This window comes from Nicotiana tabacum, chromosome 11, assembly GCF_000715075.1.
Source record: "Nicotiana tabacum cultivar K326 chromosome 11, ASM71507v2, whole genome shotgun sequence".
NCBI lineage: Eukaryota > Viridiplantae > Streptophyta > Magnoliopsida > Solanales > Solanaceae > Nicotiana > Nicotiana tabacum.
The window spans coordinates 81,758,019-81,830,107 of record NC_134090.1 but is presented as its reverse complement, the minus strand read 5'-3'; the positions used below and the strand labels follow the sequence as shown (position 1 = coordinate 81,830,107).

Below are 72,089 nucleotides of genomic sequence, written 5' to 3'. Positions count from 1 at the left end.
TTGGGGGATTGGAGACTAGAGTTGATCTCTTATTGCTTAATATGATCGATTTTGATGTGATCTTGGGTATGTATTGGTTGTCTCCATATCATGAAATTATAGATTTTCATGCCAAGACCATAACATTAGCGATGTCGGGGTTTCCAAGAATCGAGTGGAGAGGTTCTCCAGATTATGTTCCCAGCAGGGTGATTTCTTATTTGAAGGCCCAATGGATGGTTGGGAAGGGATATGATGGTAAGCTATAATCCTGTATTTTAGTTGCTTATTGCACTTCAATTTACTATACTTTAATTGAGTTTGAGCTTTAATAGCTAGTGTTTTGCACTAATTGCGTGTTTTATACCTTGTAGGAGTGATTCCAGGTGATGTAGATGTTATGGAGCTAATTCGAGCTATTTGGAGCTTTGAAGTCTGAATAAAAGCCCAAGGGATTAAGCCAGAATCGCGTTCGGGAGTCTAGAACCACGCCTGGACTTCAAAAACGAAGCAAAAAGATTCACTCTGAGAAACGTCCACAGCAGCGGCACGTGTCGCACTCTGGCTGCCCTTTTTTTGCTACTGTCAATTTTGCACGCTCTCTGAAGTTCCCCACTACAACACCGTCTGGTGCGTCGCCCCATGCAGCGCTCCTGTGCAATTTTTACAAAGCTGGAATTAATTTTCGTGCAGGAAAAGGTATATTTGTCTGGTCCTGGCCCTACTTGGTATATATACATGTAAAAACATTATTTTGAAGAATTTTAACACATCTTAAACCTAAGGAAGCTAATGAGGAGGTGGAGAAGCAAAAGCACAAAGATTTCATCATTTAATCCTCACTCAAGACAAGAGTTTGGATCATTTGTGTTTTTCTTTAACTTAAACATATTTGTGATGAATTGCTCCATATCTATAGAGTAGTTCTCTTTAGAGTTTGATGGATTTGGTGTATTGATACTTGTTTGTGGATAATTAACTCTAGTTTTTATATATTGAATCATTTTGGATGTTTTAATCATTGCATCTATATTCACTTGTTCATGTAATCGAGAGAGACATAACTTGTGATATTTTTGCATTCTATTTTGTCGGTTGAATTCATTAATTATTCTTAGTAATAGGAATAGGCTAGTTGAATTTTTTATTAAACCTAGTTAGGAGAATAATCGAGAGAGGTTCTCTAAATACCAATCCACTACGAATTCTTGCATATCTTCACATGCTTAAAATTGATTCATATTGTAAGGTTGAGATTTAATCGAGAGAGGAGTTTCTACTAAACAATTGAATTAATAACCAAGTGAATTCGAAAGACTCACTTGAACATTAAAAGTGAATTATCTAGAGTTAGATCCCAAACATTTGTCTTGCACCTATCCTATCAATCCTATTTTCTCCCATTGATATCTTTCCTTACTTATTCCTTGCTTCGATTGTCATTATAGCTCTAGCTTCTTAGTTAATTGTAGTTTTAATCACACAAACCTTAACTGTTGATCATCTTGGATAGAAATTAAACCAGGAACTACGAAAATATTGTTTAAATCTAATCCATGTGGATACGATATTATATAATACTATATTTGACTAGTGAGCATATTTAAGTGTGTGTTTTGCGCTCGTCAGTATGTTGGTGCAGATACTCCTACTATTGATTCTATTCCAATGGTTCGAGACTTTCCGGATGTTTTTCTTGCAGACCTGCCATGCCGCCCGTCAGGGATATTGACTTTGGTATTGACTTGGTGCGGGGTATTTAGCCCATTTATATTCCTCCCTATCGTATGACACCAACTGAGTTGAAGGAATTGAAAGAGCAACTTTAGGAACTTTTTGATAAGGGGTTTATTAGGCCTAGTGTGTTACCTTGGGGTGCACCAGTTTTGTTTGTGCAGAAGAAGGATAGTACTATGCAGATGTGCATCAACTATAGGCAGTTGAACAAAGTAAAAATCAAGAACAAGTATCCTTTATCGCGCATTGATGATCTATTTGATCATCTTCAGGGAGCGAAGGTGTTCTCTAAGATTTATTTGAGGTTTGGGTATCACCAGTTGAAGATTCAGGACTCGGATATTCTAAAGACAACATTCAGGACCCGTTATGGTGATTACGAATTCCTTGTGATGTCTTTTGGGCTGACCAATGCCCCAGGAGAATTCATGCATTTGATGAACATTGTATTTTAGCCTTATCTCATCTCATTTGCCATAGCATTCATTAACGATATCCTGGTGTACTCTCATAGCTAGAAGGAGCATACCCAGCATTTGAGGATTGTGTTGCAGCGGCTGAAGGAGGAGAAGTTTTATGCCAAGTTCTCCAAGTGTGAGTTTTGGCTTAACTCGGTGGCGTTCTTGGGGAACGTGGTGTCCAGTGAGGGGATTAAGGTGGATCCAAAAAATATAGAGGCAATTTAGAGCTGGCCCAGACCGTCCTCAACCACAAAGATTCAGAGCTTTCTCGGTTTGGCCAGTTATTATTATCATTTTGTAGAGAGTTCTCTTCTATTGCATTGCCTTTGACCAAATTGACCTAGAAGGGTGCTCCTTTAAGGTGGTCGGATGAGTGTGAGGAGAGCTTTCAGAAGCTCAAGACTGCCTTGACCACAACTCCAGTTCTAGTTTTGCCTTCAACTTCAAGCTCTTATACAGTGTATTATGATGTTTCTCTGATTGATATTGGGTGTGTCTTGATGCAGGGGGTAGGGTAATTGCTTATGCTTCGCGTCAGTTGAATCCTCATGAGAAGAACTACCCTATTCATGGTTTGGAGTTGGTTGCCATTGTTCACGCATTGAAGATCTGGAGGCACTATCTCTAATGTGTGTCTTATGAGGTATTTACATATCATCAGAGTCTCCAGCACTTGTTCAAGAAAAATGATCTAAATTTGAGGCAGCGAAGATGGTTGGAGCAGCGGAAGGACTATGATATTACTATTATGTATCATCCCGAGGCCAATGTGGTGGCCGATGCCTTGAGTAGAAAGGCGACGAGTATGGGTAGCCTTGCATTTTCTTGTTGGTGGGAGACCTCTTGCAGTTGATATTCAGGCCTTGACCAACCAGTTTGTGAGATTAGATGTTTCGGAGCCCAACCGGGTTCTAGCATGTGTGGTTTCTCGGTCTTCCTTATTTGATCGCATCAGAGAGCACCAATATGATGATCCCTATTTGCTTGTCCTTAAGGACACAGTTTAGCACAGTGATGTTAGGGATGTTACTATTGGAGATGATGGGGTGTTGAGGATGCAGGGTTGGATTTATGTGCCTAATATAGATAGGCTACGCGAGTTGATTCTTGAAGAGGCCCACAGCTCGCGGTATTCCATTCATCCGGATTCCATGAAGATGTACCAGGACTTAAGGCAGCATTATTGGTAGAGGAGAAGGAAGAAGGATATAGTGGGGGTTGTAGCTCGGTGCCTAAACTGTCAGCAGGTTAAGTATGAGCATCAAAGACTGGGCGAATTGCTCCAGAGGCTCAAGATTCTGAAATGGAAGTGGGAGCGTATCACCATGGATTTTGTAGTTGGGATTCCATGGACTTCGAGGAAGTTTGATGCTATTTGGGTGATTGTGGATTGGCTGACCAAGTCCGCACACTTCATTCCAATTAGGACTACCTACTATTCAGAGCGGTTGGCTGAGATTTATGTCTGCAAGATTATTCACCTTCACGATGTTAATTTTAGATCGGGGCACGTAGTTTACATCGTAGTTTTGGAGATCCATGCAGCGAGCGTTGGGAACCCAGGTTGAGTTGAGCACAATATTTCACCCTCAGACGGATGGACAATCCGAGCGCACTATTCAGATATTGGAGGATATCTTGCGCGCTTATGTCAAAGATTTCAAGGAATCTTGGGATCAGTTTCTGCCGCTCACGAAGTTTTCCTACAATAACAACTACCAGTTGTGCATTCAGATGGCTCCATACGAGGCATTGTATGGGAGACGGTATTGATCTCTAATGGGTTGGGTTGAGCCAGGTGAGGCTAGGCTATTGGGTACTGACTTGGTTCAGGATGCTTTGGACAAGGTTAAATTGATTCAGGATCGGCTTCACAAAGCAAAGTCTAGACAGAAGAGTTACCTCAATAGGAAGGTTCATGACATTGCTTACATGGTTGGGAAGAAGGTAATGCTCAAGGTTTCACCCATGAATGGTGTTATAAGGTTCGGTAAGAAGGGGAAGTTAAGCCTTCGGTATATTGGGCCGTGTTAGGTGCTTTAGAAGATTGGAGAAGTAGCTTATAAGCTTGCCTTGCCGCCTAGTCTATCGAGTGTTCATCCATTATTTCATGCTTATATGCTCCAGAAGTATGTCGGTGATCCACCTCATGTTTTGGATTTCAGCACGGTTCAGTTGGATAGTGATTTGACTTATGATGTAGAGCCGGTGGCTATTTTGGGTTGGCAGGTTTGGAGGTTGAGATCAAAGGACATAGCTTTAGTGAAGGTGCAGTGGAGAGGTCAGCCAATTGAGGAGGTTACTTGGGAGACCGATCAGGAGAATCAGAGTAGATATTCATGCCTATTTGAGACTCCAAGTACGTTTCTAGACTCGTTCGATGACGGACGATTATTTAAGAGGGGGAGGATGTAATGACCCCGCCAGTCGTTTTGAGAGTTGTTGCCTCGTTCCCTGCTCATCTTATGCTTAATAGATGCTACGTGACTTGTTGAGGTAGTTGGTTCTGTTCCGGGGATGTTTCAGAATGTGTTGAGACACTTAGTGTCACAGTTGGAAGCGTAAGTTGAAAGGGTTGACCAGATGTTAACTTGTGTGTAAATGGCTCTGGAATAGAGTTTTGATGGTTTCCTTAGCTTTGTTGAGTATTTTGGACTTAGGAGTGTTTCTGGATAGTGATTTGGAGGTCCGTAGTTGAAATAATCTTGAAATGGCGAAAGTTGAAAATTTAGACGTTTGACCGAAAATTGACTTTATGGTTACTAGGCTCATATTAGGGTTCCGAGAGTTGGAATAGGTCCGATGTTTCAATTATGACTTTGTGCAAAATTTGAGGTCAATCGGACGTGATTTGATAGGTTTTGGCATCGAATTTAGAAGATGAAACTTCAAAGGCTCTTTAGGCTTGAATCGATGCGCGATTAGTGGTTTTAGCGTTGTTTGACGTAATTTTAGGGCTGGACTAAGCTTGTGTCGTGTTTTAGGACTTGTTGGTATATTTAGTTGAGGTCCTGGGGCTCTGGTGGATTTCGGATGGTTAACGGAGTGAATTTTGGACTTAGAAGACTTCCGAAGAATTGTTGGTGTCCAGTTCTAGTTTCCTTCTATGCAATCACGTGAGTAGGTATGCGATCACAAAGGCCTATTTGGGGCAGCTTGATTTTACTCTATATGTTCGCGAGATGGAGTATCCAATCGCATAGGTTTTCCAGGAAGAGCATCGCGAACGGGTGGACTAGGCCGCGTTTGCGAAGAAGAAATATGGCAGCTGGGTTTACACGTGTTGTTCTATGCGAACACGTGTGTCACTCCGTGATCGCGTACGCCTAGGAATCATATGCTTCTCGTTCACGTGTGTTTTTGTGCAGACGCGTAGAGGATTTTTTGGGAGCAGTGGAGTTTATGCTTCGCGATCGCGAAGAAGGGGAATCTGGGCAAAACTTAAATATTTCAAAATGAGGGTTTGAGTCTATTTCACAAACTTGATTTTGGAGCTCAGTTGGAGGTGATTCTTTGAGAGATTTTCAATGAAGTGACCTGGGTAAGTGATTCTTACTTAGTTTTGGTTAAATTCCATATTTATATCTTTGATTTCATCATTTTATTAGTGATTTGGGTTGAAAATTGGGGAAAATGGAGGAAAGTCCTTAGGCCAAATTTTTGGGATTTGATCGAGATTTAGGTATCGGATTTAAGTAATTTTTGCATGGGTGGTCTCGTGGTTAAATGAGTAATCGGATTTTGTAACTTTTATCAGATTTCGAGACATGGGCCCAGGGGTCGACTTTTGAGTTGACTTTTTAACTTTTGATTAAGAGCTTAGTATTTTCTTATGGAATTGCTTCGAGGCGTTCGGAGATCGTTTCGCGAGGCAAGGCTTTGTCGGAGTAGGGATTTGCTCATTTTGAGGTAAGTAACACTTCTAAACTTGTTTTTGAGGATATAAATCCTGAATTACATGCTATTGCTTGATGTTGAGGTGACGCGCATGTTAGGTGACGGGCGTTATGATTTAGTCATTTCCCTTGAACTGAGTAGCCATTTATTTGAACACTTTTGTTGTACTCTAAGTGTTAGAGCACTTGAGCTGTGATTAATGGTAGGAATCATGTTAGGCTATATGCTGGTACTATTGGGATCCACAATAGTCGTTCTTTGATGTTGAGTTATCTGTTTAGTTGCAGTTGTGCACTCTGTCAGATTCATCATTTCGTGTTATATCTCAGTCTCTGTTAAATATATTGTCACATCTGGTATCATTGATTAAGGTTGTTTAGCATAAGTATGGTGAGCCCGAGAGTGGAGAGATTGGTGACTGAGTTGGGGCTTGAGTGTCGTACTATAAGTGATATCTATATATATATGGATCGGGTTGCACACCATAATGAGCCTTATGGCTATATATATGTGGATCGGTTTTCACGCCACAACGAGCCTTATGGCTATATATATGTGTGGATCGGGCTACACGCTACAGCAGGTATCGTACAGTGCTGAGTGACTCAGTGTGGCGAGCGAGAATTGAGACGGGTAGATTGAGTGCTCTGAGAGTGTGAGTACTTGGGATTTCACTGTGTTGCATCACATACGGTATTCACTTGGCATGTAGATATAGAGATGCCATACTCTTCTTATCAGTCACACCTGGCCTATTTTACTTGTGTTGAACTTAAGTGTTGAACCTAGAAGCATGTCTACTTTTCTGTATTGTTAAACTCTGTAGTTTTACTGTATTGTTTGAGCACGTCACTGCTTTCAGACCACATATTATACTTGTTACTTATTGAGTTGGTTGTACTCACGCTACACCCTGCATTTCGTGTTCATATCCAGGTATTTCTGGGAACGATGGTTGTTGATTCCTACCATTTCATCTGTTCGGAGATCATCGAGGTAGCTGTCTTGGTGTCTGCAGACCTTGACTCTCCTCTTTTATCTTTTAATCTTGTTTATACTATTCTACTTTCCTAGACTATGTTCCATTGGTTAGACCGTATTGTTATGTAGAAGCTCATTTACTCCGTGACACCCAGATCTTTTGGGAGAATTTTGTAATGAGTTGTTTATATCCAGTTTTTACGAGATTCTTAATTATTTAAACCTTTTTCCGTATATTTAGGCTTTAAAAATGTTGGTGTGTGCGAGATGTCGGCTTTCCTAGTACCATGATAGTTGCCATCACGACAAGTCGAGTTTTGGGTCATGACAGTTCTTTTCGCAATTGCGATGATCGTAGATTTTTGGCTTGGTTCACAATTGCGAACATTTGTCCGTAATTGCAAAGGTTCACACTGTGTCACAAATGCGACATCAACACTTGGTAAAAGAGCTGGGAGACGGGATTTTGGAGTTATCCTCTCATTTTTGGAATTGTAGGCTCGGTAGGGGGGCAATTTTGAAGAGGGATTTTCATCTACAATCTTTGGGTAAATGATTTTGTTCAATTTCCAACTATTTTACATGATTATACATGAGATTTAACATCAAAATTTTGACAATCAAAGTGAAAACTTGAGAAACATTAGCTATGTTTTGAGAAATGAGAATCTGAGTCTTTGAGAGTTGATTTGAACTTTGATTTTGAAACAAAATACATGTATGGACTCGTGAGGTTATGGGTAACAATTATTTACAAAAAAAATTAAAATCCGGGCACGTGGGCCCAATGGTTGACTTTGTTGACTTTCCAAGCGAAGTTGAGAAATTTATTAAAAATTGATTAATTATGAGTTTTGAAGTATTAGTTTTCACGTTGTTTAACTAGTTTCGGGTTGACGGGCATCGATTTGAGGTATTAGAGAGGCGGTGGAGCGGGTTATGGAACTTCGGAGCGAGGTAAGTCTCCTGTCTAATATTGTGAGGGGGAAATTACCTCATAGGTGTTATATTTGTTATGTGCTACATGTTGTGGGAGCTACATACGTATGAGGTGACAAGTGTTCATGTGTATGCTAGAATTTCTGATTATGTCCGTGTAGACTTAGACCCACGCCATGCTTTAATTGTATTATTTGTGTTATTCTTGCCTGTTCAATTACTTTAATTCGCATTATGACCTGAGGCTAGACTCGTGTAGAGTAATGGAGTCACTATTTTAGATACTTGACGAGCTATTTGTTCAGCCGTAGGAATTGTACTTCTTTTACTAATTTATTTTGTGTTGTGCATATCTATCGGAAAGCTTTCTTGAATTTCATAACTCACACATATATTTGTGAGTGGGGTCAAAGACCCGTAAAAGCTTTATATTCTAATGGGATTGGGCCGTTTGCTTCGGCAGAATATTGTATCACACTCTTATGGGATTGGGTCGTTCGTCTCGACAATATCTTGTAACACACTCTTGTTGGATTGGACTATTTGACTCTGCAGTATCATGTAACACACTCTTGTGGGATCGAGCCATTTGCCTCGGTAGTATTATGTAACACACTCTTATAGGGTTGGGTCGTTCACCTCGGCAATATCATGTAACACACTCGTATGGAATCGAGTCGCTCGTCTCAGCAGTATCATGTATCACACTCCTATGGGATCGGGTCGTTATCCTATGCAACTTCATGATTTGCGCATGAATCAATCACAAATTTCACCAGAAATTACCCATATTTGCGATTGATTCGGCGCAAATTAAGAATTTCTGAAATTTTTTAATTAAGATTTGCAACTGATTCTGTCACAAATTGAGAGTTTATGAAATTTTTTAATTAATTAATACTCAATATGCATGACTGTTTTAGTCGTATTATTTAATTTTATTATTTAATTTTTCTGACGGAGTGATGAAAGGTGTGAAGAAGAAGTGGAAGTGAAGATTGATACTCAAGTCATTTCCAAGAGAGATAGTTTCAAGTATCTTGGGTCTATAATCCAAGGCAACAGGGATATTGACGGGGATATTACGCATCGCATTGGAGCAGGGTGGATGAGATAGAGGCTAGCTTCGGGGGTTTTATGCGATAAAAATATGCTACCTAGACTTAAGGCAAATTCTACAGGGTGATAGTTAGACCGGCTATATTGTATGGAGCTAAGTGTTGGACCGTCAAGAAGTCCCATGTCCTAAAGATGAAAGTAGCTGAAATGAGGATGTTGAGATGGATATATGGGCATACCAGGAAAGACAAGATTAGGAATGAAGTTATTAGGGACAAGGTGAGAGTGGCATCTGTGGAAGACAAGTTGCGGGAATCGATGCTGCGTGGTTTGGGCATGTGAAGGGGAGATACATAGATGTCCCGGTCAAGATGTGTGAGAGATTGACCATGGTGGGCTTTGAGGAAGGGCATGGGCAGGCTAAAGAAGTATTGGGGAAAGGTTATTAGGCAGGACATGTAATTGCTGCACCTAACCAAGGACATGACTAGCGATGGGAAGGTGTGGAGGTCGAGAATTAAGGTGGTGGGTTGACAGGTAGTTGTGAGTTTGCCAATAGCACTAATATTATTCTTCTATTCTTTTATTCTTAGTTCGTTATTACTTTGTTATGTCACTCGCTTCCATTATTTATTATATTATTATTGTGATTACTGTTCTTGTATTCTTTTATTCTTAGTTCTTTATTACTTTGTTATGGCACTCGCTTCCATTACTTATTATATTACTGTTGTTATTGCTTGTTACTTTATTCTTACCATTGCTTTAGCTGAGGGTCTATCGGAAACAAAGGGGTAATGCTGCATGCACACTACCTTCCCTAGACCTCATTTATGGGATTAAACTGGGTTTGTTGTTGTTGACGGAATCCGTTGGAACTTTTAATTTGTTTTACTCTGGTTAGCGACTGAATTAGTCACAAATTTAGCGACCAATTTTGTCGCAAATGACTTAAATTCAAATGAGCCTGTCTTTTTCAGTTTGTGACTGAATTCGCTACAAATTTTTGACCGATTCTGTCGCAAATATTTTGCGATCACGTATTTTCTGACTGACCTTTTACAGTCGAAAATCCGTCGGAATATACGATTTTCGACCAATTTCCGGTTAATTTGACAATCGCAAATTTTGTTATTTTTTAGTAGTGATTCTTCATTGAATGATACCGGATGGTAGGCATTTATTTTGCCTTTATGAATATCATTCTTTCCTATGACAAGCGAGATCATTGCCTTCGGGTCTGACTATCTTCTGTCTTCGGCTCCACGTGTTGCTTTCTCATGCGATTATTAAATATGAACATATTTTACCCCATACAGACAATGAACATAATGCTATAGAATATTATTCATTGAATGCTACAGGATGACAGGTATTTATTTTTCCTTTATAAATATCATTCTTTTTCGATGACAAGCGAGATCATTATCTTCGGGTCCGACTATCTTTTATCTTCGACTCCACATGTTGTTTTCTCATGCGATCGTTATGTACATAATTTACCCCATAAAACCGTCACCACTTATATATAGTAAATAAATATGTATACCCTGTTTAAATTTATGTACAATAACTTTGTATACTAATGATATATCTAACATAATATGTGTATACAAATACAATATGTTACATATGCTGATTATGTGCATATATTAATTATATGAAATACATTTTTTGAGTTTTGGTGATGAGAGAAGGCGGCGTTAAAGAAGACCAGTGGTGGTTCAAGGATTTTAAGGCGGAACATATGTGGTGGCTGTTGAAAAAAACTCGGACGATGGAAAGGTTTTATTTATATGGGGGCAGGTGTGAAGGATTTAGTCTGTTTAGGATGTCGGTAAGATAAAAAGATAGGTTGTTCTCAGAATCATGATAAAGGGTGAAGAGCCAATTTTATAAATAGTATAGAGGACTATTCTGGGTGTAATTTGAGAAAATTGGTGTAGTAAGTTGGGAAACTATTCGGTAGACGTGTTGTATTAGGTCGATGGTGGCTAGGGTGAAGAGAACCATTGGATGATGGTCAAATTTGAAATATGCATATTTGATGTTATGCAGGCTTGTCACCTTCAAATCCGCCGAAAAGGTAGGAGAATGGTTAACAGTTGAAATACTAAAATGAATAGAGACCGGGTGAACATACTTCTTTTTTTATTGGTTGGAAAGATAGGCAATATTATAACATAACAAATATTTACATAAGCTGGTCTCTTATGTAAATTTTCCAAAACTAAAATTCAGCATAAACAAATAAGCCAAATCCATGAACCATATCCTTCCAACTATAGAGCAAAATTCATTCATAACCACTGGGGCCAAATTTAGAGGCTTTTGCATCTATTACCCGGTTTTGGGGTCACAATTGAACCTATACTCACATTGCAATTGTAAGCGTACCCATTTTACGGTCAACTTTCGACTTATCGGGTCTGAAGTTAAAAAAATTAGTCTGAAGTGAAAAAATTGCGCTTCAAATGCACTTGAGGCCAAATAAGTCTGAAGTGAAAAATTACACTTTAGATGCACTTAAGGTCAATAAGTCTGAAGTAAAAAATTACACTTCAGATGCACTTAAGACCAAAAGGTTTGAAGTGCAACAAACGTTTTCATTCACTTAAGGCCAATAAGTTTAAAGTGAAAATTTGCACTTCAGAAGCACTGAAGGCCAAATAGGTCTGAAGTGTAACTGATGATTGCATGCACTTAAGGCCAATAAGTCTGAAGTGAAAAATTGCACTTCAGATGCACTTAAGGCCAAAAGGTCTGAACTGCAACAAACGTTTTGCTACACTTAAGGCCAATAAGTCTGAAGTGAAAAGCACACTTCAGATGCACTTAAGGCCAAAAGGTTTGAAGTGCAACCAATGTTTTTATGCACTTAAGGCCAAATAGGCCTGAAGTTCAAATTGCCTAGAAACAAAAGTTTGTTCTTCGAATTATAACAATCCAATATACGATTTAATACCTAAATCTACTCCAAATGAGCTCAAATTTGAAAAATAACCTCCAAATATCATCAGGAATAAACCATAATCATCAATTTATCAAAATAGTAATTAATATAATGAACCCATTTTGCAATTAAGAAGAAGAAGAAGAAGAAGAAGAAGAAACCTTAAGTAATAGTAAAAAATAAAGCGTCATAACAGCTCACCATTGTAAAATTTCATAAACTATATTAAAATATGTTCACAACCACCATATAAAATCATTGTCACCCGAAGAAGAAGAAGAAGAAGAAGAAGAAGAAAGCGAAGGAGGAGAAGGAGGGGGGAGAAAGAGGTTTGCCGTTGTTCAAAAAGTGGGTACACGTAAAAATATTTTTTAAAAATAAGTATAGGTTAAATGGGGGCGACCAAATAGGGAACCCCGTTTAATTTTTATCCAAATTTATAACACCCAGTAGCCCAAAATTACGATATATATTTTATAGCCCAAAAGTAATTCCAGTGGCTAGCCAATGAATTATACATCTGACCCATAAGCACAACACAGGTTCACTGGAGAAATAATTTTCGGCCCAAAATGGTTTAGCCAGAAAACTTCACCGGTCGCAGTAATGGCCGAAAAATTCACGGTCACCGAAAAAACTATATACCTGCCAGATATGCCGAAATTCAAATAGCAAGCAAACCATCTTTTAGATCTAGATTTTCATAATATCAAAAACCCCAAAAATAGTAAATAAAATAAGAAGAAATAGTCGCCGGATTTAATTGAGGGTCGCCAGTGTTTGAGTTTTCAAAACTCTTCCTCTTATTGTAGAGAAAGTTGTATTCTTATATTAGGTCTTTTTCTAGGTTTTGTAAAAATATACTAGTAGGGTACTTACAGTATCATGTGTTGCCAGAACAACATATAGGGTAAAAGAGCATGACAGATCGAGGCGACAAGATCCATTGTTTGTTGAAAAAATACTCTTTGCTTTCTTTATGTTTACATTGTTGATGAAATGTTCACATTCATGAGCATTATGAAACCTTTGGAGTTTTGATTTATGATGCCAATGTCGTACCTGTCATATTCCTCAATTCTCTATGTAGCTTGTATACCTTAACCAATGAGGATTACATTAATTCAAGATGGTAGGCGAATGTATTATCACCAACTAGAAACAAAAGAAAGCAAGAGGAATTGTATAGTACTATCACTATACAATTTATATACAATAGACTGTCATTATACAAAATATATACAAAAATAGACTGTCATTATACAAAAAATATACTAAATATACTGTCACTATACAAAATATGTACAAAATAGACTGTCACTATACAAAAATATACTAAATAGGTTGTCACTATACATTTTATATACAATAGACTGTCACTATACAAAATAGACAGTTAGTATACAAAATATATACTAAATAGAATATCACTATACAAAAAATATACAAAATAGACTGTCACTATACAAAATAGATTGTCACTATACAAAAAATATACAAAATAAATATTTCGGGCCATTAGATGTAATATGTTTGGACCGAAGGGCCATTTCGTGTCAATAAGGAAAAACATGGGCTATTATAAATTTGAGGGGCTATAGAGGGTCATTTTCTCCAACTATATGTGCCTTACATAAAATATCAATCAAGAATCGAGAGAATGAGTGAAAAAAAAATTATGGCGTGTCCTATTTGAATACTGTTATTTAATGAATGGATGGTTTTTTAAGTTATTTAACTTGTACCAATTTTGGCAAATATCATAAAAACATATGCTGTTTTTTTCTTTGAGAAATTTTTACAAACCACTATTGTTTAGTGGTTATTACCTAGCTATAACGATCATTTACTAAATTACTTTCTATAGTTATATTTTCAGTTGTTATAGAATGTATTCAATGTATTTAAGCTACTGTATTCATGAATATAATAGCAAAACTCGGCATGAAATAAGGGAGTCCAGCTAAGCAACGGTTGTATTCGACTGTATTCGCGAGCTGTATTTGTGAATACAGTAACGTAAACTACATAAAAATGGTCTTTTCTATTGTTTAAAATGGTAAGTGAATCAATTAACGCGCTAGACTCCTAATATAACTCAACTAACTAAATTATAACACGCACAATCTGTATTTCACGTTAAAGAAAAGATTTCCCAGCCAAAAAAGATCATAAAACAGAACAATCTCTAGATTTTCAATCCCTCCTTTTTATGTTGCTATCGTTCTGTAGATTTTCAAAACATGTACTCATTTTAGATAAATACATGTATTTGGAATACATAACATATTCATAAGTACAAAAGTAGAAGTCTTGTAAATACAACTAAATACATTTAAAAGCAAACAGTGAAAGTCACTATAATAACTATTTATCAGTAAAATACATATGTGTATTTGAAATACATAACACATTCATAAGTAAAATAGTGAAAGTCATCTAAATACATCCAAATATATCTAAATACATCTAAAAACAAACAGTGAAAGTGTTGATTCTTTCGAAAATTTCTCAAATTGGGCTTATTTCAATGTGTCATTCGCAACTATATTTGCTGCTGAACCTGCAAATACATGTTCCTATCATGACTCGGCCGGTCGTTTCATGAGTTACCGCTCTATTTCCGCCATTTCTGCTTCTTATTGCCTTGTTCAGTTGTATTATGTATTATCGGGTTGGTTGGCTCGGGTTTAGGCTTGAATCCGATGCAAATTTGGTGTTTTGATGTTGTTTTGAGTATTTTGAAGGTTGGAACAAGTTTGGATGATGTTATGGGATATGTTGGTGTGTTTGGTTGAGGTCCCGAGGGCCTCGGGTTAAACGGATCATTTCAAGTTGAGAAAGATTGAAGAAAAATATGTTGTTGATGTTGCAGACAGTTGTACTTTGCGTTCGCGAGTGAACCCTCGCATTCACAAAGGGTTAGGATGTGAGGCTGGAGGTTTGGACTTCACGTTTGCGAGGAAGGTTCCGCATTCGCGAAGGGTTGGGGTCATTGAGCTACGCGTTCGCGAGGGTGATGCAGCGTCCGCGAAGGTTTGAGTTGCTGAGGCATCGGGTCCGCGAGGGGTCGTCGCGTTCGCGCAAAAGGTTTTATGATCAACTTAAATTTGTGTTTCGCGAACGCGAGGCTTTGACTGCATTCGCGAAGAAGGATTTGAAATAGCTTGGCAGAATGATTTAAAAGGCCAATTCCGCGATTTTGGGTCTAAACTCCTCCATTTTTGGGCGATTTTGAAGCTTTTTGAAGGGGATTGAAGAGGGAATCAAGAGGGAATACTTGGAGGTAAGATTTATGGACTTAATACTCAATCCTAATGTGATTTCTACCAAATTAATCATGGAATTTGTAGAATTTAAGCCTAAATATTGAAGAACTAGGGCTTGTAATTGGAGACCTAGAATTTGGGATTTTAGGGGTCGTTTGTGGTTGAATTTTGGTGCTTTTGATATGAATGAACTCGGGGAGTGCGACGGAGTCTATTGATGCAAATTTTATCGGATTCCGAGACGTGGGCCCGGGGGTCGGGTTTGGCCAATTTCAGAATTTGTGTTGTAATTTTATTTTTTTCGAGTGGGCTTTGTTCCCTTAGCATATTTTGATGGTTGTGTAATAATTTTGGTTAGATTTGGAGCATTCGGAGGCCGATTCGAGAGGCAAAGGTGTCATGGGCTAGAGGTTTGACCGAATAGAGGTGAGTAATGATAGTAAATGTTGTCCTGAGGGTATGAAACCCCAGATTTCACATCGTTGTGCTATATTGAAGTGACGCACATGCTAGATGACGAGCGTGGAGTCGTACACTGTTGGGGATTGTGACTTAGTCTGTCCCGAATGACTGTTTTACTGCGTATTTGATTGAAAACTGTTTGTTATTATCATGTTTAGGGCTGAATGCCATGTTGGGCCTCGTGCCAACTGTTTTGGACCCTTAGGGGATTTTTACTACTATTCCTCACTATTTGACTTTATATTTGTACTCAGTCATGCTATATTCTACTATTTTTATAACTTAGCCATGTTTACTCTGTTTTGACATCTTAAATGATATTTTGAGTTGAGCATCATGTGTTTACTATGCCCGAGTGACTTTTAGAGATTTCTGACTGAGTAGGGCTGAGGGCCTATGTTGTGAGGTTATTATGGGATCGGGCTGTGCGCCGCAGTGGTATTGAGCTTATTCATGATTATGAGGCCGACGACCTGAGTTGTATGCCACAAGGTGGCTTAATATGAGGCAGAGAGCCTATGGATTATGCCACGAGATGGCTTGATATTATGCTTGGACCATAAGGGCCCCTCCCGAAGTCTGTACACCCCTAGTGAGCGCGGGTACCCAAAGTGATATGTGATATAGCCCGAGGGGCTGATGTTGTTCCATGTTATTGCCCGAGGGGCTGATTCTATTGATATTGTGCCCGAGGGGCTGATTTTATGTGTTTATCTTTTTTCACTGCTTTTCATTTACTTGTTCAACTGTTAAAAGATATTTTAAAACGGTTTATACTAAACTGAGGCATTTTCACAAGTTTTCATTGTTCTATTGCAATGTATTGATTTTATATTGCCTCTTTGTAGCATTTTGCTTTGTTTTACGTGTTTTCTTATCGCTCAGCTGCCTTTACTTTTATTACTCACTGAGTTGGCGTACTCACATTACTCCCTGCACCCTGTGTGCGGATATAGGAGCCTCGGTTCCTGCTAGCGAGGGTTGACTACTTCCAGTGGGCTATTTTGGAGTTCACTAGGTAGTTGATCAGCATTCGCAGCCCAGTGTTTCTCCCTCCTACCTTTATTTTTCCCTTGTACTGGATTTTGTAATAGATTGTGTAGACCTATTCCATACTCTTAGACTTATGTTAGATGCTCATGACTGGTGACACCCCGATGTCGGGCTGTGTTTATCTCCGCAAATGTTCTATCTCACATTTATTTTGGGATTTATAGTATGTTAATGACTTAAATTGAATTATTATATCTTTTTAAAATGGATTGGGGAGTTGAGTTGGTTGGCATTATTTCACGATAGACGCCATCACGACCGGGTTTAGATTAGGGTCGTGACAAGTTGGTATCAGAGCCTAGGTTACATAGGTCTCACAAGTCATGAGCATTTAGTAGAGTCTCGTGAATCGGTACGGAAACGTCTGTATTTATCCTCGAGAGGCTGTAGAACCTTTAGGAAAAACTTCATATTCTTGAAATTCTTGTCGTGCGAATTTGTAGATCCGAGTACTAAACTTTTGTTATTCAATTCTCTCACAGATGGTGAGGACACGTGCTACCGATCAGGTTAGACGACCACCAGTACCACCAGCTGTGGACACTAGAGTCTGAGGACGCGGTCGAGGTCGCGGTAGGGGCAAAGGTGTAGCCTGCACAACAACTAGGGCATCACCTACAGATCCACTAACCGCCCCAAATCAGGATCAGGTCCCAGTAATGGATGCTCCAGCAGCACCAGCTCAGGCACCAGCTGTGCCCATTATGATTCCGGGTCTTCAGGAGGCCCTGGCTCAGATTCTATAAGTATGCACTGGCCTAGCTCAGGCGGTCTCAGTTACTACAGTCGCAGCTACTTCTCAGGCCGGGGGAGGCACTCAGACTCCCACCGCTCGCACACCTGAGCAGGTCGTGCAGGACTTTAGACACCGGGGGCACATCTAGCCCAGCCGATTGCAGCTGCTTAGGACTATGTAGCTCCTGCCATGACAGAGGACGAGCAGTGCAGGTTGGAGAGGTTTGGTAGACTTCAGCCTCCGACTTTCAGTGGGGCAGAGGGCGAGGATGCCCAAGGTTTCTTGGACAACTGTCAGAGGATTCTTCGTACAGCGGGTATTCTAGAGACCAGCGGGGTCGCTTTCACTACTTTTCAGTTTTCTAGAGCTGCCTTCACTTGGTGGGAGGCTTATGAGAGGCGTAGGCCTGTTGGTGCAGCACCCCTTACCTAGCAGCAGTTCTCCGTTCTCTTTTTGGAGAAGTATGTGCCACAGTCTCGTAGAGAAGAGCTGCGTAGGCAGTTCGAGTGGTTGCATCAAGGAGATTTGACTATGACGCAGTATGAGATAAGGTTCTCAGAGTTAGCTCGTCATGCTATTTGGTTGCTTCCGACAGATAGAGAGAGGATCAGGAGGTTCATTGATGGCCTCACTTATTAGCTTTGTATTCTCATGACCAGGAAGAGGGTGTCTGGTGCTACTTTTGAGGAGGTTGTACATATTGCTCGTGAGATTGAGTTAGTTCGTCGCTAGGAGCGAGATGAGAGGGAGGCTAAGAGGCCTCAAGGATCTGGTAGTTATGGTGGTGCTCCTTCGACAGGTTAGTTTCAGCATAGCAGAGGCCGTCCATTTAGGCATGCTCAGCCAGCTCGCGCAGGTTATCGTGGGTCATCATCGGGTCATGGCTCTCACAGTTCTCATCAAGGCCATTCATCACTCAGTGCCCTTCCAGCTCAGAGTTCGTCATGTGCTCCATCAGTTCAGGGCTCTTCTATGATCGGTGTATCTGCTAGTCATTGCGGTGCTAGGGGTTCCCATCAGTCCCCATCTCTAGCACCCAGAAGTTGCCATGAGTGTGGAGAGATGGGTCATATGTGGAGGCAGTGTCCTCGTCGTCTTGGGGGTTCATCTCAGTAGAGGAGTCAGCCATCGGCTTTAGCGCCATTTACTTCACCACCACCCACCATCCAGCTAGGGGTAGAGGTCAGGCAGCTCGGGGTCGCCCTAGAGGAGGAGGTCGATCAGGTGGCGGTCAGGCCCATTTCTATGCACTCCCAGCTAGGACCGATGTTATTGCTTTAAACGCCGTGATCACAGGTATTGTCTCAGTTTGCCATAGAGATGCCTCTATATTATTTGATCCCGGTTCCACTTATTTTTATGTGTCATCATACTTTGCTTGTTATTTGGATACGCCTCATGAGTCTCTTGTTTCATCTATTCGTGTATCTACTCTGGTGGGCGATACTGGTCTTGTAGACCGTGTGTACTGGTCATGTGTGGTGACTATTGGGGGTTTAGAGACCCGAGTGGATCTGTTGTTATTATGTATGGTAGACTTCGATGTTATATTGGGCATGGATTGGCTATCTCCGTGTCGTGCTATTTTGGACTGTCATGCTAAGACAGTGACATTGGCTATGCTGAGTGTGCCACAGATTAAGTGGCGAGGTTCAACTGATTTGTTCCCAGTAGGGTAATTTCATTCTTGAAGGCCCAGTGTATGGTTGGGAAGGGTTTTCTTTCTTACTTAGCCTTTTTGAGGGATGTCGGTAGAGAGATTCCTAGTATTGAATCTGTTCCTGTTGTGAGAGATTTTCCCGATGTATTTCCTATAGACCTGTCGGGCATGCCATCGGACAGAGATATTGATTTTGGTATTGATCTAGTGCTGGGCACTCAGCCCATTTCTATTCCACCGTATCGTATGGCACCAGCGGAGTTGAAGGAGTAGCTTCAGGAACTCCTTGATAAGGGGTTCATTCAGCCTAGTGTGTCGCCTTGGGGTACGCATGTTCTATTTGTGAAGAAGAAGGATGGCATTATGAGGATGTGCATTAACTATAGGCAGTTGAACAAAGTAACAATCAAGAACAAGTATCCTTTGCCTCGTATCGATCATTTGTTTGACCAGCTTCAGGGAGCGAGAGTGTTCTCCAAGATTGATCTCTGTTCAGGTTATCAACAGTTGAAGATTAGGGACTCGGATATTCTTAAGACGACTTTCAGGACCCGATATGGTCATTATGAGTTCTTGGTGATGTCTTTTGGGCTGACCAATGCCCCAGCAACGTTCACACATCTGATGAACAACGTGTTTTGGCCCTATCTCGACTCGTTTATCATAGTTTTTATTAATGATATTCTGGTGTACTCGCGTAGTCAGGAGGAGCACGCAGAGCATTTGAGAGTTGTGTTGCAGAGATTGAGGGAGGAGAAGCTTTATACAAAGTTCTCCAAGTGTGAGTTTTGGCTTAGTTTAGTGGCTTTCTTGGGACACGTGGTATCTAGCAAGGGTATTCAGGTTGATCCGAAGAAGATAGAGGCGGTTCAGAGTTGGCCCAGATCGTCCTCTCACAGAGATTCGCAGCTTTCTTGGTTTAGTGGGTTATTACCGCCGGTTTGTTCAGGGATTATCATCTATCGCATTGCCCTTGGCCAAGTTAACTTAAAAGGATGCCCTATTCAGGATGTCGGACGAGTGTGAGAAGAGCTTTTAGAAGCTCAAGACTGCCTTGACCACAGCTCCAGTGTTAGTTTTGCCATCAGCTTCAAGTTTATATACCGTGTATTGTGATATTTCAAGAGTTGGTATTGGGTGTGTATTGATGCAGGAGGGTAGAGTTATTGCTTATGTTTCTCGTCATTTGAAGCCCCATGAGAAGAACTACCCTGTTCATAATTTGGAGTTGGCCGCCATTGTTCATGCGTTGAAGATTTGGAGGCATTATTTGTATGATGTGTCTTGTGAGGTGTTTACTGATCATCGTAGCCTCCAGCACTTGTTCAAGTAGAAGGATCTCAATTTGAGGCAGTGGAGATGGTTGGAGTTGCTAAAGGATTATGATATTACTATTTTGGACCATCCGGGGAAGGCCAATGTGGTGGTCGATGCCTTGAGTCGGAAGGCGGTGAGTATGAGAAGTTTGGCATGTATTCCAGTTGGGGAGAGACCTCTTGTAGTTGATGTTCAGGCCTTGGCCGGTTCGTGAGGTTGGATATTTCGGAGGCCAGTCGGGTATTGGCTTGTGTGATTTCTCGGTCTTCCTTATATGATCGCATCAGAGAGCGCCAGTATGATGATCCTCATTTGCTTGTCCTTAAGGATAGAGTTCAGCACGATGATGCCAGAGATGTGACTATTGGTGATGATGGGGTGTTGAGGATGCAAGGCTGGATATGTGTACCCAATATAGATGGGCTTCAGGAGTTGATTCTGGAGGAGGCCCATAGCTCGCGGTATTCCATTCATCCGGGTGCCGTGAAGATGTATCAGGATTTGAGATAGCATTATTGGTAGAGGATAATGAAGAAGGACATTGTGGGATTTGTAGCTCGGTGTCTCAATTGTCAGCAGGTGAAATATGAGCAACAGAGACTGGGTGGCTTGCTTCAGCATATGGATATTCCAGAGTGGAAGTGGGAGCGAATCACCATGGACTTTGTAGTTGGGCTCCCACGGACTTTGAAGAAGCTCGATGCTATTTGGGTGATTGTGGATCGGCTGACCAAGTTCACGCACTTCATTCCTGTGTGTACCTATTCGTCATAGCGGTTGGCAGAAATCTATATCCGGGAGATTGTTTGTTTGCATGGTGTCCCAGTTTCCATCATTTCAGATAGGGGCACTCAGTTTACTTCGCAGTTTTAGAGGTTTGTGCAGCGAGAGTTGGGTACTCAGGTTGAGTTGAGCACAACTTTTTACCCTCAAACGGACTGGCAGTCCGAGCGCACTATTCAGATATTGGAGGACATGTTGCGTGCTTGTATCATTGATTTCAGAGGGTCATGGGATCATTTTTTACCGCTCACAGATTTTTCTTATAACAACATTTACCAGTTGAGTGTTTAGATGGCTCCATATGAGGCTTTATATGGGAGGCAGTATAGATCTCCAGTTGGTTGGTTTGAGCCGGGTGAGGCGAGGCTATTGGGTACAAGCTTGGTGTAGGATTCTTTAGACAAGGTGAAAGTGATTCAGGAAAGGCTTCGTACAGCACAGTCGAGACAAAAGAGTTATGCTGATAGCAAGGTTCGGAATGTGTCCTACATGGTTGGTGAGAAGGTTCTGTTGAAGGTTTCACCCATGAAGGGTGTTATAAGATTTGGGAAGAAGGGTAAATTGTGTCCTCGGTTCATTGGGCCTTTTGAGGTGCTTCAGAGGATTGGGGAGGTGGCTTATAAGCTTGCTTTGCCACCTAGCTTGTCGAGTGTGCATCCGGTATTTCATGTTTTTATGCTCCGGAAGTATATTGGGGATCCGTCTCATGTCTTGGATTTCAGTACGGTTCAGTTAGATGGTAATTTGACTTATGATATGGAGCCAACAGCTATTTTGGAGCGTCAGGTTCGAAAGTTGAGATCCAAAGATATAGCATTAGTTAAAGTGCATTGGAGAGGTCGGACCGTGGAGGAGGCTACCTGGGAGACCGAGCGGGAGATGCGAAGCAGATATCCTCACCTATTTGAGGCTACAGGTATGTTTCTTGACTCGTTCGAGGACGAACGTTTGTTTAAGATGGGGATGATGTAACGATCCGGGCGGTCATTTCATGAGTTATCGCTCTGTTTCCCCCATATCTGCTTCTTATTGCCTTGTTTAGCTGTATTATGTATTATCAGGTTGGTTGACTCGGGTTCGAAGAGGTTTTGGTAAGGTGTGAGACACTTAGTCTCTTTTGGAAGCTTAGGTTGGAAAAGTCAACCAGATGTTGACTTATGTGAAAAAGGGCTCGGATGTGAATTCTGATGGTTCGGATAGCTTCGGGAGTGATTTGGGACTTAGGAGCGTGATCGAAATGTGTTTTCGAGGTGCGGAGTATATTTAGGCTTGAATTGGCGAAATTTGGAATTTTGACATTTTCTGATTGGTAGGTGATATTTCGATATAGGGGTCGGAATGGAATTCCGAGAGTTACAGTAGATCTGTTGTGTCATTTGGGAGGTGTGTGCAAAATTTCAAGTCATTCAGACGTGGTTTGATAAACGTTTTGATCGAAAGCGGAATTTGGAAGATTTTGGAATTCTTAGGCTTGAATCCGATGCAAATTTGGTGTTTTGATATTGTTTTGAGCGTTCCGAAGGTTGGAACAAGTTTGGATGATGTTATGGGATATGTTGGTGTGTTTGGTTGAGGTCCCAAGGGCCTCGGGTGAGTTTCAGGTGGTTAAACGGATCATTTCAAGTTGAGAAAGATTGCAGAAAAATCTGTTGTTGATGTTGCAGACAATTGTGCTTCGCATTCTCGAGTGGACCCTTGCGTTCGCGAAGGGTTAGGATGAGAGGTTGGAGGTTTGGCCTTCGCATTCGCGAGGGAGGTTCTGCAATCGCGAAGGGTTGGGGTCATTGAGCTACGCGTTCACGAGGTTGATGTCGCGTCCATGAAGGTTTGAGTTGCTGAGGCATCACGTACGTGAGGGGTCGTCGCGTTCGCGTAAGAGGATTTCTGGTCAACTTAAGTTTGTGCTTCGCGAATGCGAGGCTTTGACCGCGTTCGCAAAGAAGGATTTGAAATAGCTGGGCAGAATGATTTAAAAGGCCAATTCCGTGATTTTGGGTCTAAGTTCCTCCATTTTTGGGCGATTTTGAAGCTTTTTGAAGGGGATTGAAGAGGGAATCAAGAGGGAATACTTGGAGGTAAGATTTATGGACTTAATACTCAATCCTAATATGATTTCTACCTAATTAATCATGGAATTTGTAGAATTTAAGCCTAAATATTGAACAACTAGGGCTTGTAATTGAAGACCTAGAATTTGGGATTTGAGGGGTCGTTTTTGGTTGGATTTTGGTGCTTTTGATATGAATGAACTCGGGGAGTGCGACGGAGTCTATTGATGCAAATTTTATCGGATTCGGAGATGTGGGCCCGGGGGTCGGGTTTGGCCAATTTCAGAATTTGTGTTGTAATTTTATTTCTTTCGAGTGGGCTTTGTTCTCATAGCATATTTTAATGGTTGTATACTGATTTTGGTTAGATTTGGAGCATTCGGAGGCCAATTCGAGAGGCAAAGGTGTCGAGGGCTAGAGTTTGGGCCGGATAGAGGTGAGTAATGATAGTAAATATTGTCTTGAGGGTATGAAACCCCGGATTTCACATCAGTGTGCTATATTGAAGTGACGCACACGCTAGATGACGAGCGTGGAGTCGTACACTGTTGGGGATTGTGACTTAGTCAATCCCGAAAGACTGTTTTACTGCGTATTTGATTGAAAACTATTTTCTATCATCATGTTTTTGGCTGAATTCCATGTTGGGCCTCGTGCCAACTGTTTTGGACCCTTAGGGGATTTTTACTACTATTCCTCACTGTTTGACTTTATACTCGTACTCAGTCATGCTAAATTCTACTATTTTTATAACTCAGCCATGTTTACTCTGTTTTGACATCTTAAATGATATTTTGAGCTGAGCATCATGTTTTACTGTGTCCGAGTGGCTTTTAGAGATTTCTGACTGAGTAGGACCGAGGGCTTGTGTTGTGAGGTTATTATGGGATCGTGCTGCGCGCCGTAGCGGTATTGAGCCGATTCATGATTATGAGGCCGAGGGTCTGAGTTGTACGCCACAAGGTGGCTTGATATGAGGTCGAGAACCTATTGATTATGCCACGAGATGTCTTGATATTGCGTTTGGGCCGTAAGGGGCCCCTCCCGGAGTCTGTACACCCCCAGTGAGCGCGGGTACCTAGTGTGATATGTGATATAGCCCGTTGGGCTGATGTTGTTCCATGTTATTGCCCGAGGGGCTGATTCTGTTGATATTGTGCCTATGGGCTGTTTTATGTGTTTATCTTTTCTCGCTGTTTTTCATTCACTTGTTCAACTGTTAAAAGATGTTTTAAAGCGGTTTTTACGGAACTGAGGTGTTTTCACAAGTGTTCCCTGTTCTATTGCATTGTATTGATTTTATACTGCCTCTTTGTAGCATTTGTTGTGTTTTACGTGTTTTCTTATCGCTCAGCTGCCTTTACTTTTATTACTCACTGAGTTGGCGTACTCGCATTACTCCCTACACCCTGTGTGCAGATACAGGAGCCTCGAGTCCTGCTAGCGAGGGTTGACTGCTTCCTGCAGGCTATTTTGGAGTTCACTAGGTAGCTGCTCGGCATTCACAGCCCAGTGTTTCTCCCTCCTATCTTTATTTTTCCCTTGTACTGGATTCTGTAATAGATTGTGTAGACCTTTTCCATACTCTTAGACTTATGTTAGATGCTCATGACTGGTGACACCTCGATGTCGGGCTGTGTTTATTTCCATAAATGTTCTATCTCACGTTTATTTTGGGATTTATAGTATGTTAATGACTTAAATTGAATTATTATATCTGTTTTAAATGGATTGGGGAGTTGTGTCGGCTAGCCTTGTTTCACGATAGGCGCCATCACGATTGGGTCTGGGTTAGGGTCGCGTTCAATCCACCAAATAATTTGATTGTATAAGACCTAGGTGATTAACCAACCATGTGGAATTTCAACTCTTCTAATAGAATAATTAATTTCATTTTGGTAATAAACTTCAATTAATTATTGGGGTCTATTTTTTTTATGAAATGTAAAACTTATGTTTCAAATTTTGAGCTATTTGGAGTAAATTTGAGTATTAAATTATGCATTGGATTATTTAAATTCGAAAAATAAGATGAATTTTTAAGAAAATTTGTTCGTATCAAATTCAGCTATAAATGCCCGAAGGTCAATCTCATAGCCCGTTTGGCCAAGCTGCAAAAATCAGCTTATTTTGAGAAGTGTTTTTTTTTCAAAAGTGCTTTTCTGAAAAGTACTTTTGGTGAGAAGCAGTTTGTGTTTGGCTAATTAGTTTGAAAAGCACTTCTGAGCAGCAATTAGTGTTTGGTCAAGCTTTAAAAAACTGCTTCTAAGTGTATTTTTCTCAAAAGTGTTTCTCATAAAAAGTGCTTTTGGAGAGAAACTACTTTTTCTGCTTCTCCAAAACTGTTTCTGCTTCTCCTCAAAAGCACTTTTTTTTTTACTTTCAAAAGCTTGGCCAAACACCTTAATTTTTGGCCAAAAGTGCTTTTGGCCAAGAAAAATACTTTTGGCCAAAAAGAAGCTTAGCCAAACAGGCTATCATTCATGTATGTGAACTCCCAACTTTCGATAAAATTTGCGATTTTTTATACATTCTTTTACAACCTCAGTCTGGCATATCTTAATGTTGTTCCTAATTGACTAGATTTACAAAAGTTTATGAACGTAGGCTATTGCTTATATAGGGTCCAAAAATAGGCTATCTGTGCACTTGTGATAATGGGGCAAGTGTCGGGGGCGACTCGACATAATATGGGGCCTAAGGTGAAAATAGAAGTGAGGCCTTAAATAATTTTGATAGTTTTTTTACTCTTATAATTTATCGAAATCTAAAGAAGTTATAATCAACTCTAATTAATGTCATTGTCCAACCAATTTATTTAATCTCTCATGTGTTATCATGTCGAACTTTATTGATTTAGTTTTGAAAAACTTTTTCAAGCGAAGCAACTAATATAGAAATTGTAAACGGTAATTGAATTAACACTTTTTACCTGATTGAGTTTCCCAATTAGAGTATTTTTGTACTTATACAGTTTTTCTTAGCACTTTTTATTTTAAATATAAGTAGAAAAAATAATAATGTAGCAACTACAATATTTCATGAGTCATTCAATGTTAAGAATAAATTTTAATAGTTACTTATCAAAGTAGAATGAAAAATGTCCATAAAGGCACTCAAAGAATTAAGAAAAATTATTCTAAACTAACATTGAGAGAAGATGGATTCAAGTTGGGACGAACTAAATAATTTAAAAATTGTATCAATAATGCATAATTATTAAATATTATATATTATTTATAAATTTTGGGGCCCTAAGTATTTTGGGGTCTAAGGCCATTGTCTTAGTGGCCTTAGGAAATAGCAAGCGTTTGTCAAGTCATTAAAACATAGCCACTATTTTGCTGCAACAGAGACCGGTCCAGCATAATATACTGGAGTTTGGTGCACCTGTGTATGAACTTTCAGCATATTATGCTGGACCAGTATACTTTGCTGACTCCAATATAATATACTGGAGTTTCATCAAAGTATACTGGAACTCCAGTATATTTATACTGGAGTTTGGAGTTCCAGTATACTTTGTTGGAACTCCAGTATATTATACTGGAATTTCAGTATATTATGCTGGAGTATTTTCCGGATTTAGAATAGTGTATTCGTTCAGATTAATCTTTATATGAAAAATGGCTAAATTTCGATGATTTTTAAAACTGTAACAATTTTTTAATCTGGCTATTTTTGAATTTTTCCCTCCCAGAATAGTGGACTTGGCCCAGCTCTATCTAAGGATTGCATTATCAGAAGCCCATTCCCATTTTCACAATCTCCCTTCTTCGTCCTCAGCTTGCCTAGGGCTTTTCCAGTTGACTGAAACCTGAAATTAAAACCCCAATCACAGTAGGAAACCATCAGAAATGGCGTCATTTATTCAGAAGTTCTCGTTGAAAACGAAGAACATTGGGAAAAGGGCTACAAAGAAGTACTTAGAAGATGCACTTTACAAGAATCTGTTCAAGGAAGGAGGCGAAGAGAACCACGTTAGGAAAAATCTGAATCAATTCTTGAAATCCCACAAAAGTGCTTACAAATGGGAAGTTGGAAAATCCCTCAAAGTCTTACGCCAACGCAAGCTTTACACCCCAGCACTCAAGGTCTCTGATTTTCCAACATTCTGTACCTTTGACCCTAAACCCCTCTTCGTATTTTAATAAATTTCCATTATTTATTTTTGGAATTGTTAGCCTTAAACTGTAAGAACCTTCCATAAATTTCCGTGATATGACCTGAATATAGTTCTTACTACTTTTCATTTTAGAATGTTTTTGCATTGCGTTTTTTATCTTCCATTGTTTGACCTGAAAATAAATCTGAGTTTTGAATTTGATTCTTAGTGAAAGAGGTCATCGCATATCTTAAAACCTAACCCTATTAGCATTTCTATGAGATTGTAGTATTTGGCCTTAAAACATTTGAGTGTTAATATGAAAGACCATTACCTTCAACTTCATGGTCTTTGATTATCGAAATTGTGAACTTTAAACCCTAAACCCTAAACTATGATTTTAGCTTTATCGTTGATGCATATTCTAGCTTTAGATGAATCTTGGCTGTTAATCCTTGCATTCTTCCACTCATGTTGAACTACTTGTATTGCAAAGATAGTTCTCCCTGATGTGGTTTTCGACTAGTTTATTTTCCTTTTTACTTAATTCCTATGTTATATTTTGGTGGCAGCTTGTATCAAATAGTGAAAATAACTGCTTAAGGGATTATACCTTGATCCAATACACATATTATAAACCACTATCTAAGAAACCCAAAAAGGGGTTCATTTTCTCTTAGATCTTATTACGGCAGCACAAAATTTGAAGTGGAATGGTTATGTATAACATCCTTAGGACTAGGGATGGAAAACGGGTGGGTCTGGTCGGATATGGCGCGGGTCGAAAACAGGTAATGCAAAATGGATAAAATATCTGACCCGACCCATATTTAATACGGATAGAAAATGGGTTAACCAGCACATAATATGAATATTCGTATTATCCATGACTTCTTGAATATAATCACTTTTGGGAGGATTTCTAGTCTCCCAAATTTGAGGAACCCTCACTTTGAGCCTTTGCAAATGTAAAAGTTAAACCTATTGGTTATCCATTTTTAAGTGGTTGGATCTTATCCATATCTGACCCATTTTTAAAAAAATTATTATCCAACCCATTTTTAGTAGATGGTAATATGGATGGATAATTATATTTTTATCCATTTTGCCACCACTACTTAGCACTATCAGATGTGAATTGTAAGCAAGCAGTAGTGTTTTATGGTTCCTTGATATTTTATAGCAAAATGAAATGTTTAAGTTTGCTTTATGCAGTTATCAGAAACAATGGAAAAAAGGGGCATGAACAAGACTATTAGTGATCAAGCTATACATCTGGATCTTGTTGCCAAGAGTAAAGGGATTGAAGCAGCGGAGACTTATTTTTCGAATCTCCCAGAGGCATCGAAAAATCTTGTCACCTATTCTGCTCTTCTGAATTGCTACTGCAAGGAATTAATGACTGAAAAAGCTGAGGCGCTGATAGAGAAAATGAAAGAACTTAACTTAGGTTTAAGCTCCATGCCTTATAACAGCTTGATGACTCTTTACACAAAAACTGGGCATCCAGAAAAAATTCCAGCCATTATTCAAGAAATGAAGGCCTATGATGTAATGCCAGATTCTTACACCTACAACGTTTGGATGAGGGCTCTTTCTTCTATGAATGATATTTCTGGGGTCGAGAGGGTTATTGATGAAATGAAGAGAGATGGTCGTGTAGCTGATGATTGGACTACATATAGCAATTTGGCATCAATTTATGCAGATGCTGGCTTAACCGATAAAGCAGTGAAGGCACTCAAGGAACTGGAGAAGAAAAATGCATGCCGCAATGTTACTGCATACCAGTTTCTGATCACATTGTATGGTCGTGTTGGAAATTTGTTGGAAGTATATCGTGTATGGCATTCTTTGAGGCTTGCTTTTCCCAGAACGGCAAACATAAGCTATCTTAACATGATTCAAGTTTTGGTTAACTTGAATGACTTACCGGGTGCTGAGAAATGCTTCAAGGAATGGGAGTCTGGATGCCCAACTTATGACATACGTGTAGCAAATGTTCTTATAGGAGCTTACACTAAACAAGGCTCTTTGGAGAAAGCTGAAAAGCTCAAGGAATGGGCCCGAAGGAGTGGAGCTAAGCCTAATGCTAAGACATGGGAGATTTTCGGGGATTATTATCTGCAAAATGGTGATATCAAATCAGCAGTTGATTGTGTTGACAAGGCAATTTCAACTGGTAGAGGTGATGGTGGCAAGTGGGTTCCATCATCTGCTATCGTTAGAAAATTCATGAGTCATTTTGAACAAAATAAAGATGTCGATGGTGCAGAACATTTTACTGAAATTTTGAAGAAGGCTAAGGATGAGTTGGGGGTTGACATATTTGAATCTTTGATAAGAACTTATGTAGCTTCTGGAAAAACAAGTCCTATCATGCGTCGCCGGATTAAAATGGAGAATATAGAGCTGAGCGAAGAAGGTAAAAGATTATTGGACTCCATCTCTGTGGAGTGAGATCATTTGTTAGGTAATTGACATGCCTTGAGCTTTCACAAACTGAAATTGAGATCTGAGTTTTCAGCATATTGTTGCGAGATTTTGAGCTACCCATTTTATTCCAAATAGATCTCTTTGGACAGTGTGTGCTTGAATTTGTCGAAATAAGCGTAAATTGAAACACAGCCTTCCGCAGAAGCTGTGTTTTATATTTTCCTTGGTTAAATTGTAGACTTTTCAGCTATTTATAGATCCACATGCACGTTTATTTTGAATTACATGATTATTTTGTTTTTGGATCTAGTGTTGATAATGGATATTGCACTAGATTAACGGATTGTACCTGGCAACATTTTTGTACAAGTGTAGCGAAAGAGAATATTGATCACTAACATTTTCATCTTGTGTTAATCATGTATACTTGGTCTTTCCAGTTTTGGTATTTAGTCTGTTCAACAAAACTTTCCTTCTAGTTGGCAGCTCTAGCAAAACATGAAATATCTTTACAATCAAAAGTGGGACTGCCTCATTGACGTGGTAGGCAGATTCAATTTAGTTTCATTTCTGCCACTCAATTGGTACTGACAAGCTTAGGCCTCCACAATTTCCATACCAGCAACTTGTTTTCTTTAGGAATATGTTCTACCAACCTTCTGCTTGCACTTAGACACCTTACTCTGAATTTCTCATCCTCGACTCTCGGGGTGGTTGTACTTTCTTCTATTGGGATTTCTGGACTTTTTGCTTCAGTTGCCTCCACGAGCCGATTCACCATCTCCAAAACCTCACTCATTTTAGGACGATTTCTGGGGTGTTTAGTTAAACACCTATTCGCTATGGCAGCTAACTTCTGTGCAGATTTAAGGGAATAGTTCCCATCTAGTCGAGGATCCAATATTTGTTCAAACTTCTTCAGGTCTGAAAGATGGGGTCTCACCCATTCCAGAAGTTTCTGCTCATTTTTAGGTTTATTTCTGTCCAATGGACGCCTGCCGGTAATGAGTTCATATAGAAACACCCCATAGCTCCATACATCGCTCTTGGATGTTAGGCGCCCAGTCTGTATATATTCTGGAGCAGCATATCCAACAGTTCCCACCACCTTGCATTCATCATTAATGTATTGGTCTAAGTGTGTTAATTTCACATAATTATGGCATTTTAAAAGCAAAATATAACATGTTTGGAGATAATGCATGATCCTATAATCTATCCTTAATAGACTACGACAATCCAAATCGTTATATTTGAATATGAGATTACTTTCAATATACTTAGTTAACTAAAGCTTTATTATTTAATAGGTGTAGTAGTTTCACACTGCGACTTTGGTCTAATGGTTAGAGCAGCATTCCGAACTGTGCACCACTAGCCCTCAGTGACTTCTCTCGATTTTTGAAAAAGAAAAATATTAATAATAATAGTAGTAGTATTTTCATAATTGGGGGCCCCATATTTCAGTAATAGTTACTAATTGCAGGAATTTGATGTATGGTATTTGTTACACAAATAGTCGGCCAGATTCAATGCTTATTTTTTCGAACGATATACATAGATTATAACATGACAATACACAATTATACATATATTATTTATGAATCATATATAAATTATTCATCCACTAACTATTTTTAGTTTAAGAGATTAAGTGAATGGCTATTTGGGTTAATTCTTTTTATATATATATATAAAAAAATATATTGAATTAAGATAGAAATTATAGAAAAAAAGGCATCATATTAATATTTGGCTTTAGGCCACAAAATATGTTGAGCCGCCTCTGCCTAGGAATAGTTACTTTTATAAATTTTGAGGTGAAATATCACACCGAATGTTGGTGAAATAGACCCCCAATTCAAGTGGTGCGGAACCAAACACCTGAATTACTTTATGTAAAAATATATAATTCAATGGAGCTATTTGAGCATACCGCAGTTGAGACATGGCTTAATCCATCAGAAGGGCCTAATCTTGCCAAACCAAAATCTGAAAGCTTTGCATTCCATTTCTCATCCAATAGAATGTTTGATGATTTGAAATCTCTAAAGATAATCTGCATTAAATTAATAACACATAAGCATAACTATGAACAGTATTCTGCAAATATATAGAATGAACTACCTGAAACTCCATTCCCTCGTGAAGATAGGCCAAGCCTGTAGCAGCATCGCGAGCGATACTTAATCTAGTCTCCCATGGCAAAGGTGACATAAAACGACTCATTAGATGATCTTGTACGCTCCTGTTGGGCAAGAATTCATACACCAAGAGGCGCTGTATTCCTCTCTCGTCATCCTGTGCGCAATACCCTATGAGCTTGACAAGATTCGGATGCTCAACGACACCTAGAACATTCACTTCTGTCACCCATTCCTTATGCCCCTAAAACACAAGCCAAACTCAATTTCAGAAAAAACATGTCATACCATCTTTTCACAACTCCACTGACTACAGTTGATGATCATAAAATCTTTGTAACTAGTTAGTTCTTTTGCTATGATCAAATCAATAAAGTCTATTATGAGGACACTAAGAACAGAACTAGCCTGCAATCCTCTCTGGCTGAGTTGCTTAACGGCAATATCAGTCCTCTTATCTTTGGTATCACGTAAAACACCCCTGTATACACCTCCAAACCCGCCTTCTCCGATCATGAGGGATCGGCTAAAGTTCCTGGTGGCGGTCTTCAACTCGTCAACTGTGAAGACCCTAAGGTTGCAGGGCCTTTTATGAGACGACAAGCACGAAAACGAGAGCCTAGGACAGGACTCGGTGCTAATATCGGATGCAGACGACTGGCCTGAAGTAGTGAATCCTTTAAACTCAGGATCAGTTGAAACAGAGGCACAAGACTGGCCTGATGTAGACTTTGTAGTCTTGTTGTTGTGATCATCATTCTTATCTGAATTTGAGAACTGGAAACACTTCATAGCCCTTTAAAACACCTACCTGCATTATATCACAATCAAATCAAAAAAATATATGCAATTCTTTTTTGTTATATTATTAACTTTTAAAAGAAACAATTAATTATCATTGTGCTGATTAGCTTCAGCTATACCTACAAGTCTATTACTTCTCTTAGTTAGCCTTTGAAAACAATAACAGCAATAGAGATTGGATATTTAAAAATAAAAAATAAAATTCACAAATTTCAATGACTAACACAGCCTAGACAATTTTAGTAGTCTGGAAATCGAGAAAAAACATGGAGTTAGAGAAACAGATATGCAGTTTTTATAAGTACTAATTAAATAGTGTATTGAGAGCTCTAGAGTTCTTCAATTTTCCATAATCCCATCAAAGGAAGCTTTATTTCTTGAATTATCACATTATCTATATACTAACCATAAAATGGATTTTTGAAATAAATAAAAGAATTTCAAAAAGCGGAACATAAAGAAGAAAAAGGCAAAGTAACCTTTGATTTTTTTTTCCAACAATGCCCATCATATTGATGGAGGAGTCATCTTTGATTAAAATCAATAGTTGATCAAGAATAAAAACATGCTGAAACAAGAAATCGCACGAAAAAAGTGTGTTTATTATGAAAATCAGGAGGGGACAGAAAACTCGCATTTAAAAAAAAAAAAACTATTTCCATGAATAAAATGGTAGATGATCATGAAAAATTTCATAATTAGAAGAGGAGGTATATGTTACCTTAAGGGAAAATGGAGAATGATTGGGCAAGAAAGAAAGTAGAACTAAAATTCAAAAAAGCCCTAATTAACCAAGAAGTGGTTTTAAAGAAGAAGAAAAGAAAGGAAATGAAGAATACAAGTAAGGAACGAGCATCCCATGATCTAAGGAAGTCAATGCTTGGCAGTTGGATTTCAGCTCACCAACTTAAAACCTTAGAGGAAATTTAAAAATTAACATTTGTATAAATAATGAAGGATAAAAATAGAGGGAGGGTTTGGTTTTATTATTGAGAAATTAAAAAGAATGATTCCGGGGAGAGGCAATGAGAATGAGCGGTCACATTCTCATTCATTAGACAATCATGTTTTCAATTATTTTATTTAGACTAAAAGGTAGAGTTGGAGCTTGGATACGTTCCAAGGAGTACACCGTTTGCATCATCTCCACCAAACTTTTGAACTCTCATGTCTATTTGGCACTTGCTTAATGTGCCAAGGTCCCACTTGGGTATCTTTTCTATTTCTCTTTTTTCCTTTTCTTTTTTTATTTTCCTTCTAGAACTTAAGGCTGGCCTCTTTTCAAATATATCCCATTTTTTTACTACTTTGGAAATTTTCGTTTTTCCCTTACGACTAGGCAGGGGTGTTCACGGTTCGGTGAAAAATCGATCCAAACTAAAAATCGAACCAAATCGATTAAGTAAACCGATATTTTTCTTGATTTATATTGGTTTTGATTTTAAATTTTAAAAACCGATAATATTTGGTTTGGTTTTGGTTCTATTTTAAAAAACCGAAAAATAAACCGAACCAAACCGACTAATTATATACAAAATTTAATAATTATTTATATACAATATAATATCTTTTTGTAAATAATTTTAAGTATTTTATGCATTTTAATTGTTATTTTGAATTTTGGTTTATCCTTTCATATCTTAAAAGATTGCCTAAGCCCAAAACAATAGGACTCGACTAATTTTCTTTTCATTAAGAGACTCTAATTCTCTAACCCTCCGCACATACTTTTGCCTAACGGAATAGTTAAAGAAAAAACCACCACAAGAGTAAAAAAAGCAAATTCAAATTGCAAGATAACAATGGCTAAAGCTTGAGAAAGCAAACTTTTAATTTGTTTTTGTTTATTCTTTTCATATAAATAGGTAAATAAACTTTTAGTTCTGAAAGAAATATATAAAAAAGCATAAATTTAACAAATTATTTTCAGATTGTTGTCTAACATTATTTTCTATTATCGACTTATCATTAGCTTACTAAGAATCGAAAAACCGAACCAAATCGAACTAAACCAACAACAATCAAACTGATGGTTTGTATTTAATTTGGTTTGGTTTTAGTTTTAAAATTTTAAAAACCGATAAATTGGTTTGGTTTTAGTTTTAATAAAAAACCGACCAAACCGAACCGTGAACACCCTTACGACTAGGTGTGACAAACGGGCGGGTCAAATACGGTGTAGGTCAAAATGGGTAACAAAAACAGATAAATTATCCAACCCAACCCATATTTAATACGGATAGAAAACGGGTTAACCAACGGATAATATGTGTAACTATATTATCCATGACTTCTTGAATATGATTATTTTTGGAAGAATTTCTAGTCTCCCAAACTTGAGGAACCTCTAATTTGAGGTTTTACAAATATAAAAGTTAAACTCATTACTATCCATTGATTATCCATTTTCTAAATGGATAATATAATTCTTATCTATATTTAATCCATTTTTTAAAAAATTATTATCCAACCTTTTTTTAATTAATAATATAGGTGGTTAACTGTTTTCTTTTAACCATTTTGTTACTCTTATTTACAACTTTGAAAAGGTAAAGTAATCACAAAAGAAAAAAAAAAGGTAGATTGCGAGCGTTGAAAGCATTGTACGTTGAGGAACGAATATTCACTTGGAACGAGATTTCACAGAAGAAAACGAGAAAAAGAGGGACGTGAAAACGGCAATCTCGAAAATTTTTCTTCAAAGTAGAAACTGCGTGATAGAATGATTTAACAACAAAAAAAAAAATAAACTCAGTGTAATTTTATAAGTGGGATTTGGGAAAAATAGTACTCCCTCAGGTCCAAAATAAGTTATTTTTTGGATGTTTTCATACAGATTAAGAAATCCATCTTTTAGCATTAATTAGCAATGGAATTGACCATATTAACCTTTACTATCTCACATAAACACTCCTAACACATATTCCAACACTAGTTACTCCAAGGACAATGTAGGAAAAAAATAATTAACTCATTCTTGAAATCTGGAAAAATCACTTATTTTGGACCACAAGAAAAAGGCCAAAAAATCATTTATTTTGGACCGGAGGGAGTATATACACAGACCTTATCCTACACTGTGGAGGTAGAGATGTTGTTTCCGATAGACCCTTAGCTTAGGAAAAGCATAGTTGGAAAAAATACAGTAATAGAGAAGCCATAAGAAGTAGTAATAAGAAGCAATATCAACAACATGATAAAGAGATAACCGAAGCAAAAGAGACAACCAGTAATAATAGAGATCTAAGAGTAAGAACATCCACAAATAATAATAATGATACTACAAAAAGAAAAAGCTCAATTACCTACTAGCCTTCTACCATAATTCTCGACATCTATACTCTCATATCAAGGGTCATGTCCTCAGTAAGCTGCAGATATGTTATGTATTGCCTTATCACATCTTTCCAATTCTTCTTTTGGCCTACCTCTATCTCTTCTTAGACCCACCATGGTCAACCTGTCATATCTTCTCACTGGGCCATCTAGGCACCTCCTCTTCACATCTCCGAACCATCTCAGTGTCGCTTTCTACATCTTGTCCATCATAGGTGGGCCTTTACCATATTGTCTCAAATATCCTATTTAATAATCTTATATTTTCTATTATGCCCATACATCTATCTTAGTATTTTTATTTTAGTTATTTTTATTTTTGGACATGTGTGTTCTTGATCGGCCAATACTCTGCAACATACAATATAGTCAGCCTAACAACCATTCTATAGAACTTACTTTTAAGTCTTGGTGGTACATTCGTATCATACAAGACAATTCTTATCACACAAGACACTAGATGTGAGTCTCCTTTTCATCCACCCCGTTCTAATACGATCTGTGATATCATCATTAATTTACATACTACCTTGTATTATTGACCAAAATACTTGAAATTTCCTCTTTTAGGGATATCTTATGTATCAAGCATCACTTCCTTTAGCTTCACGAGTCATGTTACTGAACTTACACTCTAAGTATTCTGTCTTACTCTTGCTCAAGTTGAAATCCTTAGAATCCAGAGTTTGTCTTCAAACTTCCAGCCTAGTGTTAACACCGCCTTGTATCTCGTCAATCAGTACTATGTCATCTGTAAATAGCATGCTCCAAGACACCTTCCCTTGAATGTGTTACGTGAATTCATCCATCACTAAGACGAATAAGAACGGACTGAGAGCTGGTCCCTGGTGCAACCTCATCACAACAGAAACGTGATTCGAGTCTCTTCCCACCGTTTTAACATGTGTCGTGGCTCTATTGTACATGTCATTGACTACCCTAGTGTATACTACAAGTATACCTCTCGCCTCCAAACATCTACATAAAACCTCTCTTGGGACTTTGTCGTATGCTTTTTCTAGGTCAATGAACACCATATATAAGTTCCTCTTTCTCTTCCTATACTGTCGCACCAGTCTGCTCAGAATGTGGATGGCTTCCGTAGCCAATTATCTCGGTATGAATTCAAACTGGTTTTCAGATATACACACACTCATCCTCACCCTCATCTTCAACACCCTCTCCCAAATTTTCATAGTATGACTAAGCAGCTTGATACCCCTATAATTGTTGCAATTTTAAACATGATCATATGATTCCTTTAGGAAAAAATATAAAATTAACCATCCGGCCGAAACTAATTGTATTTGCTAGCCAATATATATATATATATATATATATATATATATATATATATATATACGCATATCTATAATATATATATTATGCCGACTATTATTTTTGGGAGCAACTAAAAATATATATTTCTCAATGGAATTGTTTCCTAAAAATATTATAATAGGAATTATTTTACCGACTTAATTAGATTTTTCAGTTTTCAAAAATTAGCTTGTTTCTTTTACTATGTATATACAAGTCTAGGTTGAGGAATTCTAACGACTGACTTTTACCTAAAACAATACCGTGACCTACGAATATATGCAACCTTCTACACCAAAATATCTCATGTTCTCTCGCCCACAAAATATGCCATTGACGATCATTGTGTAGCATCATTGACAAATTCGATGCAATTTGATACAATCAAAAAGCAAATTGCATTTGGTATCAATATACACAATTATCAAGCTACAGATCACTTATAATTTTTTATCATGTTCAACTATGCTTTATAAAAAAGATAAAGCGGTCGCTGCAAATATATTTCGGTTAACAAGTCCGGAGTCGAATCCCACAGAGAATTAACCTATCAATCACAGCTATTAGATTTACACAAATTCACATATTCAATTTTCGGAAATATCTGAGTAAAAGATTGGATGTTTACTACTAAATATTATGTAATGACAATGCAATAATTAAGAACTAACTATGAATGAGTTGTAGACAAGTATATGAATGATCTAAGGTTCTGATTTCCTCTATTGTCGGAATCTTTTCCGCTACGTTTGCTATAAATTTGCTTAAGTCTTCTCTATCGATCATGAGCACTCTGAATGGCGTAACTCTTTCCCGAGTAATTACAACAATATATTAGACATATTCTCCCGAATTACACTAGCTAGCTTTAAGTGCAGCTCACTTAGATCGCACCCAAGGTTTCGTTATCCCTAATCCCACCTTTAAACCCTTCGTATTGATCCCTGATATACGTTAGAAGTGGTGTTGTTCAACAACTACCTAAATATTCACTCTCTCCCGAGTAATACATACTAAATACGCACAGTCGATTGAGGGCCCTTCAATCAACAGCAATCACAATATAGTTGAACAAATAGAGAGAATACTACGACAAATCTATATTAACATAACAAGAAAATCATCCTCCAATAGGTTCCATCAAAACCATAGATTAGGAGTTTAGCTATGCATATTTGTTTTAACAATCATCACAGTAGAATTCACCATCAATGATAAAAACAAGAGGAAGAAAGATAAAAACTCTATGCCAAAAATCATCACAGTAGCTATGCATATTTCTTGCCTTCAAAATCCTTCCAAAAACCAAGATACCCTCTTTTTGGGCGAGCTGGGCTTCATGTAAGTCAAGGAGAGTCGCCTCTGAACATACAAATTTACCCCTGAAATAAAAATTCTCGTAGCGACGTGCGCGACCGTGGATCAACCGCAGATGGACCGCGCATATTGCCTTTTGTTCTGCCTGGTGAGCGCGGCCAGTGCGCGGCCGCGGATAGACCGCACACCTGGAGGATATTTCTGCCCTCAGTTTTCTTTCTTCTTTTGCGCGCGTTCACCTTCGATTGGCCTTCCTTGCTCCAAATTAACCCCAAAACACTCTTTAATATCCTCATAGCCCGGAATTGTTCCTACAAAGCACAAAGTTCTTAATTAGAGTAATTTGTTATCATTTAATATTCATATATCAATAAAGTACATCTAAGTTGGAGCGTAAATGGTAGCTAAACTACATAATTATAGCCTACTATCAGTAGCATAAAAAAATCATTGCTCGTCCCTGAGCAATCAAACCATACTCTACAAAGGCCTACTTCACTAAGCGACTTCTCTAACTCATCACACTAAGAATATTTCACATAAATTGAGCGCAGTAGTGTAACATCTTCACCTCAAGAGGTGACTCCCATGGGCAACGCAATATCCCTAACTTACTCACTTACTCTAACACATGGGTCAATACTTACCTTTCCTTCATGAATCAAGTGTCTGCTCACGATAAAAGAGACCCATTCCACAATTAAATAAAATTCACTCACAAAGAGGAACTTTAACATAGACAGAATTCACTCACCCTCAGAAACAATATTCTTGTGCCCCTAAAGATGCACCATAGGCTTGCCCGTAGTGTACTATTCTACTAATCAAGCTCATTCCGTATAGGATCAAATAGGACTTTACTTGGTTGTAATGTAGGCTGAGGGACGGGTAAGATACATTTACATATAAGAGTGACTACACCTCCCTAAGCACTTTAATACATACATTTTAACATTTAAGACCCTACTTATATCAAACCAAACTCCACCTTTACATCAATGTGTATTACCCCCATATTTCTTTAAGCACACTAACATCAAGAACCACCATTTATCAAGGAGTATATATATGTATTTTTTTTCACAACGATGCAACTATTCTTTTCTTTCTTTTCTTTTTCAATTCACGTGGCTCTTTACTTTTTCAACACAGTGCACATTTCTCCTTATTTCATAAGTTCTACTCAAAAGCCAAACCAACCACCCCACACTTTAACTTTTACACATTTCATAACAATTCAAGTGCTCATGAAAGGGTAGAGGGTTCAAATAGATGGTTATTTCAAAAAAATGAGTAAGGCTTGTAATGTGGTTGCCAAAGAAACAGGATTACAGACTCAAGGGTGTTAACTACGATACATAACAATTAGGCAGGTAAAATATTCATATCTGGCTAAACAAAGAAGCGCCTATATCACTTCCAAGACTGAACAAAACTATTATTTCGCTTTGCAAACACAGGGGGCAAGTTCTATGCATCAAATGCACTGTACAGAATACAACAATCCTCACACACACATGGTACATGTCTCTAGATTGGCTCATCAAAACACTCTAGTCAGGGTACTTAAGACAAATTAAGACATACAATTTAAGGCATTCTTACAAGAGTCAACAACTGAGCCTAGCGTCACACTAAAGTGCCCATAATATTCAAGGCATTACGACGTTAAGAGATCTTATTTCTATTTTCACCTATTGCCCATGAGTTCCTAACTAACAATAAAAAAACAAAAAAAATAACTAAACCCAGTTCAAACGAAACCCTTGGAAAAGAACCACGATCCAAAGAAAAACCAAGGGGAATTGATACACTACCTACAAAAGAAAATCTTTTTTTTCGACTTAGACCCTCAAGAAACCCGTCGAGTGATATCCATCATCGGGACAAATCGAAAATTTGAATCTTTATCACACATTCACACCTTTAGAAAAGCTAACCAAATACCAAAATCAAGTCACAGTCTTACATATATACACATATAAACAAAGTATCCCCCACCCCACACTTAAAATGATGGCATGTCCCCATGTCATACAAAATAAAGTTATGCGAGGTAAAGGAAACTTCCCTGGTACATCAATCTTGATCGGAGACAGTGCCGAGGTTGAGATGGCACGCCCTCCCCAACATACGCAGCCAAGCCATGATCTTCTTTTCCGATTTAGCATTTTGGGTGGCCAGTGCATCCACCCGAGCCCCCAAGTGTGTGACAGAAGTGCGCAACCCTACCACTTCATGCTCTAAGGTTGTCATCCGCTTGTTTTGTCCGAGCACAGATGTTCCTTCTACCTCTGCAACTTGCTCATGTGTGGGAGACTCTGCTCCGACTTCATCCTGCCTTTCATCTCCCTCCTTAGGTGCATCAAAATCATCACTATTAACACCTCTAGGTACCACAGGGTCCTTCCCAATGGTCACTTTATCCACTCGAAATTTTGTTCCTTTCTTCACTCTTCCATTCACGCTCAAGTTCTCCGGCACCCGTGCTGCCCAGCATAATCTAGTGACCAAGGAAGGAAAGAAGAACCCATACCGCCGCATTAGACAATGGATGAACATCTCTTCGTGAATAACCTTGGCTACATCAAAAGCGTGGCCATTCATGAAGCAACAGATCAATGGAGCTCTAGGACCATTCACTTCAGTGGTGTTGGAGGAAGGGAGCAGACGACTTTTGATGATATACATCCAACACTTCCATTCGAAGGTGAGTACTGCTGAATGAAACTTCTTCCCTGGTATAATCCACACGACTTCCTTGTTGGGCACACATATTAATTTAAAGAACAAACTCCATGTGGTGTATCGTCTTCCATGGGCTTCATAGTAGTCCTTCGTATCAGGGTCTTCCCCGAACATTGGCAACCGGTAAGATATCCGAATGGCCTCAATGGAGGCATCCACATTTTGCTTTCGTACCGTGCAAACATCATTCACATGTTTCGAAAGGTTCGCGTAAAACTCCCGCAGAACCATCAAATTAACCTCATCCGGTTCTTCAAAGAAAATATCCAACCTACGCAGGACCAATTCATTGTACATGTTGGGAGAGTTATATTGGAGGGAACCTATATCAATTCCCCTCTCCGGTATGGGCTTCTTTGATGCCTTGTGACCAAAACGGTCCTGAGCTGCGCTGGAGACAAACTTGGTACTATCATACTAGCGAACATTAGTGAAGCTCGTGGCCTGGATGATCCAGCGTGACCATTGGAGGAGGCACCGATGGTTCTGCATTTCTTGGAGGGCGTCATACTACCTGAAACAAATATCACCATCAGCAAAAAATAAGAGATGTGATCCAAAGGCGGTTACTCATACTTCATCCGCACAATTGGTCACAAATGACATTCATGACTCACTTTGGCACTTAAACAAACACATGATATGCACAATTTACCCGAACTCCCAAATAACAATTTGAGAACCCCAATTTAACCACAGATATACCAATTTCCATCTAACCCATGAAGATAAAGTTCTACTACAGTCCCGACATACCCACTAGTGTAACTATAGCACATGACTATAAGAAATCTACTACAAAAATAAGAAGAAAACAACTACAAAACTAAGAAATTCAAATAACCCCAAAAAAATTTAAACAAGCGCCCTTACCTGGTGGACTTGTGAGTATGCTATGTGAGGGGAAAAAGTTAGAAGAGATAAGAGGATAGAGTAGGGGGTCGATTCTGTGGGGGTAGAATGGTTTAGGGTTCTATTTGAAGAGAGAAGAGGATTGTTTGTTTTGATTTGTAAGAGCAGGGGTTAGGGATCGGGTATTTGGGTGAAGTGAAAAAGGGTAGGGGATAAGAAGGGGGGAGTTATTAGTAATAAATATATTAAGAGAAAAAGAAAAATAAAAAAAATTTACTCTAACTAAATGTCACACCTCCTTTTTACATACCCGCGAGGGTACAAGGGATTTTTTTCCAATTAAAGGACAATCGAAACGGGATTGGTTTATTTATTTCAGAGTCGCCACTTGGGAGATTTAGAGTGTCCCAAGTCACCAATTTTAATCCCGAATCGAGGAAAAGAATGACTCTATATTACAGTCTGCGTACCCAAAATCCGGATAAGGAATTCTGTTAACCCGGGAGAAGGTGTTAGGCATTCCCGAGTTCCGTAGTTCTAGCACGGTCGCTCAACTGTTATATTCGGCTTGATTATCTGATTTTATACAAATATGAACTTATGTGCAAATTTTAACTTTTTACCGCTTTCATAATTATTATTATTAAGAATGTGAACATCTCTTAAAACATGTCTTTGGACTGCATCACATGAAATACACCCACAATACGGAACATATTTTTATTCGACGTTTTGGGATTTGGATTTGGGTCTGAAATGCACACCCATGTTTAAGAAAGTAAATTATTAAACGCGCGCCTAAAGATTAGCGTATTATTATTTCTGGGAAGGCCGTGAGATTTGCTAAACGGCCCGTCCTGGAAACTAAGTACTTTTATATATACATTTAATGAGGGCCCCGCAGCTTGTGCATTTTTATTTGTCGAGGATCATCTCATCTTTATTTTTTAGAAGGATATCCTATAGCGGCTATGTTTCTTGTCGCATTTGTCTCTACTAATTGAAAGTAAAATGACCCTACTCAATTACATGCTTGCAGGTTATTTATAACGAAATTCCGAAGGCCTTTGCAGAATAAGAAAACATGGCCACGCACGTGGGCAGCTAATCGGACCTCATGGGCCCAAACCCAGCTTATGCAGGATTCGCCAGGCCTGGGCCACTGATTTTCTGGTGAAGGCCTGCTTGGCCCGTTTCGACTTGGGCTCGACCTTTGTGAGGTTGAGGCCGGAAACTTGTGTTTTTGTTTTAAAGGGGTGGTTTATCAGTTATAACAGGGCAGTTTATCAAAAGGACATGAAATTAGCTTAACAATGGATAGCTTTATATGTGACAGGCATTTAATGGCATGCTGAACAAAATTGGCTAAAGTCTAATATGTACCCTACTGTACCGTGAATCCTTTTATCTACCAACCTATATACACAATCTGAAATCAAACTACCATACATTGACATTCACTAAGCCTGAGGGTTGCCTCCAGTATCCAAGCAAAAAACGTAAACTATTATACATCACATGGTATTTAATATAACAGGCTATGTATAAAATAACATATTCAACTCTTCTCTTTTGTATTCATGCTCGACTTTCAAATTACATTGGTAGTGTATTAGAAGTGTACCTGGTATGGAAAGCAAAAGAAGAAGGAGAATGATCAACAACAACAGCCAAACAACAACAACAACTAGCAACAACACAGCAACAACAACCAGCAACAACTATGCAGCCCACAGGTGATCGAGCATCAAACAGACAAATCCCAGAAACAGAGTAGAAAAATAGCAGGAAGCCCAGAATATTGAATGTAATAGCACCAGCAGTTTAACAATCACAAACAGCTCCGCAAACAACCCAACAACAATTGGCAAAGACAGCTTGACCAACTTGCACCCTTATGCAGTTTTCATGCAGTGTTTTGTTACAATATTCTGAAATTTTCTTTATGTTTCTTTCTTTCAGTTTTTCCAACCTAAAAATCTCTCTGAAGACTAAAAAATGTCCAGCCCCTTTTATGTTCTAAAACAGCTTATTTATAAGCCAAACCCCAGGTCAGTCCAACTGCCTGGATTCCTGCAAGTCACAGTCTGCCCATACCCCTTAACTCCCCATGCCTAAAGGCATCTTTCTCGGAATCCTTAATCAGCCCCCATGCTCTGTCTTATTACTCTAATCAAGGGTTATGGGCTTAGTTAAGTATTCACTTAATTCCCATACTCTTATGTCTTGTTCCCCATTGGCATTAATTTAATCCTAATTCAGTACCCTATTTGTCAGCTCACTTAAACTAATTATTTCTGTTCTTTTTAACACCCAAATTACCCCTGTTAATCCCTGGTTATCACTATCTTGCCCTGCTTCTGCAGCAGGGAATTCGAACTTTTGAAAGTTCAATTTCCAGCTGCCCTAGCCTGGATCTTTTAGTTGTTTATAATGCAGTTACAAACCACTTTCAAGTAATGTCAAGCAATCAATTAACAACGAACAGGTTCGTTCACTTACGTGAAATTGTATGAATTAGAATATTTGAACATTCAGTCATAGGAAACTAATCGACGACGTTTATCGAGTCGACTACACTAATTATAACAAGGAATAATCAGTCGATTAAATAAACAACACGAATAGGGTCCCAAAGGGTTTCAGACCACTTTGCACGACACTGGGAGGCTATATGAGTTATCTATGCGACGACTAATCTAATCGAGCATGTATATCACAAGACGTATTCACATATACACAGAAGAACAAACGACCAAATAAAAGGTCTTTACGAGGATGGAAGAAATTGAAAGAAAATATCAAAAAATAACAAACAATCACAACGACACATGCTGGCAATCCTCAAGCAGTATTCAAATAAAACAGAAAAGAAAAGAAAAACTTACTGAAAACTTTAACAAAAGTCGACCCAGGTCCGAATCAGATTTGGCCCTTTGAGGCCGAACAAACTTTAATCGGGGTGTTCTCAACCGAGAATACCCTGATTGAAGTCTATTAGACCCCAAACTCCTTTATGAAACAGGTCGGATTCCCCAGGTTCTTATGTTCTAGGGTTTGAATCTTCAGATCTGGGATTTTAGGCCTTGTGGGTAGATTCGGACCAAACCAAGCTTGGTTTGGTCACGAGGGAGGTCAGGGGGTTGTCCAGTGTGTTTTTGGGTTGGTTTGGTGTAGATCGGGGTTTGGTCTCGAATCTTCAAATCAAGATTCGAGACGACGGAGTGTGATTCGAGGTATATGGTTGGTGGATTCGTGTTCAGGGTGGTGAGGTGCATCAGGGGTGTTGTTTTGGTGGTCACCGGCGTTGGGGCCGCCGGGTTTAGGGTGAGAGTGTATGGGGGCGGCTAGGGTTTGGAACGGGAAGGGGCTGTGTTTGGGACGATGGTGTACAGTGGGGGAAGGGTGGGGTTTGGTTTGGGGGGCGTGGGGTGTGATGGGAGGTTTATATACGTAATGGGGCATTTGATTTGGGCCGTTAGATCAGATGATCTCAACGGCTTGGATCCATTGATGATCGACAGGACGGGGTCGTTTGGTATGGAAACGGGGTCGTTTGGTTTAAGTGAGGGGTTGGGTTAAACCGGTTATTGGTTGGGTTTGAAAACGGGTTGCTGAAAGGGGTCCTGAGCCGTTGGATTGGCCTGGACGGATGGCTCAGATCAAACGCCCTATGCGGCATCGTTTTGGGGACGTGCCTGGGCAGGCCTGGTTTGGACTGGGTCTTTGCTTTGGCTTTGGGCCTCATTTTGGGGCCCAATCCGATTTTCCCTTTCCCTTTAAACTAACAATTCCTAAAAAAATTGTAAAAATTAAAATAAACTTACACACATATTGGTTAACACCTATAACAATTAACACACCGTTTTAACATATATTTTTGATTTTCTTTTTCTTTTTGGAGTAACTTTCGCGAAGAAAAAATCACGTGCTTACAGCTGCCCCTCTTTGCCCGAAGACATGAAGGGTTTTCGCGCAAAGATAAAGCGGGCGATTTTTTGCTCGTCCAAGTACTCCGTGTGAAGAATTTTTTCTAAAAAGATTTGACCGAACCTTTGCTTCAGAGGTTTCCTACATATCCTGGGCTGAACAGGAATCAGGTCAATGTAGTTCGGGAAGTTTTGGTAGCTGGGACTACCATGTGACTGTCATGTTTGCTGTGGTTGTGCTGTTACATGCTGCTGTATGCTATCATCGCTTACCGATCTCCTTGTTACATTGGGATGAAAAGAAAGCAAGAAGCTAGGCTAGACTACGGATCATAAGATCTCGTCTATCTTCAACTTGTTCTTGTCGCCTTGCTTTCTTGTCGGCTTGCGTTTTCCTCCGATGCTTTTATTTTGTGAACTTGAGGGATGGTACTGGCCCTTTGCTCTTCTGAGTACCAGTTTTCATCATTTTGCTTGGTCCGCTGGGGATATGGCCTTCTTCATTAAGCTTTTCAATGGTTCCTCTGGTGGCACGGCTCTCTTCATCAGATTTGTTATGCTGGGCATGGTCTAATGTTCACAAGCTGCTTCTTTCAAAATGCGTCCTTTCTTCCTTTTGACGCATGCACTTGAGTTTGCACCCTTCTGCTTCCCGGTGCTGGGGGTTTTTATTGTTTCCTGCTGGGTATTCCTGCTGTAACCTTCCGCCTTCTGGTAGGGTTACTGATTCCAAGACCTAGAACAGAAAGTATTCCCGCATTTTACTGGTGGGCGACCTAGAACAGAAAGTATTCCCGCATTTTACTGGTGGGCGACCTAGAACAGAAAGTATTCCCGCATTTTACTGGTGGGCGACCTAGAACAGAATGTATTCCCGCATTTTACTGGTGGGCGACCTAGAACAGAAAGTATTCCCGCATTTTACTGGTGGGCGACCTAGAACAGAATGTATTCCCGCATTTTACTGGTGGGCGACCTAGAACAGAAAATATTCCCGCATTTTACTGGTGGGCGACCTAGAACAGAAAGTATTCCCATATTTTACTGGTGGGCGACCTAGAACAGAAAGTATTCCCGCATTTTACTGGTGGGCGACCTAGAACAGAAAGTATACCTGCATTTTACTGGTGGGCGACCTAGAACAGAAATGTATTCCCGCATTTTACTGGTGGGCGACCTAGAACATAAATGTATTCCCGCATTTTACTGGTGGGCGACCTAGAACATAAATGTATTCCCGCATTTTACTGGTGGGCGACCTAGAACATAAATGTATTCTCGCATTTTACTGGTGGGCGACCTAGAACAGAAAGTATTAAATTTGTTTCCTCGTTCTTCCGAGAAAATTTTTGACAACGGCAGAAAATTTTCTGCCCCAGTTTTGGCGACTTCCCTGGCATCGCGTCTTGCTGCCATCATCAACCTTTATTTTCCTGCAACAGACAAAAGGATTTAGTTAGTTTTAATCATGGTAGGCAGCGGTATCTTTCCGCTGGGAGATGATTTTTTCTCTCTTTCTCTTTTCTGGATTTGTGCCCCCACAACTGGTTGGCGGACAAAGTTGCTTGTTGGGGGTGACCCGTCTGATGGGGATGGTCTTCCATTTATCCCCTTTTTCTTTTCTCTTTATAGAACCAACTGTGGGAGTCTACTTCCCTCCCGAAACCACTCCCTTAAGAGTTTACTTCCTCCCGGAATTGCAAGGCATAGAACTTTACTGCCTGGGGATAACCTTTGGGACTGTTATCTTGCATCGGATCAATTTCCCTTTCCTGTGGAGTTTGACCACTTCGGACTTGGGTCCGTGATTTATCGACGTTCTGCGGGGAAACCTTCTCGGAACTTGGTCCACGAGTCCTTCACCCGTCATTTTCCGCTCTTTTTACGTCCCCCTTCTTTTGATGCAATTCGACGCCTTTTGTCTTATTCTTGGTTTTTGGCCTATCCCTTTCGTATTTTGCTTTTGGACCCCTTCAGTCTCTGGTAGTAAACTTTGAAAGATCCTTTTCAAAACCAATTTTTTAGAAAGAAAAATGAAAAAGGTAGAAAAGGAGAAAAATCTTTCTGAACCAAAAACTTATCTGGATGACATGACTGGTCCTTATGATCATGATGTGCACCATAGATTTCCGACCCAGTCTATTTGTATCAATCATCTTGCCTGATGGTCTTACTTGCTGGGGATAAATGAGTGTCCATTTCTTTGCGAACGCGGACCCTTTTGCTGATCTGCCTTGTCGCCTCATAGTGCCCTTCGAGGGGTTTTCACTAATGAGACTCTCTCTTTTCTCTCAGCTCCCGGCGCCTTATGGTGCCTGTGAAGGTTTTCACCGATAAGACTCTCTCGTTTTATATCTCTCATCTTTCGTCGCCTTATGGTGCCTGTGAAGGTTTTCACCGATAAGACTCTCTCATTTGATTTCTTCAGCGGGGAATTGGAGTGCTGTTGATATGACCCTCTCTTTGGAGATTCCTTTGGACTATCAATTCATTTCCAGTTTTATGATCCTCTTCTTTGCCGGGGATCAGTGTATTATTCTCGGCTTCCTTTGCCTGACTTGGCACCTCTTGGATATTGATCGGGAGGTCTTTTGGACGTCGATGTTGGTTTTGGTGTGGGGCTAAAAGAAAGGCTTATCAAAAAATGAAATAACTTTGATGGGTGATCCGCTACAACTTTTGGAATCAAACCTTTGTTGGAATTTTAAAACATAACCTCTGCCCCAGTTTTCTTGCTTGGGGGATTTTATTTTTACTCTATGTTGAGCTATGTGCGTTACGCACACTGTGCCTATTATGCGTATTTATGTACACTATGCACCCTATGTACACTATGATGCACACTATGACCGAGCCGTGAGGCGCCTACGTATCCTCTTTGAGGAATCAGGTCAAACGTAGTTCCCACGGTTTGTGATTTTTATCTTTTTCTTCTTTTTCTTCTTTTTTTTCATTTTCTCTTAAAAATTTTCTTTTCTTCTTCTTTCTCTTTTTCATATCTTTTCCGTTAGTGATTCCAAAAGAGGGGTATGAAAGAATAACTTAAGGCTCAAAAGGGGAAACAAGGGTAAAAGTGTTTGGATAGAAGAAAGAATTGCCTCCGTCATTTCATTATCCAATAAGTACTAAGTACAAACAAACTAACCAATAATTGACATAATCAAAGAAATTACGCATAGTATCTTTTGACTACATCCGAATTGATAGCCATGTCAACACATCTTCCCTCGATATCCGTCAAACACAATGCACCGTTGGACAATACTCTGGTCACGATATAAGGCTCTTGCCAATTTGGGGCGAACTTGCCTTTTGCTTCGACCTGATGTGGGAGGATCTTCTTCAATACCTGCTGCCCTACTTCAAATTTCCTGGGGCGTACCTTCTTATTATATGTTCTCGCCATTCTCTTCTGATACAGCTGACCATGGCACACTACTGCCAATCATTTCTCGTCTATCAAGCTCAATTGTTCCAATCGAGCTCTGACCCATTCATTATCATCAATCTCGGCTTCAACGACAATCCGGAGGGATGGAATTTCGACCTCCGCCGGTATTACGGCCTCAGTTCCGTACACCAACAAATAAGGAGTTGTACCTATGGAAGTCCGGACGGTAGTGCGGTAACCCAACAAAGCAAAGGGTAATCTCTCGTGCCATTGTCTGGACCCTTCCACCATCTTTCGCAGTATCTTCTTGATGTTCTTATTGGCTGCTTCGACCGCTACATTCGCCTTGGGACGATATGGGGTGGTATTGCGGTGTGTAATCTTGAATTGTTGGCATACCTCTCTTATCAGGCTGCTGTTAAGATTCGCACCGTTATCCGTGATGATTACTTTTGGGATCCCAATCTGCATATGATATGGGAGTGCACATATCCACCACTGCCTTTTTAGTTACCAACTTGAAGGTTTTAGCCTCAACCCATTTGGTGAAGTAGTCAATGGTTACTAGAATGAACCTATGACCGTTGGATGCTGCCGGCTCGATAGGTCCAATGACATCCATGCCCCATGCCACAAATGGCCAGGGTGCTGACATCGTATGTAACTCTGTTGGCGGAGAATGAATCAGATCTCCATGTATCTGACACTGATGGCATCTTCTCACGAAAGAGATACAGTCATGCTCCATGGTAAGCCAATAATACCCTGCTCGAAGGATCTTCCTTGCCAATACATATCCGCTCATGTGTGGCCCGCAAACTCCAGCATGTACCTCTGCCATAACCGTCGTGGCTTGACCGGCGTCTATACATCTTAACAATCCCAAATCCGGGGTTCTTTTGTACAAAACTCCTCCGCTGAGGAAGAAACCATTCGACAAATGCCGAAGGGCTCTTTTTTGGTCTCTAGTGGCCTGTTCCGGATATATCCCCATTCTGAGGTATTCCTTGATATCATGAAACCAGGGTTCGCCATCTGCTTACTCTTCTATGGCGTTGCAATAAGCATGCTGATCACGGACCTGGATGTGTAGAGGATCAACATACATTTTGTCAGGGTGGTGCAACATTGATGCTAAGGTGGCCAATGCATCCGCAACCTTGTTATGAACTCTCGGGATATGTTTGAATTTCACCGATCGAAATTGCTTGCTCAGATTGTGCAAGCATTGTCGATAAGGTATGAGTTTCAAGTCCCGTGTTTCCCATTTGCCCTGAATCTGATGTACCAAGAGGTCCGAGTCTCCCAAGACCAAGACGTCTTGGACATCCATGTCCGCAGCCAATCGCAGACCCAAAATGCAAGCTTCATACTCGGCCATATTATTGGTGCAATAGAAGCGTAGTTGAGCCGTAACAGGATAATGGCGTCCTGTTTCGGAAATGAGTACTGCTCCTATTCCAACCCCCTTCGTGTTTGCGGCTCCATCGAAGAAAAGCTTCCAACCCGGTTCCTCGGGTAACTCCAGCTCACTTGTATGCATCACTTCTTCGTCGGGAAAATACGTTCTCAAAGGTTCGTATTTTTCATCAACGGGATTCTCTGCCAAATGGTCGGCCAGTGCTTGGGATTTCATGGCTGTCCTTGTCACATAGATGATATCGAACTCTGTGAGCAGAATTTGCCATTTTGCCAACCTCCCTGTGGGCATAGGTTTCTAAAAGATATACTTCAATGGGTCCAAACGGGATATGAGATAAGTAGTATACGAGGACAGGTAGTGTTTCAACTTCTGAGCTACCCAAGTTAGGGCGCAGCATGTTTTCTCGAGTTGAGTGTACTTGACTTCATATATTGTGAATTTCTTGCTAAGATAGTAGATGGCCTGCTCCTTCCTTCCTGTGTCATCATGTTGCCCCAGTACACAACCAAATGAATTTTCCAGGACCGTCAGATAAAGAATTAAGGGCTTCCCTGGCTTAGGCGGGACCAATACGGGTGGATTAGACAGATACCCTTTGATTTGGTCGAAAGCCTCTTGACACTCTGCCGTCCAACTCACCGCAGCATCCTTTTTCAGCAGCCGAAATATGGGCTCACAAGTTGCTGTGAGTTGAGCGATGAACCTGCTTATGTAATTGAGTCTACCCAGCAAACTCATTACCTCTGTTTTGTTCTTTGGCGGTGGCAAATCTCGGATGGATTCGATTTTGGATGGGTCTAACTCAATCCCCCGTCGACTGACGATGAATCCTAACAACTTTCCTGATGGAACCCCGAATGCGCATTTGGTCGGGTTAAGCTTGATATCATACCTTCGGAGTCTTTGGAAGAATCTCCTTAGGTCTGCTACATGGTCTTCCTAACGCCAGGACTTTATGATCACATCATCGACGTACACCTCAATTTCTTTGTGTATCATGTCATGAAACACAGCAGTCATTGCTCGCATGTACGTTGCCCCGGCATTCTTCAGTCCGAATGGCATTACCCGATAGCAGTAAGTTCCCCATGGCGTGATAAATACTGTCTTTTCCGCATCTTCCTCGTCCATCAGGATCTGATGATATCCCGCATAGCGGTCCACAAAGGATCCGATCTCGCGCCCAGCGCAATTATCGATCAAGATATGGATGTTGGGTAATGGAAAGTTGTCCTTGGGACTTGCTTTGTTGAGATTGCGGTAGTCGACGCACACCCTGATTTTCCCGTCCTTCTTTGGAACTGGTACCACATTGGCCAACCACGCGGGATATCGAGTGACCCGAATGACCTTCGCCTGCAACTGCTTAATCACCTCTTCTTTGATCTTTACACTCATTTCTGTTTTAAATTTCCTTAGCTTTTGCTTGACCGGAGGGTATGCCGGGTCAGTGGGCAATTTGTGAACCACTATATTGGTGCTTAATCTCGGCATATCGTCATATGACCATGCAAAAACATCTTTGAATTCCACGAGGGTTTTGATCAATTCTTCCCTGACATTCGGCTCAATATGGATGCTGATTTTGGTTTCTCGGACATTATCAGCGTCTCCTAGATTCACAGCCTCAGTGTCATTTAGGTTAGGTTTGGGTTTTTCTTCAAATTGGCACAGTTCTCGGTTTATCTCTTCGAATGCTTTATCTTCGTCATATTCAGATTCATCGTCACAAATGACCTCTTGTACCCTTAAGTCGGATTCAGATTGATTTATTAGACTAGGTCGAAGATCCGCTATGCATGCCATGTCGTTAGAACCAGTAAAAAGAGAACTGTTCAGAAAGAAAAAGAACAAAACAAAATTAAAAATGAGACAAAAGAAGAGAAATTTATTAAACTTGCGGGATAAAAGGGTTCACACTTTTACAAAACAAAAGTAAAATTTGGATTACACCCTGGAATAATCCGAACAAAACAAAACAAACAAAATATAAATCAAAGCCTACTACCAAGACTCCCCTCGGACAGGAAGAGGAGTAACTGTCCAATTGTTGGTTTTGGCCTCAGGCCCCACAAACTGTATCTCTGCTCTGCTGGAACCTTCTCCAGCTTCTACCATACTGACATCAGCGAATAGCCTCTCGAAACTCTGATTCAGGTCCCCATCCATACCAGTCAATAGTCCTAGAATCTTCGGGACTGGCGACCCCTTGGCACTTGCTCTGACAAAAGACCTTGAGAGACGTGGCACCGGTTTGGGCAGAAACCAAACCCTCTTCTTCATTTTTCGCGCTTGCTTCCTATCTGCTGCGGTTGATTTGAACCCCAATCCGAAAGTTTCCAGATTTTTAGGTAGGGAGACAGGTTGGACAATCCCCTGAAGCTCGACTCCCAGGCCCTTTCCCGGCACAAATCCATTACCCAGCATTTCCGAGACCATCATGACTGTCGTGGCAGCTACCCTAGGGTGCGGGATGATTTCTCCTTCAGAAAATTTGTTTGCCGACACTGTATCAAAAATCTGGTAGACCCAAGGACCTTTGTCATCATCGGTCTCTATGAAAGGTACAATGGCGCCACCCATGGTGCACACCGTGTCCTCGCCATGTAGTACGACCTCTTGTCTTTCCCACTCGAACTTCACCATCTGATGTAGGGTGGAGGGCACTGCTTTGGCTGCATGAATCCATGGTCGTCCTAACAGAAGGTTATAAGATACTGTGGCATCTAACACCTGGAACTCCATGGTGAACAGGACTGGACCGATGGTCAATTCAAGTATAACATCCCCTACAGTGGCTGTTCCATTTTCGTCAAATCCTCGGACACAGATGCTATTCTTGTGGATTTTTCCGTGGTCGATCTTTAACTGGTTCAGAGTGGATAATGGGCAGATATTGGCACTTGAACCGTTATCCACCAATACCCGAGTAACTACCGAGTTTTCACATTTGATTGTTAGGTAGAGAGCTTTATTATGCTCTGTACCTTCCATCGGCAGGTCATCATCTGAGAATGTTACCCTGTTCACCTCGAAAATCTTGTTGGCGATGGTTTCCAGGTGGTTTACAGAAATCTCGTTGGGCATATGAGCTTCGTTCAATATCTTCATCAAGGCCCGACGATGCTCCTCAGAATGGATTAGTAATGACAGCAACGAGATCTGGGCCGGTGTTTTCCTCAGCTGTTCGACCACGGAGTAGTCCTGCACTTTCATCTTTCTCAGGAACTCCTCAGCCTCTACTTCGGACACATGTTTCTTGGTTGCAGCCGGGTTGGTTCTTCTTAGCTCCACCGGAGCAAAACACTAACTTGATCGAGTCAGCCCTTGCGCTTCACAACTAACTTCCTCCACCTATTTTCCTTTGTACATCACCACCGCCTTCTCGTATTTCCAAGGCACAGCCTTGCTATCAATCATCGGCAGCTGGACTACAGGCTTTATAGTGACCAGTTCCCTGTACACCCCTTTCAACACAACTGCAGGCGTAGGTGGAGTCCCTGATATTACCAACTTGTTTGGCTCGGGTTTGCTTGTTATGGCGGACGGGCTCTTTCCCAATATCACTACTGGCTTGACGCCTTCCCCCTGCGACTGTACCCTCGTTCCCCCACTGGTTGATCCTTCTTTCGGGGCGGCCTGGATCATCATCACTGTCTGTGAAGGTTTTCTCAACTCTCCTCCCTCATATACCAACTCAATCATGTGAGTCTCGTGGTGCGCTGGCAGTGGGTTCTGGTTGATGTTGGGAGCCTCCGGTGTCTGGACCTCGATCTTATTGGTGTCAATACGATCCTGTATGGCATGCCTCAATTTCCAACACTTTTCGGTATCATGCCCCAACATCCCTGATCAATACTCACAGCTTATTGATTGGTCCAAGTTTTGGGGCGGGGGATTGGGTCCTCGAGTCTCGACTGGACTAACCAAACCCAATTGCCTCAATTTGTGGAACAAAGCGGTGTAGGTTTCTTCCAGCTCAGTGAAAGTTCTCTGTTTCCACAGCCTGTCATTCCTAGCAGCTGGATTTCCCCGAAAGCCTGCCCCTGGAGGGTTTCTATATGCCCCTAGTGGAGGATAGGTGTTTTTTGGTGGTGCATATGTATTCTGGGGAGCCGGCGCACGCCATTGCGGGCGAACCGGAGGCTGAGTGTATGTCTGGGCCTGGTGTACGGAACAATGTGGTTCTCGAGGCGGATAGCAATGTTGTGGTGGGTTGTATGGGTAGTTTGGCCTGTGAGGTCTGGGTTGGTTGTAGTGTGGCTTGCCAGCCCTGGACCAACTGCCTGCCTCGATCGTGGCAATTTATTCTTTCTTTCTTCTTCCCAACGCACCTCCGGTGCCGCTCTGAATAGCCTAGGTCGTGGCCTTGAGTGCCGAATAATTCAAGATTTTGTCAGACCTCAGACCCTCTTCTATCATGACCCCTATCTTCACCACCTCGTTGAAGGATTTTCCAACCGTCGTCACCAAGTGACCAAAGTAGGTTGGATCCAATGTTTGCAAGAAATAGTCCACCATCTCTCCCTCTCTCATGGGAGGATCGACTCTAGCCGCTTGCTCTCTCCAGCGGAACCCGAACTCGCGAAAACTTTCCCCGGGTTTCTTCCCGGTCCTCAACAATGTGAGACGGTCAGGGACTATCACGAGATTGTATTGGAAATGACCCGCGAAAGCCTGTGCCAGTTCATCCCAAGTGTACCACCTACTAGAATCCTGTCTGGTATACCATTCTAGCGCAGATCCGCTCAGACTTTGGCCGAAATAAGCTATCAGTAGCTCATCTTTGCCGCCTGCCCCTCTCATTTTGCTACAGAATCCCCGCAAATGTGCCATGGGATCACCATGCCCTTCATATAAATCAAACTTAGGCATCTTGAACCCAGCCAGGAGTTGGACGTCCGGGAAAGGGCATAGATCTTTGTAAGCCACGCTGACTTGGTTGCCCAATCCGTGCAGGTTCCTGAAGGACTGCTCCAGGCTTTTGAACTTTCTCAATACCTCATCCTGTTCAGGGGCTTTAACCGGCTTTTTAATCTCTGCCGGTACCTCCAAGTGCGGATTGTAGGCCTGTGGTTCGGGGGCGTGGAAGGTAGGCTTAGGGGGATAGTATTGCATATCGTGAGCCTGAAACAATGGCTCACTGGTCGTTCTTTGCAAGGTGGCTGATGTGGGTCCCACAAAAGTGGGAATATTTGGTGTTGGGAGAGGTTGATGGGGTGGTGGAGCTTGGGAATCATGGGGGCTTCTTTCCTGATGATAACGGGGATTCGGGAGGCTTGTTGAAGGGCCGGAGTGAGGGTATTCCGGCATGTGCCCCAGTGGCTCAGGGCTCTTTTGTGCTTTGGCTAGAGCTAGCTGCATTGCATTCATCTCTAGTCCCATCCTTTCAATCTTTTCCAACAATTGGCTCATCGGCCTTTCTTCCTCGTTACTATTCTCTGAAGTAGTCATGCTTATTGCTACCGGTCCTTTGGATCTGGTTTGGTAAGGGTGTGTTGCCAGAATTCTTTAACAACTAACTGTCTGGATTCAGACAACAACAAACTTTGTTAGCGTTAGAGCTTAACAGATTTGACCATAACACATAGAGGATGTAATGCTCCTAGGCAGTTAACCGTTTCTACATGCTTTGCTTCGAACAACATGCGTCATCCGGCTTGCTCATTTGTACTTTTTTTTAAAGTACTTTGGGAAACCCTGTATTTTATTTTATTTTTGTATTTTCCTTTTCTCTCTTTTTTTTCTCTTTCTTTATTAAAGGCGGTCGAATCTTATGGGGATTGCCTACGTATCACGTCCCCGCGTGAATCAGACCAGGCGTAGTTCTGCCACAAAGTAAAGACACAAAAAAAATTCTTCTGGAGTCACTTAATTTCATTATCAAAATTTGCTATTACACATTACTTCAAACAAAAGTAGCAACAGTACAGACCCCACAGTTTTTAGCTTGGTTTGACTAAAAGAAAAGAAAACAACATATGGGAAAGCAACAAAGCCAAATAAACAGGACTTGACCAAAGATTAATTTTCCAACTTAAGGGCCCGCGAGGCATCATTCGGCCTTTTCGCGGCTCTAGGTGTGAGGTCTCTCTGCAAGCTTTTCAATTCATTCATGATCCGGTAGACGCAGCCCATGATGGAATCAAGAAGGGTTTTCCGAGGCATTTGCTCGCATGCTAGGCATCTCATGTAGATGTAGTGCCCAATTTCGTCGATCCTTCCTCGAATGTTGTCCCTTTCAGTGAATAATTGCTCTATTTGCCGGTTCTTTAATCCCAGTGCTTGAGCATTGTTGGCAAGTCGATCCTGGAATAGCTCCATTTGCCTTTCCATGCAGGCCATTGCATCGTAACAATGTCTCCTGTCGGTCTGAGCGTCTCGTGCTTGTTTGACGATCCGATCATGTAGAGTGGAGTTCGTTTCCCTTAATATCCCGATGCTCATTTCATAATCCCTTACGACCTGTTGCAGACGCTGCTTCCGGGCCATTGTGTATTTTGCCCATCTGACCTTCATCCTTGCTATGCAAGCTTCTGATTGTTCTAATTCTTCCTGGCTTTGGACGACCTGATTTCTCAAACTTACTATCAATCTTTCGTTGGAGCGACGCTTCTGTCGGTCAATGTTACTCTTACTGGCTTGGCGAAGGCGGGCCTTCAGGGTCTGGTTCTCTTGAGCTAGCTTGTTTCTTTCAGCCTGCTCCGAGGCGACTTGCACGTTGTTCTCAAATACAAGCCTTTCAACTTGTTGCTTTAACTTCCCGATTTCAACCAGGTAACCTTCCTCCCTTTTTAACCATCCCCATTGCTCCTGTGAATCATCTGTGAATTGTTGGACGTGGGCTCTTTTAGCAGGTCTTTGCCGAATCTGAAACCTTTTTTCGAACCAAGCATCGTACTTTGGGTCTACCTCACCTTTAGCTAGTTCTCGCACCATGGTCTTGGGTTCCAAGAATCTACATTCGTGCCACAGCTTTCTAATCTTCCCCTCGGGAAATATGACTCCCGGGCTCAGCTCCAAGGCATGCTTGCTCAGATCTTCATCAGTAGGGATTACTTGAAACCTGCCCAGCTGTCGTAATACCCGATGAGGAGCATATGGCTGGATGCTGCGAAGTCCCATTAAGAGAACATGACATTCTTCAGCCGACATGTAGATCACCTCAGTATCAATCAACCAACCGAATGCCCATTCAATTTGGTCAGCTGTTGTTGACCTTAACCGTGTAAACCATGCTTCGACACCTTCAGGAAATCTGGTGCCTGTCATGCGCTTCTCGAAGCCGCTGATACAATTCCTCTCGGTCAACCCGTGGTTCATGTATCCTACTCGGTGATGGAGGTGTTCTTGCATCCATAACTGAAGTAACAGATTGCAACCTTGGAAGAACTTGCCTCCTTCTCGGCATATAGTCAAAGCTCGGTAGATTTCAGACAAAATCAAAGGAACCACAGTACTGTCGGTTCTTTTGATTGCAACGTCGGCCATCCCTACAAGGCCTATCTCTATCTTTTTATCCTTCCTTGGACAGACCATGACTCCCAAGAACGCTGTGATGAAAGCCAAAGTACGTCTTGCTTCCCATTTGTTTCTGTTCCCGCCATGAGTTAGCCCAAGGTTTGGTTCCTCGAAACCTTGCGGAGCTCCGTACCGCTGATACAAGAAATGGAGATCACAACATCCTCTCGATAAATCATCATGTTGTATCTTCCGACTGATGCTTAGTAGATCCAGAAACGCATGCGGAGATACTGGCCTCGGCGAAAGTAAATATTGCCCTCTTAACCTCTCATTCAATCCCGCATATCCGGCGACTTCCTCAAGTGTTGGTGAAAGTTCAAAGTCAACAAAGCGGAATACATTGCGGGTTGGGTCCCAAAATGGTATTAGAGCTTCAAGAATATCTGTCCTCGGCCTAACACTCAACAAATTGACAAAACCTCCCAATACTCTTCCCACTATCCCTTTGCTATCGGCTTCCAAGTCATTCCACCACATGTGGAGTTGTAGAGGGACCTCGCTGAGGGCAGAGAACGGTTCATTTTGCTCTGTGCTCATCCTGCACATTTATTAAGGTGTTTTTTAGGCGAAAGCAAAAATCTTTATTTTGATTCCAAACAAAAATCTTTGAAAAAAACAATATATGTATATATATACATGTGTATATATATATATATATACATATATACTTTATTATATATCATTATTGGTAAAATGAAAAAGGGAGTTGGACCCGATGAGGGTTGCCTACGTATCCCACAGCCGGTGAGAATCAAACCGACGTAGTTCGGGTAATAAACTAAATAGTTTATTTTTTTTTGAAAATAAAGCAAATTAAAATAAAAACTCATTCCTCATTCTCAGCTTGCTATTTTTCTCTTTTCTCTTTTCCTTTATTTTTAGTAAAACAAACTATTAAAATAAATATACCCATTTTCTCTTCTATTTGAACTTTGTCATTTTTTTTATTATTTCCCAACATTCAAAACCGGTCATCATGCATGTTCGAAGCAAATAAATGCACAAGCAGTGAGCAGGATGCATCAGGATGGCCTTTTCTGTTTCAGGTTGCTATTCCTAGACGGACCCAACCCCTGTGTTGAGTCCCCTAAGTCAAAAATGCACATGATGCAAATAAGCGTTCCTACTAGGGATCCGGCATGAAGTTGAGTTATTCTAGGTTCAGAACCTGGGTGTTTGTTCTAGACCTGGCTTACCCGAGCGGACAGCTCGAGCCGGGGGGGGCAGCGTACCGGGAATACAGAAGCTTCACCGGCTTAGCAACTTGTCCGAACCTCGTTCTAAATTGGGATTTGACACTATACAGAAAAGAAGTCGTACGAAGTACACCCTTCTTCATGATTTAGAAGACTCAGAGAGGATATGGGTTTCGGCACAATTTATATACAGTTCACAAAATATCAAAGCGGTAAAAGCAGTTAGTTAGCACATTGAGCATAGATCACGTAACAAAATCAGATAAAGCTGAATATAACAATTTATTTAAGCTCGAATTTCTAACCCTGAACCAGTGGTTCTGGGTTCTGGGTGTTATCCCCAGCAGAGTCGCCAGAGCTGTCACACCTCCTTTTTACATACCCGCGAGGGTACAAGGGAGTTTTTTCCAATTAAAGGACAATCGAAACGGGATTGGTTTATTTATTTCAGAGTCGCCACTTGGGAGATTTAGGGTGTCCCAAGTCACCAATTTTAATCCCGAATCGAGGAAAAGAATGACTCTATATTACAGTCTGCGTACCAAAAATCTAGATAAGGAATTCTGTTAACCCGGGAGAAGGTGTTAGGCATTCCCGAGTTCCGTGGTTCTAGCACGATCGCTCAACTATTATATTCGGCTTGATTATCTGATTTTATACAAATATGAACTTATGTGCAAATTTTAACTTTTTACCGCTTTCATAATTATTATTATTAAGAATGTGAACATCGCTTAAAACAAGTCTTTGGACTGCGTCACATGAAATGCACCCACAATCCAGAACATATTTTTATTCGACGTTTTGGGATTTGGATTTGGGTCGCATGAAATGCACACCCATGTTTAAGAAAGTAAATTATTAAACACGCGCCTAAAGATTAGTGTATTATTATTTCTGGGAAGGCCGTGAGATTTGCTAAACGGCCCGTCCTGGAAACTAAGTACTTTTATATATACATTTAACGAGGGCCCCGCAGCTTGTGCATTTTTATTTGTCGAGGCTCATCTCATCTTTATTTTTTAGAAGGATATCCTATAGCGGCTATGTTTCTTGTCGCATTTGTCTCTACTAATTGAAAGTAAAATGACCCTACTCAATTACATGCTTGCAGGTTATTTATAACGAAATTCCGAAGGCCTTTGCAGAATAAGAAAACATGGCCACGCACGTGGGCAGCTAATCAGACCTCATGGGCCCAAACACAGCTTATGCAGGATTCGCCAGGCCTGGGCCACTGATTTTCTGGTGAAGGCCTGCTTGGCCCGTTTCGACTTGGGCTCGACCTTCGTGAGGTTGAGGCCGAAAACTTGTATTTTTATTCTAAAGGGGTGGTTTATCAGTTATAACAGGGCAGTTTATCAAAAGGACATGAAATTAGCTTAACAATGGATAGCTTTATATGTGACAGGCATTTAATGGCATGCTGAACAAAATTGGCTAAAGTCTAATATGTACCCTACTGTACCGTGAATCCTTTTATCTACCAACCTATATACACAATCTGAAATCAAACTACCATACATTGACATTCACTAAGCCTGAGGGTTGCCTCCAGTATCCAAGCAAAAAACGTAAACTATTATACATCACATGGTATTTAATATAACAGGCTATGTATAAAATAACATCTTCAACTCTTCTCTTTTGTATTCATGCTCGACTTTCAAATTACATTGGTAGTGTATTAGTCGTGTACCTGGTAGGGAAAGCAAAAGAAGAAGGAGAATGATCAGCAACAACAGCCAAACAGCAACAACAACTAGCAACAACACAACAACAACAACCAGCAACAACTATGCAGCCCACAGGTGATCGAGCATCAAACAGACAAATCCTAGAAACAGAGTAGAAAAACAGCAGGAAGCCCAGAATATTGAATGTAACAGCACCAGCAGTTTAACAATCACAAACAGCTCGGCAAACAACCCAACAACAATTGGCAAAGACAGCTTGACCAACTTGCACCCTTATGCAGTTTTCATGCAGTGTTTTGTTACAATATTCTGAAATTTTCTTTATGTTTCTTTCTTTCAGTTTTTCCAACCTAAAAATCTCTCTGAAGACTAAAAAATGTCCAGCCCCTTTTATGTTCTAAAACAGCTTATTTATAAGCCAAACCCCAGGTCAGTCCAACTGCCTGGATTCCTGCAAGTCACAGTCTGCCCATACCCCTTAACTCCCCATGCCTAAAGGCATCTTTCTCGGAATCCTTAATCAGCCCCCATGCTCTGTCTTATTACTCTAATCAAGGGTTATGGGCTTAGTTAAGTATTCATTTAATTCCCATACTCTTATGTCTTGTTCCCCATTGGCATTAATTTAATCCTAATTCAGTACCCTATTTGTCAGCTCACTTAAACTAATTATTTCTGTTCTTTTTAACACCCAAATTACCCCTGTTAATCCCTAGTTATCACTGTCTTGCCCTGCTTCTGCAGCAGGGAATTCGAACTTTTGAAAGTTCAATTTCCAGCTGCCCTATCCTGGATCTTTTAGTTGTTTATAATGCAGTTACAAACCACTTTCAAGTAATGTCAAGCAATCAATTAACAACGAACAGGTTCGTTCACTTACGTGAAATTGTATGAATTAAAATATTTGAACATTCAGTCATAGGAAACTAATCGACAACGTTTATCGAGTCGACTACACTAATTATAACAAGGAATAATCAGTCGATTAAATAAACAACACGAATATGGTCCCAAAGGGTTTCAGACCACTTTGCACGACACTGGGAGGCTATATGAGTTATCTATGCGACGACTAATCTAATCGAGCATGTATATCACAAGACGTATTCACATATACACAGAAGAACAAACGACCAAATAAAAGGTCTTTACGAGGATGGAAGAAATTGAAAGAAAATATCAAAAAATAACAAACAATCACAACGACACATGCTGGCAATCCTCAAGCAGTATTCAAATAAAACAGAAAAGAAAAGAAAAACTTACTGAAAACTTTAACAAAAGTCGACCCAGGTCCGAATCAGATTTGGCCCTTTGAGGCCGAACAAACTTTAATCGGGGTGTTCTCAACCGAGAATACCCTGATTGAAGTCTATTAGACCCCAAACTCCTTTATGAAACAGGTCGGATTCCCCAGGTTCTTATGTTCTAGGGTTTGAATCTTCAGATCTGGGATTTTAGGCCTTGTGGGTAGATTCGGACCAAACCAAGCTTGGTTTGGTCACGGGGGAGGTCAGGGGGTTGTCCAGTGTGTTTTTGGGTTGGTTTGGTATAGATCGGAGTTTGGTCTCGAATCTTCAAATCAAGATTCGAGACGACGGAGTGTGATTCGAGGTATATGGTTGGTGGATTCGTGTTCAGGGTGGTGAGGTACATCAGGGGTGTTGTTTTGGTGGTCACCGGCGTTGGGGCCGCCGGGTTTAGGGTGAGAGTGTATGTGGGCGGCTAGGGTTTGGAACGGGAAGGGGCTGTGTTTGGGACGATGGTGTACAGTGGGGAAGGGTGGGGTTTGGTTTGGGGGGGCGTGGGGTGTGATGGGAGGTTTATATAGGTAATGGGGCATTTGATTTGGGCCGTTAGATCAGATGATCTCAACGGCTTGGATCCATTGGTGACCGACAGGACGGGGTCGTTTGGTATGGAAACAGGGTTGTTTGGTTTAAGTGAGGGGTTAGGTTAAACCGGTTATTGGGTCGGGTTTGAAAACGGGTTGCTGAAAGGGGTCCTGAGCCGTTGGATTGGCCTGGACGGATGGCTCAGATCAAACGCCCTATGCGGTGTCGTTTTGGGGACGTGCCTGGGCAGGCCTGGTTTGGACTGGGTCTTTGCTTTGGCTTTGGGCCTCATTTTGGGGCCCAATCCGATTTTCCCTTTCCCTTTAAACTAACAATTCCTAAAAAATTTGTAAAAATTAAAATAAACTTACACACATATTGGTTAACACCTATAACAATTAACACACCATTTTAACATATATTTTTGATTTTCTTTTTCATTTTGGAGTAACTTTCGCGAAGCAAAAATCACGTGCTTACACTAAACTTACAGACGGTGCCCAGTGCGCGGTCGGTCCGCTGTCCCTGCGGGGCCGCTCATGTGAGGTAGTACAAAGGGCGTTATGTGCGGTCCAAGTGCGGTCGTTCCGCAGCTGCGGACTTAGCAAGGATCGCGAGGCACTGTGGGATGCAATATGCACGGTCTGAGCGCAGACGCGGACCTGGCCTCCAAAATTTTTCCTTTCTCGCCACTTTTTACCTATCTCCGGGTTGATCCCTTCACCCCGAGTCCCTCAGTGCCGGATGTATTTATAGCTCACCCAATCTCACCCGCAAACTCGTTAGTACCTAAAAACAAAAGAAGGAAAATATCAACTACTAATTGGGTTGCCTCCCAACGAGCGCCTTAGTTAACGTCGTGGCACGACGAATACAACAGTTCAATGGGTTGCCTCCCATGAAGCACCTGATTTAACGTTGCGGCACGACGCAGGTAAGCGCATTTAAGGTATGCTCAACATCGGAGGCTCGATCAAATGAATCACTGACACTACCTTTGCCTCATCCATGCCCACATAATGTTTTAATCTGTGCCCATTGACTCTGAACGTGCAAGAGTCATTTTCTGCAGCAATCTCTATGGCACCAGTGGGATGAATTTCAACTACACGAAATAGCCCTGACCATCTTGACTTTAATTTTCCCGGAAATAACCTCAATCTTGAGTCGTATAGCAATACCTTATCTCCGGGTTTAAAACTCCGCTCAATAATATTTTTATCATGTATCATCTTCATTCTCTCCTTTTATAATCTGGTACTCTTAAAGGCGTGATATCAGAATTTATCAAGCTCTTGCAACTCCGTGACTCTACTTGTTCCCGCAGCTTCAATATCGAGATTCAACTGCCTCAACGCCCACCAAGCTCTATGCTTCAACTCCATCGGTAAGTGACACGCCTTCCTAAATACCAACTTGTATGGTGACATGCCGATTGGAGTTTTGAAAGCAGTTCGATAAGCCCAAAAATGCATCATCTAACTTTCTCGTCCAATCCGTTCTAGTAGCATTCACAGTCTTACTCAACACACTCTTTATCTCTTTATTTGAAACTTCCACTTGCCCACTCGTTTGTGGATGATATGGGGTGGCCACCTTGTGGCGTACATCATACTTCTCCAAAAACTTTGCGAAGGCTCGATTACAAAAGTGAGTGCCCCTGTCACTGATTATTACCCTTGGAGTGCCAAATTGGGTGAATATTGTCACAACCCAAATCGAAGGGCCGCGACGGGTGCATGAGTCCTACCTATCAAATACCCCTAAGCACGCGTCTAAACTATAAACCTGATTAACCTCAGCTGAATTATGAAAATAATATACATGAAGGAAACATGTCCAAAAGACATATATACATATATGTACAGATTACAGTAGGCGAGCTGACAAGGCTGCGATAGAAAACTATATACCCAAAATTGAAAGCCGGCAAGGCCACATACTATCCAACTGTACATAACTGTCTACATACTTCTAATAGAAATACAACTGTACAAAGACGGAACTGAACCATGTCATACCCATATATGTATACAAGCATATCGTACCAAAATCAAAAGCAGCTCCGGATCAAGTGGAGCACGTCAACTCTCGCTTATCAAGGATCCTAAGGAGGAGGATCGTCAGCTTGCCTACCTGCACCTGCGGGCATGATACGCAGGCACCATGAAATAGGGCGTCAGTATGAAAAATGTACTGAGTATGTAACGCATGAAAATCTGTACGTAAAAGGCATAGATGAAACATGGAATAAAGAAATCAATCTGTAAATCTGAATAACTTTGTAAATTCTGAAGCATTTATAATGTCATGAATATGCATATAAATGTCGTGTCATGCATAGGTATAGGTGTACATAATTTCATCAAGCCACTGAGGACATCCCATCATATCGTCTCGACCACTGTGGGCAACATCATCAACCTATACCAACTGATCAGGTGGCGGTTGTCACACCTCTTTTTTCCTACACCCCGGAAAGGTTATAAGGGAGTTTTTTCCAACTTAAAGTGACAATCGAAACGGGATTCATTTATTATTAAAAATTCAGAGTCGCCACTTGGGATAATTTATGGTGTCCCAAGTCACCGGTTCAAATCCCGAATCGAGGAAAAGATTGACTCTGTTTTACAGTCCGCGAACACAAAAATCAAGGTAAGAAATTCTGTTAACCCGGGAGAAGGTGTTAGGCATTCTCCGGTTCCGTGGTTCTAGCATGATCGCTCAACTATTATAATTGGCCTATTATCTGATTTTAATACATGTTTTAACCTATGGTTAAATTTTAACTTATTAACCGCACTTATTCATTTTTAGGAAGATTGCAACGTCATTTAAAATATGTCTTGAACCACGTCACATAAATGCACCCGCGGTCCACGACACATTTTATTTAACGTTGTTGGGATTTGGATTTGGGTCACATGAAATGCACACCCGAGTTTAGGAAGGTAATTTTAAATTACGTGCCTAAAGCAACTATGCATTTTTCAACTTTGCGAGGGCCATAGAAAATACGCTAAATAGCATGCCTCGAATTCTATGGATTTAAAATTAATTAAATGAGGGCCATGCATTTTGAGGTTTTATTGTGGATAGAGTGGTATAATTGATAAGTACAAAAGACCTAAAGAAATGGGTTAGCTACATGTATATCACTGGAGCCTTTTGTTATAGCATACTACAATTCAGAAAGGTGGAGTTGGCATTTATGTGAAAATAACAAAAGACAGGTGCCAGCTTTGGGTTCATCTCCATATCATCTTCAAAAGACCGACTTTCGATTACAAATTCTAGAAAGAAACTAAAAAAATTTTATAGCAAAATAATGAATCTTAAATGACCATATGAGCACAAAAAGAAAAAGAAATCATGCTGAGAACTATTCAGATGAACCAGAAGGAACAAAACAAACATGGACATACAAAAATGCATTTTAAACTTGATTATAACAAAGAACATGTAAAGTAATTAATTTATTTAACACTATGCTAAAGAGAAAGTTGTAGTATCACCACTATAACTTCTACAGTACCATTTTGAAGAAGAAGAAGAAGAAGTTGAATCTTCACATGGTTAATTTAAGAAAATATGCAGCCAATAACATAAATTGAAGATTAGATCATTCCACTAACGCAATCTATTTTTTTTACATCTTAACGTTGACAAATTGTTCAATTTCACATACTTCTTTAAATTTCAAAATATGAACATGGTGCTACATGATTTTGAAATCTAAATATAAACAAAACAATACCTGCTAGTTACAAGTCATGAGCCAAGAAAAATAAAAAAAAGTAAAAAAAAATAAAATAAAGAAAAAAAAATAAAAACGAGATAGAGTCATGAACATACTAAAATAACGTTAACATTTGCAAATCTCAATTCACTCAATCAAAGAAACATCATTCATGCGAACAGATCCAATACGAAAGAAACTTTATCAAAAAGAACCAAATCAATTTACTTCTGCTTCAATAAAGATGCTCTGACATTTTTTAACTCAAGAGCTTGAATTACATACCTACAAGAGAGTGAATTCAAATGAATAAAATCTGAAAGTTGTAGAGTCAATACAGCAGCAACAACAAAATCTCTATCAACTTTTCTTCAAACCCAAGATTCAAGGCCCGAAATGTTGAAAGAAATATTTAATGAAAATCTTCAACCTAAATTTCTCTCCTCCCCCTCTCTTCTTTTTTTTTTCTCAAATTTTCTCTTCTATTTATAGCAAAATTTTCGAGATTTTTTAGATTTTTTTTAAAAATATTTTATTATTTTTAATTAAAAGAAATCCCACTTACAAATTGCTTTTATTTTTTTTATAGAAAGAAATCCCACCTTTCTTAACTTTTATTTTTTAAATTTCAACTTTAATTACTTTTATCTTATTTAAAATCCCATTTTTTTTTTTACTTTTTAAAAGAGAATTCCACTTTATTTAACTTTTCTTAAAAAACAATCCACTTTCTTTTGCTTTTCTTTTAAAAATGCTACTTTCTTTTACTTTAAATTTTTTTAATTTTCAAATACCTTTATATTTGTTTTTAATTCCAACTTCTTTTATTTTTATTTTTTTAAAATTTCCACAAAACTTTATTTTTATTTTTTTAATTTTCTACTTTCTTTTACTTTTTAAAAGAGAATTCCACCTACTTTTACTTTTATTTTTTTTATTCAATACTTCCCTTTTTCTTATTTTTTAAATCACTCCTGAAAATTAAAAAAAATTAATATTTTTTCGGAATTTGTTTTATTATTTTAAAATAAAAATAAAAATAAAATAATATTAATAGTAATAAATCACCTTTTAAATTTTGTATTTTTACCCTATAATAAAAAGTGTAACAAAGCTAAAAATTGTAGGTTAAACCCCTAAAATAGTTACATAGAAGAAGTGATAAAAAATTAAATATTATCAAAAATTAGGTGCTCAAGAAAGGGTGCAACCGAGTCTTAGTTTTGGACAGCCTACATATCCCGGGTTATAGGGAAATCAGGTTGCGTGTAGTTCAAGAAGTTTGGTAGCTGGTACTACCGAAGAGCTGTGATTTTGCTGCTATTGCTGTTGTTTCTGCTTACTGAACTCCTTATTACACCGTGACAAAATAAAAGAAGCCAGACTAAACTATGATATACGAATTACAAGAATCCTATCTATATCTTGAACTTGCAGTTTCTGCTGCCCTGCTGACTTGTACTCTCTGAGTGAGATTCCTTTGTTGCTGACTTGAATTGCATTCTTCTGATGAAACAGCCTTAGTCCTACCAGGAAAAGCATAACAACAAACCTAGCTTCCCCCTATATGACATCTTCTACCCACCTGTCCTTCCTCCCTAGATGGCTATTGATAAGTGGGAATTTTGACTACTTATTAGCACCTTTTTGCTTTTATTTTAGTCCAAAGTATTGATTTACGTACCTGAAACCAATGGAATTATACAAATTGCAGGAATGTTGGAAGTTTGACCTCCCATGTTGAAATCCGACTAAAAAGGAATGTTCCAAAACACAAGGCATTAAAGGGCGCAAAGGCAAAGAAGTGTGGTCCGCAGAAGAAATTGCGGACCGCAGAATTTCATCTACAACCACAACTCAAGCCAGAGAACCCAACAAGATTTGACAGATGTACGGACCACACATGAATTGTGCGGCTGCAAAATAAGGTCTGCGCTGACAAGTAATTCCAAGTTCAGAGAGTGTGCAAAAGACCAAGTCCTGACGTCTTGCTGAAGTGCGGACCGCACAAAAATTGTGCGTCCACAGAAGTTGCTTTACAACCACAATCCAAAAATGTGCGGTTGCAGAATCTACTCTCCTGCAAACTGAAGAAATTAGCGGACCACACATGGAATTGTGCAGCCGCAGAACTTCCCGAAGGGAATTTTTGTCAGCGATTTTTGGCCCGCTATAAATAGACGAGTTTCATAAATTTAAGTCAAGTTTGGAAGAAAAAGTGTTGTAGCCGTTACCTTTTACTACATTAGGAAGTTTGTAACCATCTTAGTGTTTTTACATTATCTTTTACCATTTTAATCTTTGATTATGGGTCTAATTAGCTTTTCTTCTTTATTTTCTTCAATTTCCATTATGAGTACCTAGATTCTTACTAGGGTTGTGACCCAACCCTAGTGTGTAAACCTTATGGGTAATTAATCTAATGCTTGTTTATGATTGAGTATTGATTATTTAGCTTAATTTTTTTTGACAATGTACCATGTACCAATATATTAATCAATCTTCAGCACAAAACTTGTACTGGAAGCCAAATGATGAAGTTTATAATAACCTACAAGGCTCACTATTACATTCCTTGCACTTCTTACAAGGAGTCTAGGACTTGTAAAATTGACTCTAAATCATCACTATACTCTGCTTTACACCAAAAACAAAAAAGAAGAATACAATTCATCTTAATTTTCTGAGTAGAGCTAATTGTATCCTCAAAGCATCTTGAATTCCTCTCCTTCCATACTGTCCACCAAATAGTTGCAGGGACAATTTTTCATCTGTCTTTGTTTGAAGTAGTACACTTCCCCCCTACATTCCAGCATGACAATAGTTCAGATGTTCTTCCTGGCATTGACCACCTAATAACCCTGAGGTTGATGAATAAATCCCACAACTGACTAGTCACTCTACAATGTAGAAACATATGGCTAATTATCTCTACCTCTTGACCACATAAGAAGCACCTCGAGCCAATTGGTATTTCCCTTCTCCTCAAATTTTCATGTGTTAACACGGCTTTTCTAACTACCATCCAATAAAAACATGCCACTTTATATGGTATCTTAACCCTCCAAATGTGTTTCTAAGGCCATTAATTTACTTGTCCTTCATCCTGGTTTAGGTACTTATAGGCTGAATTGACTGTGTACTTCCCACTACTTTGACTCCATCTAAGTGTATATTCTCCCTCCTGCAGTCCTTTGCTTAGCTCCAAAATATTAAAGAAATATGTTATTCTTTTGCAACTCTCAATCATATAAAGATCTTCTAAATATGAGATTTCATGCATATGCGCTCCAAAGTTCATATACTATAGCTGTATGTTGTTGATTTAGAGCATAAATATCTTGGAAAAAAGATTCTTAAGACAACCAATTCCCAACCAGTTGTCTTCCCAAAAAAGAGTTTTCCTGCCATCCCTTACGTTGAATCTCAGCTTGTCAGCAAAATTTGTCCACGGGTTCCTTATAGTTCTCCACAAGTTGGTACCATAAGTATTGTTCACCTATTTAGTCATCCAAAATCCTTCCTTTCCATATTTAACCTTTATCACCTTTCCCCCTAAAGCTTGTTCCTCCCTGGTAAACCTCCAAAGCCATATCATCAAAAGACTTTTATTCTGCATTCTCAAGTTCCTGACCCCCAGACCTCCCTTCTTTTTGCTGAAGGTCAAAGTTTTCCATTTGACTAAATGAAAACCCTTCTTCTCTTTATTTCCATATTAGAGGAAATTTCTTCTCAAGGTGTCCATCCTTTTCTCTACATTTGCACGTATAGGAACTAAGGACAACATATATGTAGGGAGAGAAGCTAGCACAGAGTTAATGAGAACTGATCCACCACCCATAGAAATATAATTTGATTTCCATCTTGTTAACTTTTTCTCACATATTTCTAGGACTACATTTCAGATATCATTGGATTTGCTCTTTGATCCCAAAGGCATCCACAAATACGTGGTTGGAATAGTACCAATTTCACCTCCCAAAATCTCTATCAGTAGCTGAATATTATGTACCTCATTAACCGAAAAAAATTGCCTTTATCTCCAATTAATATGAAGCCCATAAATGGATTCAAAAAGTATAAGAATAACTCTTAAATAATTTACTTGGTTCACATTTGCATCACAAAAAATAAGGGTATGATCTGCATATTGAAGATGAGTAACTTCCAACCTGTTAGTTTGGATATTTGCCACATTGAAGCCCTTAATCCATTCATTGCCATGTGCAGTTCTTACCATATTGTTTAACTCTTCCATGGCAAGTATGAATAAAAAAGGGGATAAGGGATCGCTTGTCTCAAGCCCCTTTCAGAAGTAAAGAAGCCTTCAGGAGATCCATTGATCAGGATGGAGAATCTAACAGTGCTTATAAATAATCTAATCCAGCTTATCCATTTCTTACCAAAACCCGTCTTTTGGAGAAATTCAAGCAAAAATTCCCAATTAACATGGTCATATGCTTTTTCAATATCTAACTTGCACATAATTCCTGGACTCTTCTTCTTGATTCTGGAATCTACGCACTCATTCGCAATCAAAACTGCATCTATGATTTTTCTTCCTTTTATAAATGTCATTTGCTGTGAATCTACCAATTTGTGCATCACCCTTTTCAATCTTTCAGTGAGTAATTTGGAGATCAGTTTATAAATGCTACCTATGAGACTGATAGGCCTAAAATCCTTTAACTCTTTGGCACCACTCTTTTTAGGTATAAATGCCACATAATTGGCATTAAAACTCTTTTCAAAAAACTCCTGAGAATGAAAATTCTAGATAGTAGCCATTATGTCTGACTTCACCACGTCCCAGCATTTGAAAAAAAAAACCTTAGTTTATCCATCATGCCCCGGAGCTTTGTCTATTGTATAAGTCTTCAAGCACTCTAAGACTTCATTCTCCTCCAAAGAATTTTGCAATGTCTGCTCTTCGTCCTCAGAGATAGAGGGACAACCATA

General features: G+C 40.0%; 2 protein-coding genes across 4 annotated transcripts; one reads left to right on the top strand and one right to left on the bottom strand.

The window, feature by feature from the left end:
- The first annotated feature begins 27,017 nt into the window (after positions 1 to 27,017).
- LOC107769695 (large ribosomal subunit protein mL101 (rPPR4)-like) lies at positions 27,018 to 30,272 on the top strand. The gene is made up of 2 exons (XM_016588930.2): positions 27,018 to 27,428; positions 28,655 to 30,272. The coding sequence occupies exons 1-2, from the start codon at positions 27,192 to 27,194 to the stop codon at positions 29,897 to 29,899; spliced, it is 1,482 nt and encodes a 493-aa protein (XP_016444416.1). The 5' UTR covers positions 27,018 to 27,191; the 3' UTR covers positions 29,900 to 30,272.
- LOC107769696 (serine/threonine-protein kinase PCRK1-like) lies at positions 30,263 to 33,862 on the bottom strand. 3 transcript variants are annotated; one of them, XM_016588932.2, is made up of 5 exons: positions 33,663 to 33,862; positions 32,428 to 32,830; positions 32,003 to 32,263; positions 31,812 to 31,934; positions 30,263 to 30,983 (listed from the first exon to the last, which is right to left on the bottom strand). In XM_016588932.2, exons 2-5 carry the CDS (start codon positions 32,809 to 32,811, stop codon positions 30,453 to 30,455), a joined length of 1,299 nt encoding a protein of 432 aa, XP_016444418.1. In that variant the 5' UTR covers positions 32,812 to 32,830; positions 33,663 to 33,862; the 3' UTR covers positions 30,263 to 30,452. The 3 variants fall into 3 exon arrangements, with proteins under 3 accessions (XP_016444418.1, XP_016444417.1, XP_016444419.1); XM_016588931.2 differs by having other exon boundaries at positions 33,545 to 33,861; XM_016588933.2 differs by lacking the exon at positions 33,663 to 33,862 and adding an exon at positions 33,303 to 33,427.
- Between the last annotated feature and the right edge of the window lie 38,227 nt (positions 33,863 to 72,089).

Excerpts from the sequence above, each read along its gene's own strand:
- LOC107769695 (XM_016588930.2), top strand. The coding sequence starts at position 27,192 with ATGGCGTCATTTATTCAGAAGTTCTCGTTGAAAACGAAGAACATTGGG. Across the intron at positions 27,429-28,654 it reads TTTACACCCCAGCACTCAAG|TTATCAGAAACAATGGAAAA; the intron begins GTCTCTGATTTT and ends TGCTTTATGCAG.
- LOC107769696 (XM_016588932.2), bottom strand. The coding sequence starts at position 32,811 with ATGAAGTGTTTCCAGTTCTCAAATTCAGATAAGAATGATGATCACAAC. Across the intron at positions 32,264-32,427 it reads TCAGCCAGAGAGGATTGCAG|GGGCATAAGGAATGGGTGAC; the intron begins GCTAGTTCTGTT and ends CTTGTGTTTTAG. Across the intron at positions 30,984-31,811 it reads TAAGCCATGTCTCAACTGCG|GTGGTGGGAACTGTTGGATA; the intron begins GTATGCTCAAAT and ends GATGAATGCAAG.